The 64,992-nt window shown below is 51.5% G+C and overlaps 3 protein-coding genes across 4 annotated transcripts; all 3 read left to right on the forward strand.

Annotated features, from left to right (window-relative positions):
- Window positions 1–8,153: 8,153 nt before the first annotated feature.
- Window positions 8,154–21,775, forward strand: LOC138847125 (zymogen granule membrane protein 16-like). Of its 2 annotated transcripts, none has more exons than XM_070064876.1 (3): window positions 8,154–8,380; window positions 8,523–8,655; window positions 21,363–21,775. In XM_070064876.1, the coding sequence occupies exons 1-3, from the start codon at window positions 8,326–8,328 to the stop codon at window positions 21,718–21,720; spliced, it is 546 nt and encodes a 181-aa protein (XP_069920977.1). In that variant the 5' UTR covers window positions 8,154–8,325; the 3' UTR covers window positions 21,721–21,775. The 2 variants fall into 2 exon arrangements, with proteins under 2 accessions (XP_069920977.1, XP_069920978.1); XM_070064877.1 differs by lacking the exons at window positions 8,154–8,380; window positions 8,523–8,655 and adding exons at window positions 20,160–20,315; window positions 20,457–20,589.
- A 9,516-nt stretch (window positions 21,776–31,291) lies between these two features.
- Window positions 31,292–32,788, forward strand: LOC100358477 (zymogen granule membrane protein 16-like). The gene is made up of 3 exons (XM_017337761.3): window positions 31,292–31,346; window positions 31,489–31,621; window positions 32,396–32,788. Exons 1-3 carry the CDS (start codon window positions 31,292–31,294, stop codon window positions 32,622–32,624), a joined length of 417 nt encoding a protein of 138 aa, XP_017193250.3. The 3' UTR covers window positions 32,625–32,788.
- Window positions 32,789–47,625: 14,837 nt separating this feature from the next.
- LOC127489596 (zymogen granule membrane protein 16-like) lies at window positions 47,626–49,164 on the forward strand. Its single transcript, XM_051841257.2, has 3 exons — window positions 47,626–47,768; window positions 47,911–48,043; window positions 48,819–49,164. The coding sequence occupies exons 1-3, from the start codon at window positions 47,714–47,716 to the stop codon at window positions 49,162–49,164; spliced, it is 534 nt and encodes a 177-aa protein (XP_051697217.2). The 5' UTR covers window positions 47,626–47,713.
- The last annotated feature ends 15,828 nt before the right edge of the window (window positions 49,165–64,992 follow it).

Here is a 64,992-nt window from a genome sequence, read left to right on the forward strand (position 1 = left end):
TAGTTTAGAGTAAACTAGCCACCAGGATTCTTACAAACCATGTCCTTTTCTTATTTAAAAAGCTCTTTTCTTTTTAACCCTTTTTACCAAGAACACTCTTTCCTTCTAAACCTTACTTACCAAGTACTTATTTTTATCCTTGTGATAGAGCCTGGTTGGCTCTTTCTGCCTTACCGGAAGACTGAGGTCTCCATGCAGAGTGAAGGTGCCTTACAAATCCCTTGTGTGATCTAGAGCTCTGGTTAAGGCAATCAGTTCTGCTAACTGAACAAAAGTTCCTGGGGGCAGAGCATGCTGTAACTGTTGCATACCCTGAGAAGCAGGTCCCGTCTGACAACGCTGCTTCCATGTATGAACCAAACTTTATCTGTGTTAGTCAGGGGGCTATCTTTTAGGTCCCTTCTGCTGGTATAGATCAAGTCTATAGTCTCAGCAGAGGAGTGGAGGGGACCACTTTCCCCTGGAACTGGCAGGGAGGGCTTTTTAAGTTTATTTTTAAGGCCTGGCTGGGTGTGTGAGGCCCAGACCTATCCATGGGGTGCTATTAAGAGAATTGTAAGAGATGCAAATCTCCCTTAAGGGAGGCACCCTGTTGACTTGCATTACATGGCTGGACTAGGAGGAGAGCTGAATAGGAGGCTGATAGAAATAGGCAACTTGCATTTTACTGACCCTAGGCCATCCCCAATAGCAGTGGCTGGAGCTGGAAGCTGGGCAGAGCCAAAGGCTTTTTAGCTTGGGGCCACAGGGTCTGTGGTTCTGAACCAGGAGTCCTTCGACACCCAGGGCAGTTCCATGTCCAGTAGCCTTGCTCTTGGCAGAGTTGACAGAAGGCAGCTGCTGTTACAACAGCTGCTTGCCCAATGCCCTGGCTCCTTATGTCAGCAACAGGTGCCATTTGGGGTACATTGGCTTTGCTGGGTTTCCTTGACAGTGGATCACCGTGTAAAGCAGCCACTGATTGGCCTGTTGCCCATCCTTATATCGCTCCTGCTGCTAGCTTGCTCCTCATTTTCCTGGTCTCTAATAAAGTGGACCAAGGAGGCAGCCTCTATGATGTCAGTCAAGGGGGTGCTCAACCCCGTCCCTGATTTTTGGAGGTTTTTTTTTTTTTTTTAACATTTTAAAACTTTTTATGACTTGTTTATACCTTTGGAAACTTTACATCCGTAGTTACTTTTATATAGCCTTGAATTGTCATGTGTGGACAACCTATGAGAATACATGCTAACAAACTCAAACAGTCTCTCTTATCGAATTTGAGATGTTAAAAGTACACATAATACACTTTTCCAAGTTTTACTTAGTACTGATGCCTAGATGACTTAAGACACAGAGTTATTAATGAATACCATACCAGTATCTGAAGTAAAAGTCAAAATTACATTTCCATGCTTTTAAGTAATATAAGGACAACACCTCCTGAGCAGTAAACACGGTCACTAGTGCATGGTTACAACTTTGAAAAGATCTTTATCATTAAAAGAAACAAGTTTAAAGCACATCAAAGACATGTAAAACTGAGCAAGCAAGCCACTGAGCAAACTGAAGGGCATTTGCATTACCTCAATTTTCTGAACCAATCTGCATTGGCTTACTTTAGTTAACAACATAAAGGCTTGTATACACAGAATTTACTCTTATTTTTATAAGACCATTTTAGCTGGAAAGTAAAAACATGAATACAGCATAGGTCTGACACCATTTATAACATTTTAATACATTTCACATAGTCTGAATTGACTCAAGCAGCTGTTACTTTAACAAATTCAGAGTCTCATCCTTTGAGAGTTCCAGGGATCCAACTGGAAGCCCAAAGTTGGAAGACTCGATTTAGAATTTAAGCTGTCAGAGTCAAACCATTTAGCCAAAATTAGTACATTTTTGATCAGTTGGGTAATTACTCAAACATTAAAAACAGATAAACAACGTAGTCTCAGTACTACAAATAATAAAACATGAAACCTTCAAGACAGGTGAACACTCTCATCAGATAAGTCAGGGACAGCAGCACAGAAAAGAGCTGATAAAAACCCATTTACATTTTGGAATAACCTGTTAAGAATTTTTAAATTAAGACAACATTTTTAAAGTTTTTATTATATAGTTTAGAACAGTTGGTTCTGAATGGAATTTTCCCATAATGTGTCCCCCTTGGTTGTACAAAACAAGAGATAAAGACCTCCGGAACAGGCACTGATCCGGAGTGAGATTGCTTCGCCCGCCTGGTGAACACGGAGCTGCAGGTTACGGCCCATTTAGACTCTGTAGCTGCAGGGCCGTGGAGCCACAAACACATTTACACCACACACACGCTCTTTTCCATTGCAGACACCAGGCAGGTCCCTGGTAGAGGGGCAACAGAAGCCCCCCCTTCCGCACAAAGGCGGGCCTGAGTACTGAGTGCCCCAGGGTGACTTACCGGGTCCTGAAGTCCAGGAGATCCATCCATTTGCCCCATTTGGTCGGCCATGGGGAGTCAGTCTGGGGGGACGGGTATGGCTCGGGGAGTTAGGGTCCTGAGGAATAAGTCAGGAGGCGCGCCTTCCCATCCTCCGCCTGCCATTCCTGGGCCCCAGCTGAGTCCTGCAGGTTGAGGCTCACAGGGCAAGCTTTGTTTGAACACACAGGGGGTTTCAGCACTTGCTAATGGCACAGCAGGGGTTTCCCTGCTGCCTGTGAAGGGAGAGTGGAGGGATCTGCTGGCCCCTGGGGAGCTGCTTCTCGTACCCTCTCCTGTGGCCCCCTCTGCCGGCCCCACAGCCAGGGCCGGGCGGCTGGTAGGGAGGAGGGAAAATCAAATCTTCAGAGTCGCCCTGTAAAACAGAATAGAGCGGCGCCGAGGCTGAAGTCTTACTTTGTTTTATCTGCTTTGCTGGGACGGTCCTGGACGACTAAAATCTTTTTTTGAAGGTTGTTTCTGAGGGAGTAAAAGAGGCTTTAACCAGGAAAGGGAGTTTTTACCAGATCTTGCCAGACCAGGATGTCAAGGGTGCCCTCAGGCGCCCACCCTACTTCAAAGGTAGGCCAATCTGCAGAACAAAGGGTGGTTAGTCTCCCTTTCTAAGAGTTGTCTAAATCCGTCCCATTGTCTGAATTTCAGAAAGGCAAATACAAATAGCCAAAAACAAACACCAAAGAGACTCACAAAAAGGCACTGAACAAAACAAAAAAGACAAAAAATGGAACATCGGCCTCACGCCTGCGGAGTGACCCGCTTCGTTCCTACAGAGGTGGGGAGCCTGCCCCCCTACAGAGTCCCAGATGGGGTCCGAGAACCACACTGACACACAGACACAGATACGAATGCAAGTTCCGGAACCACTTCAGAACCTACAAATGCAGACTCTGGGACCACTTCAGAGTCTCGCAACAATGCCACACACAAACAGACAAACACAGACTCTGGAACCGCCTCAGAGCCCTGTGACAATGCCGGCAATACAAAATGTGAGTCTGAAAACAGTTTATGCAATAGAAGTAAAACCTGAAAGAAAAGGATGAATACTGATGCTGGCACCAAATTCCCGACCGCGGGAATTCCAGATGGGAGTTTCGCTGAGCGTCCTCAGTCTCCCGGTCCTCCCGAGGCGTCCCTCGAGGCTGTAGCGTTGTGGCTTCCGGGCACGTCTGCCAGCCCAACGTCTACCGTGCCAGCCCGAAACCGCTTCAGGCCTGAACCAGATACAGAAACAGAAATGCACGTGCACAGAGTCCCTATCCTTTAGGCGCCTTTACTTACCCCGAGAGATGTCCGTTGGAGACGTCCGTGGGCAGCAGAGCCATCTCGGTGGAACCTCCATATGTTACAGTCGAATTAGAGTTGAATTGCTCTTGCCACCCCAAAAACGCTCCAAGAGACCTTCTCTCATGTAATTAACAAAGGGTAAAGTTTATTGATGTTCCGACATGTCGGGGCCCCCGTCCCAGTACAGGCGAGCGGCCTCGAATAGTCTTGGGTTGGGGTTTTTATACACGTTTAAACAAAGAAAATCAATCATTGCGTAGAGCAGACAGTGGTATAGAGTAAACAATTGACACAAGTTAAGTGATTTTACAATCAGTTGATTTATGAACACAGGGAGTATCAAAAAGCCTCCTATTGCCAAAAGGGAGGGCCACACAAGATTGCAGGAACTGCCTTGATGATACCTAGGAATGCAGCTGAATGGCGATAAGGGACACCTGGTGGAGTCAGGGGTCCAGGAGGCAGAGATATATGGTGACTTCTTCTATCTCACTTAGGTGAAACTGAGTTTACCTCACATTGGGGTAATTTACTGACTAATGGCTATGCAGAGCAAGTCTAACAAGTCAGGAAAGTTCACCAGAGGAGGTTGGGGGGGGAGCAGCTTTTAACTTTTTAACCCTTCACTAGCTTCCAGGGCCGGCACTGTGGCCTACTAGTGCAGCGATATTAGGCGCACGAGGCAATCCAAAGATGGCGCCCAAAGGAAGTAAGGTGGGTGGAACCCGAGGTTGTTTACCACCAAAGCTAATTGGCCGTGCAGCATCAGGAGAGATGACGACGACTGATGACAAGTCTACAGACATATGGCTGGTTCCGTAAAAAAATCGCCCCATAAAATGACCTTTTAAGCAATTGGTTGGTCCTTATGCTCTGACCCAATAATCGTGCAGTTTTGTGCTTTAAAAGGTTTTACTACGCGTGCAATAAACGAGTTCCTGCTTGACTCGACTTCCCGCTGCGTCTGATTGTCTCCGGGATCGGGAGGCTGGGGAACGGGTGAGTGGCGCACTTGCCTTTCCTGGGACCCAGTCCATCCGCGTTTGGGTGGACTCAGACCCTGCACACTAGGTTAAGCCTCTGCCTGCAGTCAGTGCTGACATCCCATATAGGTACCAGTTCAAGTCCCGTCTGCTCCACTTCCAATCCAGCTCCCTGCTAATGGCCTGGGAAAGCAGTGGAAGATGGCCCAAGTGTCCTGGCTCCTGGCTTCAGCTCAGCCCAGCTTCAGCCATTCTGGTTACTTGGGGAGGGAACTATTGGATGGAAGAACTTTCTCTCTTCCTGGCTCCCAGCTTCAGCCTGGTCCAGCCCAGCTGTTGCAAGAAGGTGTCAGAGTCGACCACCCGAAAAACATCACCAAGAGACACGTCTCTTATGCAAACAGCACGGGGAAGTTTTATTGATTATCCAGCATGCTGGGGCTGTCTGATCATCATGAACAGAGCAGCCCCGAATAACCAAAGGTTAGGGTTTATAAAGGCAAAAACCGCAAAACCGGGAGAGGGGGGGAGAATACACAGTTGCTAAGCGGTTGCTAATATCTTACAATCAGCAATTATGATTTTAAGACATAGACAAATCACATCTTCATTATTAGCCCAGGTAACCCAGGTGCAACCTTTCTACTTTTAAGCTTGAGCAATCATGCTAGGGGGTTTTTGTGCGTTGCCAAGGGTGATGTAGTGCACTGCTATTGTCCGACTAGTTGAGATCATAGTTTCAGACCAGAGTCTCACGGTGGGGGGGGTGCTTTCCCAGAATGCACTCTCAAGGGCTCCAAAATGGAGTCCCTACTGTCAAGGTGCTACTTTACTCTGTCTTATTTTCACAGCTGCACCAGGAAGGTTTAAACCTGTAAGCTTAAGCTTAACTTTTTACACCCGCACATATACAATTTTAACTCTTCAAAGGTAGGGAGTAAACCAGCAGATTGGAGCTCTCACTCCCTTTCTTTCTGCCTCTCAAATAAAGAACACATTAAAAATTAAAAAAAAAAAAAAGGCAAGACAAACATACATTGTCCGCGCTAAAGTGAATTTAGGACATTTTGGCTACCAATGAAACTATAACTCCAAGCCACATTTACTGAGTATCTGTATGCCAGGACTCGACCGGCAGTCTTCATGGGGCCTGCTCTTAGGAAGTTAACTTAAGGAGGACGGACAAGCAAACAAGCCTCACAGACCAGCAATGAGAGCCGGCATCCTGCGCAGCCCAAGCCCCTGTTGTTCTCAGCATGTGTTCTCTGTGTGTGGAATTCTTGGGGAGGCTTCCAGAATAAGTCTCCCTGATGGGTGTGGGGAGAGGGGAGACGGGGGAGGGGGTGGACTCAGGCCTTTCTAGTCGGACAGCTTCATGGAGGGCATGGGAACCCCCAAGGTCACGGTTCTGGGCTATGTTGTCTAACCAGAGGCCCAGAGGAGGCTAGGCCCAGTGGACATGGTCCCCAAGGGACAGGAAGCTCAGTGAAAAGTCTCCTGGTTTCTCCCTGAATGCCTCCACAATTGTCTCCGAGAATTGCCCAGTCATATTATTGTCTGTCATTTCATCCCCTAAAATAACGCGACACAGGTGTTGTCACGTATTTACTAACAGGAAACAGGCTGGCCTGGGGTGGGTGGCAGATTTGAATGTCCACCAGCTTCGCCCGCTATCGTGGTCTGGAAGTCTGTTTTTGGAGAGTGGCCATCAGCCAAGACAGCCACTCCCCGGGAGAGCCTCAAGCAGGACAAGGCTTCTGTTCGTGGGGCCAGGGGGCATCTGTCGGGTCAGACGGAGGAGGCAGCTGAAGGAAACGCATGAAATAACAGAAACAAGGGCTTTTTTATTATTATACTTAAAGATTCCAGAGGGGGAAGGTAACATGACTTGTATGGCCAGTGGGAAGGTTAGCAGGGAGGGACTGCAGAATGAGAGAGAGAGAGAGAGAGGACCAAAGCTGTCATTGGGCCAGGGCATTCTCCAAGCAGGTTTCCCGTGGGGCGATCTAATTGGAGGGTTTAGCTCCAGCAGGCATGGTTCCTGGAGGCCACGCTGTGAAGGACAGATGGGCACCGCGGCCCCTGTGCACAGCCCGTGTGGAGTGGGGTCAGTGGAGTCAGTCATGTGGGTTGCATCCAGCTGTCCCACCAGGTGAAGGGCTGGTAACCGGGCCCCTGCTCCTGGGGTGAGCAGCCTGGACGCCACGGCAGCACAAACCCTGGGAACTCACTACGCTCTGAGGGCAGAGTGCGAAATCCTTTTGCAAGCATTTGGGTGTGTGAACCAGTGAATGAGAGTGTTTCTCTCTCTCTCTCTCTCTCTCTCTCTGCACCTCACGTTAGAAAAACAAAAACAGTGCCGGCACCACGGCTCACTAGGCTAATCCTCCACCTTGGGGCACCAGCACACTGGATTCTAGTTCTGGTCGGGGTGCCGGATTCTGTCCCGGTTGCCCTCTTCCAGGCCAGCTCTCTGCTGTGGCCAGGGAGTGCAGTGGAGGAAGGCCCAAGTGCTTGGGCCCTGCACCCCATGGGAGACCAGGAGAAGCACCTGGCTCCTGCCATCGGATCAGCGCCATTGGAGGGTGAACCAACGGCAAAGGAAACATTTCTCTCTGTCTCTCTCTCACTGTCCACTCTGCCTGTCAAAAAAAAAAAAAAAAAAAAAAAAAAAAAAAAAGAGCAGGAGGGAGTGCTAGGAGCTGGTATAAAAGTTCTGGAAGGTTCTAAGGGGTTACCTTGCACCTGAAAATCCCAGGTGAGAGGTGTTAGGGATTCAGATCTGATCTGGTCTGGGGAAGGGGATGCCTGGATTGAGTGGCAGGGAGTGTTAGTGAAGTGAGCACCTGGGTTGAAGCTATCTTGGTGCAGAGATGTGTCAGCTGTCAGTTGAAGGACTAGGAACCTGGGACACTCAGGTGACTGGGAAAGGCCAGGCGTGTGTCGGTGGACAAAGAATCGTGACAAAGATCCCATCTGCTGGTTCACTCCCCCACATGGCCGCAATGGCCAGAGCTGGGCCAATCTGAGCCAGGAGCCTGGAGCTTCTTCCAGGTCTCCCAAGGGGGTGTAGAGTCCCAAGTGCTTGGGCCATCTTCCACCGCCTTCCCAGGGCACTAGCAGAGAGCTGGATCGGAAGTGGAGCAGACGGGACTTGAACCGGTGCCCATATGGGATGGCGGCTCCAGGGGCGGAGGACTCACCTACTGCACTCCAGCGGCCAGCTTGTCGGTGTTGGCTCTGATGCTGGGTTCAGGAAATTCAGCCGTCTCCATGCTGAGGCCTATCCTCCAGTCCTAATTCAGAAAGTCCCCGTCCCGGCTGTGTCAGGAGACAGCGCACACCAAGAGTGAGCGCTGACCTTCTGCTTGGAGGGGAAAAGGAGGGCGTGGCTACAGCCAGACCAAGGGCGGGCCAGAGACAGTTGGACCCTGGAACATCAGGTCTGGAGGATGCACTGCAGGCTGTGGACAGTGCTGTGCACCTTGAGCCTGGGTCTGGCTAGGTGGGAGCTGAAGGGTCAGGCCACCCGGAGGCCAGAGGGAAAGGGGGAAACCTCCCCCTCTGCTCTCTTCTTCCCCCTGCAGCCTCACGATGTGGACCTTCATGCTCCTGGGCCTTCTCTGTGCCTCGGCCTCTGCCAGTGCCAGTAAGTGAGCCGCTGGGACTCTGGTGGTGGGGTGGCGGGAAGGGGCCCCTGCTCGGCTGGTGGCCAAGGCTTGCAGGGCCGCCCCTGAGTGGTGGGAACTGGGAGGTCCTTGCCTCCAAGCCCCCCTTTCTTTCCACTGCAGTCCAGGCCAGGTCCTCCTCCTACAGTGGCGAGTATGGAAGGGGAGGAGGGGAGCCATTCTCCCACTCCGGCCTCCAGCTGGAAGGCCCCATCACAGCCATCCGTGTCCGGGTTGACAGCTTCAATATCGTGGGGTAAGGCTCCTCCGCGTTCCTCAAGTTCTTACTAGCTCAGGAAGTGCTCTTTCACTCTGGGCCACCTGTGCCTCAACCAACAGGTCCCTAGTGAGGCAGGATATGGGGATAGCTGTGAGAGGACTCGGCTTCCAGAACCGTACCCTTTGGACTCCTCCCTCCCCGAATATGCCTGGTGGTGGCAAATCATTAATAACCACTAACTCTCAGGGGCCTGGAAGTCGACCAGCCCAGCCCGCCCCACCTTGTGTGGTTTAAAGTTTCTTTCCAATATCCCTGCTGGGTGCCCTGCAACTTTGCTCAACGCCAATCTTGAGCAGTCCCCACTCCATTGCTAGTCGGAAAATTCTATCACGTGCAGAGCCAAAGTGTGTCCGCTGATCCTGGATCTGCCTCCTGGGACAGCATGGACAAGCCTCTTCCCTCTCCCACAAGGGAGCCACTCAGCTGTTAGAAAATCCCTTTGCTTCCACAAGTGCGGGAATGGGGGAGGGGCATCGTAGGAGGCTGGACTCCAAATTCAAGGCCTGCCATTTGCGGTATGTGGGAGACTCTGGGCAAGCTGCCTTCCTTCTCTGCACCTGCTGTCAGCCAGGCCAGGAGCTGAAGTTCTTTGTGTGGTCCTCCAGGGCTCACCCGGCCTACACTTTTGGGGGAACTAGCAGGGACTGCTCATCCTAGCGTCCAGTTTGGAGGACTCCATGTGCAGGTCAAAAGGTCCTGAACTCTGATGACCTAATCAGTGTCCCCGTTCCTGCCCTCCCACCCGTCCCCAGTCTCCAGGTGCGCTATGGCCAGGTGTGGAGCGACTATGTGGGTGGCAAGCTGGGAGACCTGGAGGAGATCTTTCTGCACCCAGGGGAGTCAGTGATCGCGGTGTCTGGGTCATACAAAAACTATCTGAAGACCCTGGTCTTTGAGACTGACGAGGGTCGCTTCCTTTCCTTTGGGAAAGACACAGGCGTAATCTTCTATGCTGTCCCCTTGGACATCGACGCCGTGCTCCGATTCATCAGTGGCCGAGCTGGCTTATTCATCACCGCCATTGGCCTGCACTGGGACACCATCCCAGAAACTGCTGAGCCCGCCTCCTCCGTGGTAGGGCCCCGGGGTGGGGTGTGACAACTCCCTGATCACTATTCCCATACAAATGGCTCAATAAAAGGACATGGCTAAAGCTGGTGTGCATGTGGGTGTGTGCAGGCGGGACCCACTCTTGGAGGGCGGTGTGACTCTCAGCTCTGGCTACCTGCTGCTAAGAGTGGGAGCACGAGGGAGACAGGTGTTGAGAATCCTGGGCTCTTCCGTACGTCGCAAGGAGAGGAGACGCTGGTTTGAACCAACTCTTTTCGGGGTTAGCTCATGAGAATGTCTGTCCAAACAGGAGTTCTGAAGGGAAGGCTCAGCGGGGCACACCGCCGAGCCCCAGGTGTGCCTCTCTGGCGCCCTCCCCCCTGAGAAGGGGCTGGCTTCTCTGACCAAAGGCTGTCCCCTCTCCCTGGAGCTCAGCTGCAGGTGGGTGGCCTGCACCTCTGTCCTCCCATCTGTCCCAGATGCGATCTCCCTGCTGAAGTTTCGCCCCAGTTTGTGCTTAAGGACTCCACCCCATTCCCCAGGCCAGTTCTTCCTCGTCTTTACCCCTAACCTGGTGCTCTTGCTTAGCCCTCTGGGAACTGGCGCTCAGGCAGATGAGAAGCCCGTGGCTAAGACACACCCATGTCCCGTATTAGAGCGAGTGGGTTTCATTCCTGACTCCACCTTCCTGCTGACGTGGCTCCTGGGAGGCAGCAGGGACGGTTCAGGATGGTTCAAGTGCCTCCCACACGGAGCGCCGGTTGAGTTCTCCTCCAGCTTCTGCCCCCACTCCCACCTCTCTAACAAACAGAAAATAAAAACGGAGCCGGCGCCGTGGCTCATAGGCTAATCCTCCGCCTTGCGGCGCCGGCACACCGAGTTCTAGTCCTGGTTGGGGCGCCGGATTCTGTACCGGTTGCCCCTCTTCCAGGCCAGCTCTCTGCTGTGGCCAGGGAGTGCAGCGGAGGATGGCCCAACACCTTGGGCCCTGGACCCCATGGGAGACCAGGAGAAACAGCATGCTCCTGATTTGGATCAGTGTGGTGCTCCGACCACAGTGCACTGGCATCGGCTGCCTTTGGAGGGTGAACCAACGGCAAAGGAAGACCTTTTTGTCTGTGTCTCTCTCTCACTATCCACTCTGAGTGTAAAAAACAAAAACAAAAACAAAAAAAACAACAACAACAACAACAACAAAAACAAAACACCACCACCAACAACGGAGAGTCGTTCCTTAGGGACCCACCATTTCAACAGTGTGAACTTGGCCCACACCACAGCCAAAGTGGAAATTCTGGGGCAGGTACTTAGTATGGTGGTTAAGTTGCCACTAGGGGCTGCGTCCCATATCTGAGTGCCTGAGTTCAAGGCCTGGCTCTACTTTTGTTTTTTAAGACTTTTTAAAAAATGTATTTATTTGAGAGTTACAGAGAGGCAGAGGCAGAGAGAGAGAGACAGAGAGACAGAGAGAGGTGTTCCAAATGCTGGTTCACTCCCAGATGGCTACAACGGCCAGAGCTGGGCCGATCTGAAGCCAGGAGCCAGGAGCTTCTTCTGGGTCTCCCACATGGATACAGGGACACAAGGACTTGGAGCATCTTCTACTGCTTTCCCAGGCCATAGCAGAGAGCTGGATCACAAATGGAGCAGCTGGGACTCGAACCGGCGCCCATACAGAATGCCAGCACTGCAGGCTGCAGCTTTACCCACTACTCCACAGCCGGGCTCCACTTTTGATTCCAGCTTCCTATTAATGCCAACCATGTGGGAGGCTTGCATTGAGCTCTGGGCTCCTGGCTTCAGTCTGGCCCAGCCTGCCTGTCGTGGTCATTTAGGGAGTGAACCAATGGATGGGACATCTCTGCCTGCCTTTCATAGAGCATGAAAATAAAGTTTTTACAAAAGTAAATTCCAAAGTAGAGACATTTTCAACTTTGATTGCCCCAAGTGCAAGGGGTTGGTTAGAATTCAGGGGAAGCATTAGGATGGCTGGATAGAGTCAGTGAGGACACAAAGTGGCTTTGGGAAGAAATTCAAGGACTCTAAAATACTGGCAGTTTTGGTTTCGGTGGTAGTGGTGGGCAGTAACATATTGCTTCCCATAGATTTCTTTGTGTCATAGGCAATGTCAAGTCATATTTCTTCCCAATTAGACAAAGAGAAGTTACAGACATGTAATTTTGTAAACAATAAAAATAAAAAAAACCCAAACACTATAAAAAGAAGCCCACCACTAGCATGTTTTCATAACAATTCCGTGGGTGCCAGATGTTGCTGTGGATCCATTCTGAGAGGAGGATGGTGGTGGGGGCAAGAGGCATGGAGTCACCACACAGACCCTAGGTGTGGGTGAAAGCAGGCCAAAGGTGAGCAGCTAGAAGACTCATTTATTTCAGTTGGCACAGCAGCTTATAGAGCCAAGGCAGCCAATCTGGTCAAGGGGTGGTCTATGCCCTAACCAATCACAGCCTGTTGCCAGGCAGTTTCCAAAGCCATCCAATCACAGCATGTTGCCAGGCAGGCTCCGTTGCCATGTCATTCCTGAAGCCATCCAATCACAGCCTGTTGCCAGGCAGTTTCCGTTGCCTGCGGCCATCTTGGCATGGCCTTCTCATTCCACCACAAATTCCATCACAGAATATTATGCCATTGGAATTCTTTTTGAGCTATAAATATCATAGATCTTACCCTTTTCAAGGGTGCAAGTGATTTTTAGTATATTTATAAGGTTTGTACATCCAGCATCGCCAGTTCCAGAATACCTAAGTAAAAAACAAAACAAAAACCAAAAAACCCGAGGCCATGAGTTGTCTCCCCAGCCTCCCTTTAGCCCAGCAGAGTCATGTTCTCATGTGTGAACCTGAGGAAGAATTAAGTCAGGCTGATAACAAAGCCATTGCCTTACATACTCATTTGTGGTGAGAACATTTACAATCTACTTTTAGCAATTCTGACGAAAGTCACCATTCCATGTGATCTATTGATCACTAAAGGCTGCTTATTCCTTTCACCTGTATGACTTTGTATGCTCTGATCAACATCTTGCCTCTCTCCATCCATTGTTCCACCAAACCTCTCATGACTACCGCTTTTTTTTTTTTTTTTAAGATTATTTATTTGAAAGGCAGAATGACAGAGAGAGGCAGAGACAGGGAGAGATCTTCCATCCACTGATTTACATCCCATACAGCTACAATTGCTGGGGCTGGTCCAGGCTGTAATCAGGAGCCTAGAATCTCATCTAGGCCTCCCACGTGGGTAGCAGGGACACAAGCAGTTAGGCCACCCTCCACTGCTTCCCCAGGTGCATCAGCAGGAAGCTGGATCAGAACTGGAGCAGCTGGGACTCAGATCAGCCTCTGATACAGGAAGCCGCTTAGCCCACTGTGTCATTACTCTGGCCCCTGCTGACGACCACCCTGCTCTCAAATTCTGAGTTGGTATTTCTTAGATTCTACACGTAAGTGGGATGTGGTATGTACTTGTCTCTCTGTGCCTGATTTCCCTTAGCATAATGCCCTTCAGGTTCACCCCTAGGGTTACAAAGGACAGCTGACTCAGAGGTCATCAGCACATAAATAGTGAAGTTCAAGTGCTACAGTGAAGTTCATGTGCTGGGTGTGGAAGAAGCCATTCAGGAAAGCAACAGGTATAGAAAAGGAGAAAGGCAGGACTAAGCGAACTGGGAAACACCAGTGTTGGTTGGTACAAAGAGGAGGCAGTTACAGAACTATAGAAGGGAGGTTAATGTTGCGGCACAGCAGGTTAAGGCACCACACTGCATCCCGTACTGGAGTGTCCGTTGGAGTCCTGGCTACACTCCTTCTGGTCCAGCTCCCTGCCTCTGATAATGGCTCAAGTGATTGAGTTCCTGCTACCTATCTTGGATGGAGCTCCTGGCTCCTGGCTTTATGCTGGCCCAGCCCCAGCTGTTGTAGGCATCTGGGGAGTGAACCAATGGATGGAAGATCTCTCTCCTTCTCTCTGTCTGCATTTCAAATCAATAAATAAAGAAAAAAAGAACTAGAGAATGGAGTGTTATGGGAGGCAATGAGAAGGCAAGAGAGAAATTCCAAGCAGTGGCTGAGGCCACGATAATGGAGAAAAGGAAAGATCTCCGTTTCTTCCATGGTGGCTGTGAGGAGGTCATCCATTATCTTGACAAGCACAGCTTCAGTGGCCTGCAGGAATCGGCTGAAGCAGGCTGCAATTTGCTAAGGAATGAATGGGAGGTGAGGATTCACAGAGGCGAGGGCTATTTCAAGAAGTGTGTCTCCAGAAAGACAAAAATAAGCTGGTCGTCATAGCTGGGGACTGTGATGTTGTGGTGGATTTATTCTGAGAGGAGGAGCGTGGTAGGGGAAGAGGCATGGAGTCACCACACAGACCCCAGGTGTCAGGTGAAAGCAAGCCAGAGGTGAGCAGCCCACAGACTCGTTAACTTCAGTTGGTAGAGCAGCTTAAATAGCCAAGGCATTCAATCTGGTCAAAGGGCGGTCTATGTCCTAACCAATCACAGCCTGTTGCCAGGCAGTTTCCAAAGCCATCCAATCACAGCTTGTTGCCAGGCAGGCTCCATTGCCACGTGGTTCCCGAAGCCATCCAATCACAGCCTGTTGCTAGGCAGTTTCCGTTGTTAGCGGCCATCTTGGCATGACCTTCTCTTTCCACCGCATTTCTTCCCTTTCATTTATTTTTGAGCAACAGGAGGCATGATTCTTGGCCAGACCCCGTTTCCATGTGGTCTCTGCACATGGCTGTTCCTGTCTTAGGTTGTCTCCCAGGGGATCTTACCCATCATTGACTAACCAGTGCTCCAAAAGGGAGGCCACAGGAGTGCTTGCTCAGATAGGGATTGAATGAGGAACAATGGTAATCAGGAATGGCGTGACCGCACACAGGTATGGAGACCCATGAGCCGGCCATGGGCGCACATGCTAAGGCTTCGCTTGCTGACCATTGGCATTAGTTACTGCCGTGTGGATGCTTATGGTTTCTGTGGAGCTGTGATATGGGGACCGTTTCATAAGTCCAGGCTAGAGTCAAAACAACTATGGCCTTGGGGCTTCCCGTACTTCTTTTCCCACTGACCAAGGCTGAGAAAACACCAGGTGGAAGCTTGTTGTTAGCACCCGAGTTGCCTGCTACGTGACCAGGAGCTTGACTGGATGAAGGCGCGTGATCACCTTTATGGTTGGACCAGGAGCCCATGGACTGTGCGTGATCAGGCACCCGATTGGAGCACCGCCGCATGGACTAAGCTTGCTTACATGCTTCTGCAATGATACACTATATAAGCCGTTTCTGACATGGTACGGGAGCTTCCCCTTTCTTTCGAAGCTCCCCTTGCTCAAGGGTTTCTTTTTCTATCCTGTTTAAATAAAAGTCTACTGAAGACCGATAAGCTGCGAGCAACATCGTTCCTTTGTGGGCAAGGGAGCGACACACAGGCTGTGGGCCGTTTCAGTGGCTGACCAGAGCTAGTGGGCTATAAAGCAGTAGCAGATGTGGCTATGGGCACTTTCTCAGGGTAGGATGATAGGGCAGGTGCATCTGCTAACAAGGCAGACTCTCAGTCTTGTTCAGCTGGTTCTGGTTGGCTGACAGTTGTAGGCTTGATGTTTCTGGCTGGTACCCAAATGGGCTGTCCCGCATTCTCTGGAAAGACACAAGCATATCCTCGGCCCTAGGTTAGCAGAAGCCTTTTTACAGGCGTTGGAATCCAGGAACTGAATTCTGTGTTCACTTCGAGATTAACGGCAAACAAGCGGGTGGGATGAGGTCTAGCTGCTGTCCTGAGAGCCTGGGTGCCTGGGGACTGCCAAAACGTGGGGATCCTCACTGGGTGCAGATGGGATGACCTCGCATGGGTTACTGCCTGGAGATCGTCTAAGTTCATCCCATGGATATTTGGGGGTGGCTGACTAGGCATTGCTGCGTTGTTTGCTACATTGTCGTTTTCACTGTTGGAGCTCTCTCTCCCTAAGTTTCAGCTGTTGCCTGTGAGGCAGCAGCCTGGAGTGACAGGCTCTTATCACTCACAGACTCACTATATTTCTCCTGTGCTTACTGGGGGACATCCTTGATTCATTAGGTCAAGGCCGCATGCCCACATAGTGTCTCCGGAGCGTCACCTCTCTCGAGTGAGGGACAATGACATGCTTCCGAATTCTGGCATGATCAGTCCTTATGTGAATTCGCCGGGCGAACCGACAGTAAAAGGAGGAGCTGAGAAGCGGCATTAGGCTTCTGGGTGGTGTGTGCCTGCCTAACCTGGGGTGACTTAGACCGAGGGCAAGGACCAGGAAAGGGGCGTAGGAGGGGGTCCACAGGAACACCTGTCCTATTTTATACACGCAAGTGTTCAGCCTGATTCTAGAATCACAGACAAAAGCCAGTTAGGATCTTTTCGATTAAACTTGTTGTATTTTGTCTTTGACAGGTGAAGGAGGCTCAGTCCCACCAGGGGGTCTGGATTGCACCAAGACTCGAAAAGAGGGCAAAGGCTGCTTTGTTGTTTTCGGGGCCACACAGGAGGGGAGGATAGGCAGGACCCAGTGACATGGAAGCCATGGCCTCCCAGTTCTGCTGTCACTTTTGCAAAGTCCTGAGAAGAACTCCCTGGAACTCCTTGTCACACGTGACAAGATCAGGTTGCTCTGAGCTAGGTAGCTCCGCTGCCCTCTTGGTCAAAACACAACCTGTGTTGCTGGTCCTTTGAGAGAGGAGCTGTGTCATTGGCTCAAAGGAGGCAGGAGCATGTGAGGGTTCCAAGCTGCTTCCCCCATGGTGTGGGGGTGCAGGGGGCATTTTATAGATGACGCAGCAGACAGCTGGTGTGTGGAGATGCAGGTTGGGCAAGTTCTCATTGGAGGAGCTTGGAAACAGGCTAGCATGGCACTGGCTCCTGCATACAGCTGCTTTGCCAAGCAAAACACTGAAAACACAAAGACCTTTGGACTTTCATAGCCTGTAGCACTGGGGCTGGGTGAAGTTTAAGGCAACGTCCTTGACATTTTCAGGGGCAGTAGGCCGGGCCCCTGGGTTAAATGGAAAACAGGGGGCAGGGGTTCGGGGCAACGGATTAAGCCACCGCTTGGGATGCCTGCATCCCACATCAGAGTTCCCGGTTGGACTCCCAGCTGCTCCACTTCCACTCCAGCTCCCCTAATGCATCCTGGGAGGCAGCATATGATGGCACAAGTGCTTGGGCCCTGCTGCTCATGTGGGAGCCCAGATAGAGTCCCTGGCTTGTGGCTTCAGCCTGGCCTAGGCCTGGCTGTGTGGGCACGTGGAGAGCGAAACCGTGGATGGAAGATCCCCATCTCTCTCTCTCTCCTTGTCACTCTACCTTTCAAGGAGAAGAAAATGATAAACATGTTTTAAAATTGCCAAAGAGAGGACCGGCATTGTGGCACAGCGGGTTAAACTGCCTACCTGCTACACCAGAATCCTATAACTTATTTTATTTTTACTTTTTATTATTTTTTATAGAAAGCTTTGTTAATAAACATAAATTTCAAAAGTAGAACTTTTGGATTCTAGCAGTGCATCCTGTCAGTTGAAGTGCTGGTTCGAGTCCTAGCTACCTGCTTCCCATCTAATTCCCTCGAACACGCCTCGGAAGGTAGCAGACAAGGGAACAAATATTTGGGACCCTGTCACCATGTCCGAGACCCTAAGAGAGAGGCCTGGCTCCTGGCTTTGGGCTGTCCCATCCTCAATGTGGTGGCCATTAAAAATATATTTATGTCTTATTTGAAAGAGTGGCAGAGAGAAAAGAGAGAAAGAGAAAGATCTTCCATTCCTGGCTTCACTTCCCAGATGACCACAACGGACAGGGCTGGACCAGGCCAAAGCCAGGATCCAGGAGCTTCATCTGGGTCTCCCACATGGGAGCTGGAGTCCAGGCACTTGGGCCATCCTCTGCCTCTTTCCCAGGCGCATTAGTAGGGAGCTGGGTTGGAAGTGGAGCAGCCGGGACACGAACTGGTGCCCATACACAGGGTGCTGGCATTGCCGCCAGCAGCTTTACCCACAACGCCACAACACCGGCCCCCTAAATAAATAGTGTTACAAATTCCAGTGTGAACAGATGGACAGGTGGGAGCTTGGTGTTCCACCGCCTTCCCGCTCTGCGCTGGTGCTTCAGTCACTACATGGGCAAATGTGGACTCCTGGAAAGGACCGGGCGGGGCCCTGGGACCCCTTCAGGGCCTCTGTCTTAAGGGTCCTGGGCGTTTCCTGCAGGCATCAAGGGAGAGAATCAGCAGAGAAAGGCAGACAGAGGACAAGGGACAAGGCCAAGCCCATTGGCTGGGTGAGGAGACAGTTCCGTCAAAGGGTACCTGAAGGCCAAGGAGAAGAGAGGAGACACCTTGGCATTCCTGGCCTGGGTGCACCTGTGCTCCCGGAAGTGCGCCTCCCTACTTCCGGTTCTGGAGGGCGGGACTCCCTTTACCTCTGGGCTGAGCCCCCAGTCCCAGATGGTGAGCCAGCTGGAGGGGAGGGAGTGGGATGCCCTGAGCGACGGGTCAGGAGCCACTGATAAGTGATGCTACTTACTCCAGACCCTCCCTGGCCTCCATGCTTCTGTCTTCTTGGAAGACCTGCTGACTCAGAGGGGTCACAGGGGCCAGTCCTGGAGACGCCAGACATCAGGACTCGGGGCTTGAGGTGGAGAGATCCACCCTCGCGGGGCAGAAGGAGTGTGACACCCAATCTGAAGTCTCAGACCCGAGGGTGGGGGAGGGCTCCAGGACCTTTCTGCCATGGTGTCTGAGAGTCTGGGGCAGGGGCCCAGCCCCACCCTGCCCCAAGGAGGACCTGCACCCCCTCAGCGCCTCAGCTTCCCTCATGCTCGCTGGAATGACATCTCTTGGGAGGGGGGCAACTTGCAGCCCAAGTCACCCTTCTCAGAGACAGATGGTTTGAGAAGGTGCTGACGGGTTGAGGCTGGCTGGCTGGCTAGACTTGCTAATTTATAAGATAGTCCCCATGATGTGATAGAACTCATAAAGTGGTATATGGTTGTACGGGTGTTTGCCATGCCATTGTTAACCTTTACTGCCTGCTTGTTTTTCGTTTTTTTTTTCTTCGTTTTTTTTTTTTTTAATTTTGTATCAAAATATCAGGAAAGAGGGGGAAAAATTCTTTTTTAAACATTTATTTATTTATTTGAAAGTCAGTGTTACACAGACAGAGAAGAAGACGCAGAGAGAGAGAGAGAGAAAGAGATAAAGAGAGAGGTCTTCCATGTGATGGTTCTCTCCCCAGATGGGGGAACTTCCATAGCGATCCATCGGATCGGCTCAGTTCTGGCCATTGCGGCCATGTGGGGAGTGACCAGTGGATGAAGACCTTGCTCTCTCTCTCTCTCCCTTCCCACACTTAATAAATAAAATGAGTTAATCGAAAGCTGTGGTGACCATGTCTCAAGCTTGTCCTGCCCCTCCTGGGCTCTGGCACTCAGCCGAGTGGACCCCACCTTGTCATCCCTAAGCTTTACGAGAGGGACAGACCCTGCCCAACACCTGATGCCAAGAGGTTGACCTTGTTTGCTCAGGAGGTGAGCTTCCCTTGATAAAGAGCAGGAGGGAGGGCTTGGAGCTGGTATAAAAGTTCTGGAAGGTTCTAAGGGGTTACCTGGCACCTGAAGCTCCCAGGTGAGAGGTGTTAGGGTTTCCTGGGTCTGCCTTTGAGGGGGTGGGGATTCAGATCTGATCTGGTCTGGGGAAGGGGATGCCTGGATTGAGTGGCAGGGAGTGTTAGTGAAGTGGGCACCTGGGTTGAAGCTATCTTGGGTACAGAGATGTGTCAGCTGTCAGTTGAAGGACTAGGAACCTGGGACACTCAGGTGACTGGGAAAGGCCAGGCGTGTGTCGGTGGACAAAGAATCGTGACAAAGATCCCATCTGCTGGTTCACTCCCCAACATGGCCGCAATGGCCAGAGCTGGGCCAATCTAAGCCAGGAGCCTGGAGCTTCTTCCAGGTCTCCCAAGGGGGTGTAGAGTCCCAAGTGCTTGGGCGATCTTCCACCGCCTTCCCAGGGCACTAGCAGAGAGCTGGATCGGAAGTGGAGCAGACGGGACTTGAACCGGTGCCCATATGGGATGGCGGCTCCAGGGGCGGAGGACTCACCTACTGCACTCCAGCGGCCAGCTTGTCGGTGTTGGCTCTGATGCTGGGTTCAGGAAATTCAGCCGTCTCCAGGCTGAGGCCTATCCTCCAGTCCTAATTCAGAAAGTCCCCGTCCTGGCTGTGTCAGGAGACAGCGCTCGCCAAGAGTGAGCGCTGACCTTCTGCTTGGAGGGGAAAAGGAGGGCGTGGCTACAGCCAGACCAAGGGCGGGCCAGAGACAGTTGGACCCTGGAACATCAGGTCTGGAGGATGCATTGCAGGCTGTGGACAGTGCTGTGCACCTTGAGCCTGGGTCTGGCTAGGTGGGAGCTGAAGGGTCAGGCCACCCGGAGGCCAGAGGGAAAGGAGGAACCGCCCCCTCTGCTCTCTTCTTCCCCCTGCAGCCTCACGATGTGGACCTTCATGCTCCTGGGCCTTCTCTGTGCCTCGGCCTCTGCCAGTGCCAGTAAGTGAGCCGCTGGGACTCTGGGGGCGGGTGGCGGGAAGGGGCCCCTGCTCGGCTGGTGGCCAAGGCTTGCAGGGCCGCCCCTGAGCGGCGGGAACTGGGAGGTCCTTGCCTCCAAGCCCCCCTTTCTTTCCACTGCAGTCCAGGCCAGGTCCTCCTCCTACAGTGGCGAGTACGGAAGGGGAGGAGGAGAGCCATTCTCCCACTCCGGCCTCCAGCTGGAAGGGCCCATCACAGCCATCCGTGTCCGGGTTGACAGCCGCTATATTGCGGGGTAAGGCTCTTCCGCGTTCCTCAAGTTCTTACTAGCTCAGGAAGTGCTCTTTCACTCTGGGCCACCTGTGCCTCAACCAACAGGTCCCTAGTGTGGCACGATATGGGGATAGCTGTGAGAGGACTCGGCTTCCAGAACCGTACCCTTTGGACTCCTCCCTCCCCGAATATGCCTGGTGGTGGCAAATCATTAATAACCACTAACTCTCAGGGGCCTGGAAGTCGACCAGCCCTGTCCACCCGCCTTCTGCAGTTCAAAGTTTCTTTCCAATATCCCTGCTGGGTGCCCTGCAACTTTGCTCAACGCCTCTCTTGAGCAGTCCCCACTTCATTGCTAGTCGGAAAATTCTATCACGTGCAGAGCCAAAGTGTGTCCGCTGATCCTGGATCTGCCTCCTGGGACAGCAGGGACAAGCCTCTTCCCTCTCCCACAAGGGAGCCACTCAGCTGTTAGAAAATCCCTTTGCTTCCACAAGTGGGGGAATAGGGTGGGGCATCGTAGGAAGCTGGACTCCAAATTCAAGGCCTGCCATGTGCTGTGTGTGGGCGACTCTGGGCAAGCTGCCTTCCTTCTCTGCACCTGCTGTCAGCCAGGCCAGGAGCTGAAGTTCTTTGTGTGGTCCTCCAGGGCTCACCCGGCCTACACTTTTGGGGCAACTAGCAGGGACTGCTCATCCTAGCTTCCAGTTTGGAGGACTCCACGTGCAGGTCAAAAGGTCCTGAACTCTGATGACCTAATCAGTGTCCCCGTTCCTGCCCTCCCACCCATCCCAGTCTCCAGGTGCGCTATGGCCAGGTGTGGAGCGACTACGTGGGTGGCAACCTGGGAGACCTGGAGGAGATCTTTCTGCACCCAGGGGAGTCAGTGATCGAGGTGTCTGGGTCATATGGTAACTATCTGAAGACCCTGAACTTTTTCACCAACTACGGTCGCATCCTGTCCTTTGGGAAAGACACAGGCGTAATCTTCTATGCTGTCCCCTTGGACCTGGATGTCGTGCTACGATTCATCAGTGGCCGAGCTGGCTTATTCGTCAACGCCATTGGCCTGCACTGGGACACCATCCCAGAAACTACCCCAGCAACTGCTGAGCCCGCCTCCTCCGTGGCAGGGCCCCGTGGTGGGGTGTGAGAACTCCCTGATCACCATTCCCATACAAATGGCTCAATAAAAGGACATGGCTAAAGCTGGTGTGCATGTGGGTGTGTGCAGGCGGGACCCACTCTTGGAGGGCGGTGTGACTCTCAGCTCTGGCTACCTGCTGCTAAGAGTGGGAGCACGAGGGAGACAGGTGTTGAGAATCCTGGGCTCTTCCGTACGTCGCAAGGAGAGGAGACGCTGGTTTGAACCAACTCTTTTCGGGGTTAGCTCTTGAGAATGTCTGTCCAAACAGGAGTTCTGAAGGGAAGGCTCAGCGGGGGCACACCGCCGAGCCCCAGGTGAGCCTCTCTGGCGCCCTCCCCCCTGAGAAGGGGCTGGCTTCTCTGACCAAGGGCTGTCCCCTCTCCCTGGAGCTCAGCTGCAGGTGGGTGGCCTGCACCTCTGTCCTCCCATCTGTCCCAGATGCGATCTCCCTGCTGAAGTTTCGCCCCAGTTTGTGCTTAAGGACTCCACCCCATTCCCCAGGCCAGTTCTTCCTCGTCTTTACCCCTAACCTGGTGCTCTTGCTTAGCCCTCTGGGAACTGGCGCTCAGGCAGATGAGAAGCCCGTGGCTAAGACACACCCATGTCCCGTATTAGAGCGAGTGGGTTTCATTCCTGACTCCACCTTCCTGCTGACGTGGCTCCTGGGAGGCAGCAGGGACGGTTCAGGATGGGTCAAGTGCCACCCACACGGAGCGCCGGTTGAGTTCTCCTCCAGCTTCTGCCCCCACTCCCACCTCTCTAACAAACAGAAAATAAAAACGGAGCCGGCGCCGTGGCTCATAGGCTAATGCTCGGCTTACGGCACTTGCACACCGAGTTCTAGTCCCGGTCAGGCAGCAGATTCTGTACCGGTTGCCCCTCTTCCAGGCCAGCTCTCTGTTGTGGCCAGGGAGTGCAGTGGAGGATGTCACAAGTGCTTAGGCCCTGCACCCCATGGGAGACTAGGAAAAGCACCTGGCTCCTTCCTTCGGATCAGTGTCGTGCGCTGGCCGCAGCGGGCCGGCCTCGGCGGCCATTGGAGTGTGAACCAACGGCAAAGGAAGACCTTTCTCTCTGTCTCTCTCCCTCACTGTCCACTCTGCCTTGAAAAAAAAAAAAAGATCGAGAGTCTTTCCTTAGGGACCCACCATTTCAACAGTGTGAACTTGGCCAACACCACAGCCAAAGTGGAAATTCTGGGGCAGGTACTTAGTATGGTGGTTAAGTTGCCACTAGGGGCTGAGTCCCATATCTGAGTGCCTGAGTTCAAGGGCTGGCTCTACTTTTGTTTTTTAAGACTTTTTCAAAAAATATATTTATTTGAGAGTTACAGAGAGGCAGAGGCAGAGAGAGAGAGAGGTCTTGACATCTGCTGGTTCACTCCCAGATGGCTACAACGGCCAGAGCTGGGCCGATCTAAAGCCAGGAGCCTCTTCTGGGTGTCCCACATGGATACAGGGACCCAAGGACTTGGAGCATCTTCTACTGCTTTCCCAGGCCATAGCAGAGAGCTGGATCACAAGTGGAGTAGCCGGGTCTCGAACCAGTGCCCATACAGAATGCCGGTGCTGCAGGCGGCAGCTTTACCCACTACTCCACAAGCTGGCTCCACTTTTGACTCCAGCGTCCTATTAATGCCAACCATGTGGGAGGCCTGCATTGAGTTCTGGGCTCCTGGCTTCAGTCTGGCCCAGCCTGCCTGTCGTGGGCATTTAGGGAGTGAACCAATGGATGGGACATCTCTGTCTGCCTTTCATAGAGCATGAAAATAAATTTTTTACAAAAGTAAATTCCAAAGTAGAGACATTTTCATCTTTGATTGCCCCAAGTACAAGGGGTTAGTTAGAATTCAGGGGAAGCATTAGGATGGCTGGATAGAGTCAGTGAGGACACAAAGTGGCTTTGGGAAGAATTTCGAGGACTCTAAAATATTGGCAGTTTTAGGTTTCGGTGGTAGAGGTGGGCAGTAACATATTGCTTCCCATAGAGGGCAATGTCAAAATCATATTTCGCCCAGTTAGACAAAGAGAAGTTACAGACATGTAATTTTGTAAAAAACAAAAACAAAAACAAAAACCCCAAGCACTATAAAAAGAAGCCCACCACTAGCACGTTTTTATAACAATTCCTTGGGTGCCAGATGTTGCTGTGGATCCATTCTGAGAGGAGGATGGTGGTGGGGGCAAGGTGTGGAGTCACCACACAGACCCCAGGTGTGGGTGAAAGCAGGCCAGATGCGAGCAGCTGGAAGACTCATTTATTTCAGTTGGTACAGCAGCTTATAGAGCCAAGGCAACCAATCTGGTCAAGGGGTGGTCTATTCTCTAACCAATCACAGCCTGTTGCCAGGCAGTTTCCAAAGCCATCCAATCACAGCGTGTTGCCAGGCAGTTTCTGTTGCCTGCGGCCATCTTGGCATGGCCTTCTCATTCCACCACAAATTCCATCACAGAATATTATGCCATTGGAATTCTTTTTGAGCTATAAATATCATAGATCTTACCGTTTTCAAGTGTGCAAGTGATTTTTAGTAAATTTATAAGGTTTGTACATCCAGCATCGCCAATTCCAGAATACTGAAGAAAACAACAACAGCAACAACAAAAAAACAAAAAACATGAATTGTCTCTCCAGCCTCCCTTGAGCCCAGCAGAGTCATGTTCTCATGTGTGAACCTGAGGAAGAATTAAGTCAGGCTGATAACAAAGCCATTGCCTTACATACTCATTTGTGGTGAAAACATTTACGATCTACTTTTAGCAATTCTGATGAAAGTCACCATTCCATGAGATCTAGTGATCACTAAAGGCTGCTTCTTCTTTTCACCTGAAACTTTGTATGCTCTGATCAACATCTTGCCTCTCTCCATCCAGTGTTCTGCCAAGCCTCTCATGACTACCGCTTAGTTTTTTTTTTTTGTTTTTTTTTTTTGTTTTTTGTTTTTATTTTTGTTTTTTTTTTTTTGTAAAGATTATTTATTTGAAAGGCAGAATGACAGAGAGAGGGAGAGACAGGGAGAGATCTTCCATCCACTGATTTACATCCTAAACAGCTACAATTCCTGGGGCTGGTCCAGGCTGTAATCAGGAGCCTAGAATCTCATCTAGGCCTCCCACATGGGTAGCAGGGACCCAAGCAGTTAGGCCACCCTCCACTGCTTCCCCAGGTGCATCAGCAGGAAGCTGGATCAGAACTGGAGCAGCTGGGACTCAGATCAGCCTCTGATACGGGAAGCCGCTTAGCCCACTGTGTCATTACTCTGGCCCCTGCTGACGGCCACCCTGCTCTCAAATTCTGAGTTGGTATTTCTTCGATTCTACACGTAAGTGGGATGTGGTATGTATTTGTCTCTCTGTGCCTGATTTCCCTTAGCATAGTGCCCTTCAGGTTCACCCCTAGGATTACAAAGGACAGCTTACTCAAAGGTCATCAGCACATAAATAGTGAAGTTCAAGTGCTACAGTGAAGTTCATGTGCTGGGTGTGGAAGAAGCCATTCAGGAAAGCAACAGGTATAGAAAAGGAGAAAGGCAGGAATAAGGGAATTGGGAAACACCAGTGTTGGTTGGTACAAAGAGGAGGCAGTTACAGAACTATAGAAGGGAGGTTAATGTTGTGGCACAGCAGGTTAAGGCACCACGCTGCATCCCATACTGCGGTGCCCTTTGGAGACCTGGCTACACTCCTTCTGGTCCAGCTCCCTGCCTCTGATAATGGCTCAAGTGATTGAGTTCCTGCTACCCACCTGGCTGGAGCTCCTGGCTCCTGGCTTTATGCTGGCCCAGCCCCAGCTGTTGTAGGCATCTGGGGAGTGAACCAATGGACGAAAGATCTCTCTCCTTCTCTCTGTCTGCACTCAAATCAATAAATAGGGAAAAAAGAACTAGAGAATGGAGTGGTTTGGGAGGCAAGGAGTAGGTAAGGGATAAATTCCAAGAAGTGGCTAAGGGCATGATAATGGAGAAAAGGAAAGATCTCCGTTTCTTCCATGGTGGCTGTGAGGAGGTCATCCATTATCTTGACAAGCACAGCTTCAGTGGCCTGCTGGAATTGGCTGAAGCAGGCTGCAATTCGCTAAGGAATGAATGGGAGGTGAGGATTCACAGAGGGGAGGGCTATTTCAAGAAGTGTGTCTCTAGAAAGACAAAAATAAGCTGGTCGTCATAGCTCTGGGGACTGTGATGTTGCGGTGGATCCATTCTGAGAGTAGGAGCATGGTAGGAGCAAGAGGCATGAGTCACCACGCAGACCACTGGTGTCAGGGGAAAGCAAGCCAGAGACGAGCAGATGGAACACTCATTTATTTCAGTTGGCACAGCAGCTTATAGAGCCAAGGCAGCCAATCTGGTCAAGGGGTGGTCTATGCCCTAACCAATCACAGCCTGCTGCCAGGCAGTTTCTAAAACCAAGCCATCCAATCATAGCCTGTTGTAGTCAGGCTCCATTGTCATGTAGTTTCCGAAGCCATCCAATCACAGCCTGTTTCCAGGCAGTTTCCGTTGCCTGCGGCCATCTTGGCATGACCTTCTCTTTCCACCACATTTCTTACTTTTCGTTTATTTTTGAGCAACAGGAGGCATGATTCTTGGCCAGACCATTGTTGACCCCGTTTCCATGTGGTCTCTGCACGTGGCTGTGCTTCTCTTAGATTGTCTCCCAGAGGATCGTACCCATCGTTGACTAACCAGTGCTCACAAAGGGAGGCACAGGAGTGCTTGCTCAGATAGGGATAGGAATGAGGAACAATGGTAATCAGGAATGGAGTGACCGCGCACAGGCTGTGGGCCGTTTGAGTGGCTGACCAGAGCTAGTGGGGTATAAAGCAGTAGCAGATGTGGCTATGGGCACTTTCTCAGGGTAGGATGATAGGGCAGGTGCATCCACTAACAAGGCAGACTCTCAGTCTTGTTCAGCTGGTTCTTTTTGGCTGAGAGTTGCAGGCTTGATGTTTCTGGCTGGTACCCAAATGGGCTGTCCCGCATGCTCTGGAAAGACACAAGCATATCCTTGCCGCTAGGTTAGCAGAAGCCTTTTTACAGGCGTTGGAATCCAGGGCCTGAATTCTCTGTTCACTTCGGGATTAATGGCAAATATGTGGATGGGATGGGGTGTAGCAGCTGTCCTGAGAGCCTGGGTGCCTGGGGACTGCCACAAACGTGGGGATCCTCACTGGGTGCGGATGGGATGACCTCGCGTTGGTTACTGCCTGGAGATCGTCTAAGTTCATGTCATGGATATTTGGGGGTGGCTGACTAGGCATTGCTGGGTTGTTTGCTACATTGTCATTTTCACTGTTGGAGCTCTCTCTCCCTAAGTCACCAACTGTTGCCTGTGAGGCAGCAGCCTGGAGTGACAGGCTCTTATCACTCACAGACTCACTATATTTGTCCAGTGCGTACTGGGGGACATCCTTGATTCATTAGGTCAAGGCCGTATGCCCACACGGTGTCTCCGGAGCGTCACCTCTCTCGAGTGAGGGACAATGACATGCGTCCGAATTCTGGCATGATCAGTCCTTATGTGAATTCGCCGGGCGAACCGACAGTAAAAGGAGGAGCTGAGAAGCGGCATTAGGCTTCTGGGTGGTGTGTGCCTGCCTAACCTGGGGTGACTGAGACCGAGGACAAGGACCAGGAAAGGGGCATAGGAGGGGGTCCACAGGAACACCTGTCCTATTTTATACACGCAAGTGTTCAGCCTGATTCTAGAATCACAGACAAAAGCCAGTTAGGATCTTTTCGATTAAACTTGTTGTATTTTGTCTTTGACAGGTGAAGGAGGCTCAGTCCCACCATGGGGTCTGGATTTGCACCAAGACTTTGAAAAGAGGGCAAAGGCTGCTTTGTTGTTTTCGGGGCCACACAGGAGGGGAGGATAAGGCAGGGACCCAGTGACATGGAAGCCATGGCCTCCCTTTTCTGCTGTCACTTTTGCAAAGTCCTGAGAAGAACTCCCTGGAACTCCTTGTCACACGTGACAAGATCAGGTTGCTGTGAGCTAGGTAGCTCCGCTGCCCTCTTGGTCGAAACACAACCTGTGTTGCTGGTCCTTTGAGAGAGGAGCTGTGTCATTGGCCCAAAGGAGGCAGGAGCATGTGAGGGTTCCAAGCTGCTTCCCCCATGGTGTGGGGGTGCAGGGGGCATTTTATAGATGACGTAGCAGACAGCTGGTGTGTGGAGATGCAGGTTGGGCAAGTTCTCATTGGAGGAGCTTGGAAACAGGCCAGCATGGCACTGGCTCCTGCATACAGCTGCTTTGCCAAGCAAAAAGCTGAAAAGGCAGAAGACCTTTGGACTTCCATAGCCTGTAGCACTGGGGCTGGTGAAGTTTAAGGCAACGTCCTTGACATTTTCAGGGGCAGTAGGCCGGGCCCCTGGGTTAAATGGAAAACAGGGGGCAGGGGTTCGGGGCAACGGATTAAGCCACCGCTTGGGATGCCTGCATCCCACATCAGAGTTCCCGGTTGGACTCCCAGCTGCTCCACTTCCACTCCAGCTCCCCTAATGCATCCTGGGAGGCAGCATATGATGGCACAAGTGCTTGGGCCCTGCTGCTCATGTGGGAGCCCAGATAGAGTCCCTGGCTTGTGGCTTCAGCCTGGCCTAGGCCTGGCTGTGTGGGCACGTGGAGAGCGAAACCGTGGATGGAAGATCCCCATCTCTCTCTCTCTCCCTGTCACTCTACCTTTCAAGGAGAAGAAAATAAACACGTTTTTAAATTGCCAAAGAGAGGACCGGCATTGTGGCACAGCGGGTTAAACTGCCTACCTGCTACACCAGCATCCTATAAATTATTTTATTTTTACTTTTATTATTTTTTAGAGAAAGATTTTATTTAATAAATATAAATTTCAAAAGTAGAACTTTTGGATTCTCCAGTGCATCCTGTAAGTTGAAGTGCTGGTTCGAGTCCTAGCTACCTGCTTCCCACCTAATTCCCTCGAACACCCCTCGGAAGGTAGCAGACAAGGGAACAAATATTTGGGACCTTGTCACCCATGTCCGAGACCCTAAGAGAGAAGCCTGGCTCCTGGCTTTGGGCTGTCCCATCCTCAATGTGGTGGCCATTAAAAAATATATTTATGTATTATTTGAAAGAGTGGCAGAGAGAAAAGAGAGAAAGAGAGAAAGATCTTCCATTCCTGGCTTCACTTCCCAGATGACCACAACGGACAGGCCTGGACCAGGCCAAAGCCAGGATCCAGGAGCTTCATCCGGGTCTCCCACATGGGAACAGGGGTCCAAGCACTTGGGCCATCCTCTGCCTCTTTCCCAGGCGCATTAGTAGGGAGCTGGGTTGGAAATGGAGCAGCCGGGACACGAACTGGTGCCCATACACGGGGTGCTGGCATTGCCGCCAGCAGCTTTACCCACAACGCCACAACACTGGCCCCCTAAATAAATAGTGTTACAAATTCTAGTGTGAACAGATAGACAGGTGGGAGCTTGGTGTTCCACCGCCTTCCCGCTCTGCGCTGGTGCTTCAGTCACTACATGGGCAAATGTGGACTCTTGGAAAGGACTGGGCGGGGCCCTGGGACCCCTTCAGGGCCTCTGTCTTAAGGGTCCTGGGCGTTTCCTGCAGGCATCAAGGTAGAGAATCAGCAGAGAAAGGCAGACAGAGGACAAGGGACAAGGCCAAGCCGAGTGGCTGGGTGAGGTGAGAGTTCCGTCAAAGGGTACCTGAAGGCCAAGGAGAAGAGAGGAGACACCTTGGCATTCCTGGCCTGGGTGCACCTGCGCTCCCGGAAGTGCGCCGCCCTACTTCAGGCTCTGGAGGGCGGGACTCCCTTTACCTCTGGGCTGAGCCCCCAGTCCCAGATGGTGAGCCAGCTGGAGGGGAGGGAGTGGGATGCCCTGAGCGACGGGTCAGGAGCCACTGATAAGCGATGCTACTTACTCCAGACCCTCCCTGGCCTCCATGCTTCTGTCTTCTTGGAAGACCTGCTGACTCAGAGGGGTCACAGGGGCCAGTCCTGGAGACGCCAGACATCAGGACTCGGGGCTTGAGGTGGCCGAAAGATCCACCCTCGCGGGGCCGAAGGAGTCTGACACCTACTCTGAAGTCTCAGACCCGAGGGTGGGGGAGGGCTCCAGGACCTTTCTGCCATGGTGTCTGAGAGTCCAGGGCGGGGCCCAGCCCCACCCTGCCCCAAGGAGCACCTGCACCCCCTCAGCCCCTCAGCTTCCCTCATGCTCCCTGGAATGACGTCTCTTGGGAGGGGGGCAACTTGCAGCCCAAGTCACCCTTCTCAGAGACAGAGATGGTTTGAGAAGGGGCTGGCAGGTTGAGGCTGGCTGGCTGGCTAGACTTGCTAATGTACAAGATAGTCCCCATGATGTGATAGAACTCATAAAGTGGTATATGGTTGTACGGCTGTTTGCCATGCCATTCTTTAAACTTTACTGCCTGCTTGTTCTTCGTTTTTTTTTCTTTGTTTGTTTGTTTTTCTTTTTGTATCAAAATATCAGGAAAGAGGGGGAAAATTCTTTTTTTAAAGATTTATTTATTGGGCCGGCGCTGCGGCTCACTAGGCTAATCCTCCGTCTTGCGGCGCCAGCACACTGGGTTCTAGTCCCGGTCGGGGCGCCGGATTCTGTCCCGGTTGCCCCTCTTCCAGGCCAGCTCTCTGCTGTGGCCAGGGAGTGCAGTGGAGGATGGCCCAGGTGCTTGGGCCCTGCACCCGCATGGGAGACCAGGAAAAGCACCTGGCTCCTGGCTCCTGCCATCGGATCAGCGCGGTGCGCCGGCCGCAGCGCGCCGGCCGCGGCGGCCATTGGAGGGTGAACCAAAGGCAAAGGAAGACCTTTCTCTCTGTGTCTCTCTCTCACTGTCCACTCTGCCTGTCAAAAAATAAAAAAATAAAAAAAATAAAGATTTATTTATTTATTTGGAGGTCAGAGTTACACAGACAGAGAAGACGCAGAGAGAGAGAGAGAGAGAGAGATAAAGAGAGGTCGGTGAGGATTCAGATCTGATCTGGTCTGGGGAAGGGGATGCCTGGATTGAGTGGCAGGGAGTGTTGGTGAAGTGGGCACCTGGGTTGAAGCTATCTTGAGTGCAGAGATGTGTCAGCTGTCAGTTGAAGGACTAGGAACCTGGGACACTCAGGTGACTGGGAAAGGCCAGGCGTGTGTCGGTGGACAAAGAATCGTGACAAAGATCCCATCTGCTGGTTCACTCCCCCACATGGCCGCAATGGCCAGAGCTGGGCCAATCTGAGCCAGGAGCCTGGAGCTTCTTCCAGGTCTCCCAAGGGGGTGTAGAGTCCCAAGTGCTTGGGCCATCTTCCACCGCCTTCCCAGGGCACTAGCAGAGAGCTGGATCGGAAGTGGAGCAGACGGGACTTGAACCGGTGCCCATATGGGATGGCGGCTCCAGGGGCGGAGGACTCACCTACTGCACTCCAGCGGCCAGCTTGTCGGTGTTGGCTCTGATGCTGGGTTCAGGAAATTCAGCCATCTCCAGGCTGAGGCCTATCCTCCAGTCCTAATTCAGAAAGAACCCGTCCTGGCTGTGTCAGGACACAGCGCTCGCCAAAAGTGAGCGCTGACCTTCTTCCCCCCTGCAGCCTGGCGATGTGGACCTTCATGCTCCTGGGCCTTCTCTGTGCCTCGGCCTCTGCCAGTGCCAGTAAGTGAGCCGCTGGGACTCTGGGGGCGGGGTGGCGGGAAGGGGCCCCTGCTCGGCTGGTGGCCAAGGCTTGCAGGGCCGCCCCTGAGCGGTGGGAACTGGGAGGTCCTTGCCTCCAAGCCCCCCTTTCTTTCCACTGCAGTCCAGGCCAGGTCCTCCTCCTACAGTGGTGAGTACGGAAGTGGAGGAGGAGAGCCATTCTCCCACTCCGGCCTCCAGCTGGAAGGCCCCATCACAGCCATCCGTGTCCGGGTCAACAGCTTCAATATCGTGGGGTAAGGCTCTTCCGCGATCCTCAAGCTCTTACTAGCTCAGGAAGTGCTCTTTCACTCTGGGCCACCTGTGCCTCAACCAACAGGTCCCTAGTGAGGCAGGATATGGGGATAGCTGTGAGAGGACTCGGCTTCCAGAACCGTACCCTTTGGACTCCTCCCTCCCCAAATATGCCTGGTGGTGGCAAATCATTAATAACCACTAACTCTCAGGGGCCTGGAAGTCGACCAGCCCAGCCCACCCGCCTTCTGTGGTTTAAAGTTTCTTTCCAATATCCCTGATGGGTGCCCTGCAACTTTGCTCAACGCCTCTCTTGAGCAGTCCCCACTTCATTGCTAGTCGGAAAATTCTATCACGTGCAGAGCCAAAGTGTGTCCCCTGATCCTGGATCTGCCTCCTGGGACAGCAGGGACAAGCCTCTTCCCTCTCCCACAAGGGAGCCACTCAGCTGTTAGAAAATCCCTTTGCTTCCACAAGTGGGGGAATAGGGTGGGGCATCGTAGGAAGCTGGACTCCAAATTCAAGGCCTGCCATTTGCGGTATGTGGGAGACTCTGGGCAAGCTGCCTTCCTTCTCTGCACCTGCTGTCAGCCAGGCCAGGAGCTGAAGTTCTTTGTGTGGTCCTCCAGGGCTCACCCGGCCTACACTTTTGGGGCAACTAGCAGGGACTGCTCATGCTAGCGTCCAGTTTGGAGGACTCCACGTGCAGGCGAAACGGTCCTGAACTCTGATGACCTAATCAGTGTCCCCGTTCCTGCCCTCCCACCCGTCCCCAGTCTCCAGGTGCGCTATGGCCAGGTGTGGAGCGACTACGTGGGTGGCAAGCTGGGAGACCTGGAGATCTTTCTGCACCCAGGGGAGTCAGTCATCACGGTGTCTGGGTCATACAGCAACTATCTGAAGACGCTGAACTTTGTGACTGACGAGGGTCGCTTCCTTTCCTTTGGGAAAGACACAGGCATAATGTTGTATGCTGTCCCCTTGCACCCAAACACCGTGCTCTGATTCATCAATGGCCGAGCTGGCTTATTCGTCACCGCCATTGGCCTGCACTGGGACAACTACCCCAGAAACTACCTCAGCGACTGCTGAGCCCGCCTCCTCCATGGCAGGGCCCCGTGGTGGGGTGTGACAACTCCCTGATCACCATTCCCATACAAATGGCTCAATAAAAGGACATGGCTAAAGCTGGTGTGCATGTGGGTGTGTGCAGGCGGGACCCACTCTTGGAGGGCGGTGTGACTCTCAGCTCTGGCTACCTGCTGCTAAGAGTGGGAGCACGAGGGAGACAGGTGTTGAGAATCCTGGGCTCTTCCGTACGTCGCAAGGAGAGGAGACGCTGGTTTGTACCAACTCTTTTCGGGGTTAGCTCATGAGAATGTCTGTCCAAACAGGAGTTCTGAAGGGAAGGCTCAGCGGGGGCACACCGCCGAGCCCCAGGTGTGCCTCTCTGGCGCCCTCCCCCCTGAGAAGGGGCTGGCTTCTCTGACCAAGGGCTGTCCCCTCTCCCTGGAGCTCAGCTGCAGGTGGGTGGCCTGCACCTCTGTCCTCCCATCTGTCCCAGATGCGATCTCCCTGCTGAAGTTTCGCCCCAGTTTGTGCTTAAGGACTCCACCCCATTCCCCAGGCCAGTTCTTCCTCGTCTTTACCCCTAACCTGGTGCTCTTGCTCAGCCCTCTGGGAACTGGCGCTCAGGCAGATGAGAAGCCCGTGGCTAAGACACACCCATGTCCCGTATTAGAGCGAGTGGGTTTCATTCCTGACTCCACCTTCCTGCTGACGTGGCTCCTGGGAGGCAGCAGGGACGGTTCGGGATGGTTCAAGTGCCACCCACATGGTGGACCGGTTGAGTTCTCCTCCAGCTTCTGCCCCCACTCCCACCTCTCTAACAAACAGAAAATAAAAACAGGGCCGGCGCCGTGGCTCATAGGCTAATGCTCCGCTTATGGCGCCGGCACACCGAGTTCTAGTCCCGGTTGGGGCGCCGGATTCTGTCCCGGTTGCCCCTCTTCCAGGCCAGCTCTCTGCTGTGGCCAGGGAGTACAATAGAGGATGGCCCAAGACCTTGGGCCCTGCACCCCATGGGAGACCAGGAGAAGCACCTGACTCCTGCCTTCGGATCAGTGTGGTGTGCCAACCGCAGTGCACCGGCCTCGGCTGCAATTGGAGGGTGAACCAATGGCAAAAGAAGACCTTTCTCTCTGTCTCTCTCCCTCACTGTCCACTCTGCCTGTCAAAAAAAAAGACAAAACAAAACAAAACAAACAAACAAACAAACAAAAACCAAAAACACGGTGCAAGGAGAAGCATCAAGATTACAGAAGTTATTGCGCCAAGGAGAAGAAATAGCCAGGATTTCCATGACCAGATGTCAGGCCAGAAGTCCCAGCCCTGCTTGGCCTGGTCCTGGAGCTGCTTGGCTTTGTCCAGGAAAAGTACGAATTTGGATTTGTACCTGTCCAGTCTGATTGACCCAGAGACAACATTCTTCCTAGAACATGGCACAGACACCCCCCAGAACAGCACTTAGCATGTCCAATTTCTTTCTTTCATAACCTTTTGTGACTTCCACACACCCTCTTCAACTTACTTGAAACATGCCATCATTTCCATTCCAGTCTAGAGTAAACTAGCCATCAGGATTCTTACAACCATGTCCTTTCCTTATTTAAAAAGCTCTTTCCTTTTTAACCCTTCTTGCCAAGAACACTCTTTCTTTCTAAACCTTGCTTACCAAGCACACATTTTTATCCTTGTGATGTTTTCCATAGAGCCTGGTTGGCTCTTTCTACCTTACCAGAAGTCTGAGGTCTCCATGCAGAGTGAAGGTACCTTACAAATCCCCTGTGTGATCTAGAGCTCTGGTTAAGGCAATCAGTTTGCTAACTGAGCAAAAGTTCCTGGGGGCAGAGCACGCTTCAGTAACGTGCCATGCCGTAACTGTTGCATACCCGGAGAAGCAGGTCCCATCTGACAAAGCTGCTTCCATCTTGAACCAAACTTCATGTGTGTTAGTCAGGGGGCTGTCTTTTAGGTCCCTTCTGCTGGCATAGATCAAGTCTATAGTCTCAGCAGAGGAGTGGAGGGGACCACTTTCCCCCTGGGTTAGAGTAGAGCAATGCCTTATTTTTACCTGAGGGTTTTTTAGAAGGAGGACCTGATATTTTAGTATTCTGCGATCTGTGAGCCAGTGAGAGCCCTTTTGCTCTAATAGAGAATTTATTTGGTGTGGGGTATAAAGGGCGATGTCTTGTCCCACTGTAATTCTAGATACCTCCTCTGTCAGCAAGGCAGTTGCTGCCATTGTCTTTAGGCAGTGAGGCTATCCTTGTGCAACCATGTCTAAGGTTTTAGAAAAGTAGCCCACAGGTTGCTTACCAGGTCCCAGATCCTGAGTTAACCCTCCTAAGGTGCCTCCCTTCCTCCCAGTGATGTGCAGCTAGGAGGGTTTCTCTGGGTTTGGCAGTCCTAGCACAGGGGCTTTAGTCATAGCATCCTTTAGTTGAGCAAAGGCTGTGGTTTGCTCTTTCCCCCAAAGGAGGGGGCTCTGCTTTGGCTGCCTGTCGAGAGCCTGGTTTAGGAACTGTGCTGTTTTCCTGTATCTGGGAACCTGATAGAGAACACTGGGACTGCCTGAAGTTTGCAGGAGTAGGAATTTGCTGCATGGCCCATATCCTCTCTGGGGCAGGTTTTCTCTCCCCAGGGGTGAGGATAAGGGTTAAATAATTAACACTCTAATGGACTAGCAATGCTTTGTTTTCCTCTGGATACCTAGTAGCTAGTTTTGCTAGGAAGTTAAGCCAATGTACAAGACTAGAGTCTCAGGCTGGGAAAGGAGACAGACTAACAAATCATTTACATTTAACCATCTACATTATGGGTTATTGTGCACCCCCTTTAAGAGATAGGCCCTTTAAGTCCTCAGTGAGGACCTGTCCAAATAGGTGCAGGACTATCTGAGTTAGCTGTTACTGAAAGCCCTGTGTTTAGGAACTGGCAGGGAGGGCTTTCTAAGCTTAATGCTATTGGATAGACTTTTAAGGCCTGGCTGGGTGTGTGAGGCCCAGACCTATCCATGGGGTGCTGGAAGAGAATTGCAAGAGATGCAAATCGGCCGGCACCGCGGCTCACTAGGCTAATCCTCCGCCTAGCGGCGCCGGCACACCGGGTTCTAGTCCCGGTCGGGGCGCCGGATTCTGTCCCGGTTGCCCCTCTTCCAGGCCAGCTCTCTGCTGTGGCCCGGGAGTGCAGTGGAGGATGGCCCAGGTGCTTGGGCCCTGCACCCCATGGGAGACCAGGAAAAGTACCTGGCTCCTGGCTCCTGCCATCGGATCAGCGCGGTGCGCCGGCCGCAGCGCGCCGGCCGCGGCGGCCATTGGAGGGTGAACTAACGGCAAAGGAAGACCTTTCTCTCTGTCTCTCTCTCTCACTGTCCACTCTGCCTGTCAAAAAAAAAAAAAAAAAAAAAAAAGAGATGCAAATCCCCTTTAAGGGAGGCCCCCTGCTGACTTGCATTACATGGCTGGACTAGGAGGAGAGCTGAATAGGAGGCTGATAGAAATAGGCAACTTGCCTGTCACTGACCCTAGGCCATCCCCTCAATAGCAGTGGCTGGAGCTGGAAGCTGGGCGGAGGCTGGGCAGAGCCAAAGGCTTTTTAGCTCAGGGCCACAGGGTCTGCGGTTCTGAACCAGGAGTCCTTCGACACCCAGGGCAGTTCCGTGTCCAGTGGCCTTGCTCTTGGCAGCACTGACAGAAGGCATTTGCTGTCATGACACCTGCTTGCCCAATGCCCTGGCTCCTCATATCAGCAACAGGTGCTGTTTGGGGTGCACTGGCCTTGCTGGGTCTCCTTGACGGCAGATCACTGTGTAAAGCAGCCATGGATTGGCCTGTTGCCCATCCTCTGCTGCTTGCTTGCTCCTCGTTCTCCTGGTCTCTAATAAAGTAAACCAAATAGGCAGCCTCTATGATGTCAGTCAAGGGGGTGCTCAACCCATCCCTGATTTTTGAAGATTTCTTTAATGTCAGGGTGAGCTAAAAAACTGTGGTCATGGGCAAATTCTGACACTTAGTATTTTCCTGCGAGTTAAGACCGCGCCCATGAGGAGAACTATGACCCTTTAGGTAAGATCCACTGTGGTGACCTGCTTGCATACTTTGAGGTCATCAGTGCAACTTCCTATCTATCCCTCAGTTTGGTTTAAAAGGGGAGTCCTGCCCATTTACCGCGTACACCGAAAAATCGATCTAGCTGTCACATCAGTTCATAGTTTAACCTCTTTTTCTGGCTATGCTGTTTGGGGGCCCTATACTGTGGCCAGGCATTATTACAGAAAAGGTCAGTCATCTCTTACATCAGGTCTGGGGATCAAACCGTACATCACAGTGGAGAGTCCTGCAGAACAGTAGTAACTTCCCTTCTGGAAGAGAAAAGAGGAGAAGTGAGGCAGCGAGTCGGGTCTCTAGCCTGACTTCCTGGGCTTTCAGATTTAACTGGCATTTGACCAGTGCTTACTGCATAGCCTGACTTAGAGAGGAGAAATTGTGGCAGAGGTCTCTGCCATCCCTTGGCTTCTGGATATTTACCATGTAGCCAGTGGGCTATGGGCCTGGGTGTCCGGGTTTAACTAGTCTTACCGTGTAACCCATAAGTTTAGGTTTTGGGCTTCCGGGCTTTCACCGTGTAGCTGTGGACACTAGAGTTTTCTTGGGCTCCTGGAACCCAGTGCTCTAGCATCTGCCGCATAACCATCCCCTGTTGGCTCTAAGTCTCTTTTGGAACACTTTCTCCCTTTTGGCTAGACCTCTGTTTGATCCACATTTGAACTAGCAATGCCTGGTTGTTCAGCGTTAGCTGGGTGGAGACTGTGTCAGCCCCTCTTTAAAGGATCTGGCTTCTGAGCCAGAGACTGGAGCAGCTAGAAAGAAACACATTCATTGTCGCTCCCGCTTTTCGCAGAGGAACGACACAGGATCCCGCGCTGTTCTCTTGTCTGCTCGGCCCTCCCCGGGTTTGCTGCCATCCCTCCACCTCCACTGAGGGGCGGCCCCCCCTGCCACTTTCCCCACTTCTGCGGGGGAGCGGCACATGGCCGGTTGGCTCTCTCGGGGGCTGCTCAGATGTTCCTCAGGTGTTCCTGGTGCATGTTGGCTCTCTCCTCCTTTATAGTCCTCTTCCACCAATCCCAACTCTGCTACCCACACGCCGAGTACGCTGCTCTCCTCCAATCAGGAGCAGGATCAGCTCCTGCAGGTTATTGGTCGAACTGGAGGCAGCTGTGTAAAAGTTGTTTACGCCTCTCCCAGCGCCATATTGTGGGAGAGCAGATGCATAGAATAAGTCTTAATTCCAGTAACTTAGTCTAGTCCGAGTTGCTCCCCACAATTTATAACTGAAGTTTAGCATCATTTCACATCTTGGCACCACTTTTAATCTAAACAGCCTGATTGGTTATTATCTCTGCAAGATGAGAGATCTATCTTTTGACATCTCCAGGAGCCCTCTGGAGATACCAAAAGTCCAGAGGATTTAGAACTTTGATTTTCAGAAAGTCTGTTAAAGGTGCCAAGAGAACTTAGAGTATCTGGTCAAAACAGAATTCCTTAATTCCTGAAATGACAGCCATTCATTAGTCAGGGTGATTTTAACACTTTTAGACCAGACCTGATCATAATGATATGTAACAATGCTTTTCATCAATCTGAACTTAACAGAGACGGTAGAGTACACAATAGATTACTTTGGCAGAACAGGAATTCTAGGTCTCTTGTTCTCAAATAAACCAGAAATAAAAAAAACCCTTGAACATAAGAGTTAGCACACAAAGTCATCACATAACTCAGAATTATTTAACAGAGTCAAAAAGAGCTTACACGACCTAACTTTAGAAATGGCAGAGCAACCGATTAAGCAGACATTGTTAAAAAGAGATGTTACAGTTTTTGCAAAAACAGATTTAAGATTTACGATTGAGACCATTTCCAGATATTTACCAACATTAGTGCACATTTTTTAAAAACCCCATTGTTATAACAGAAGATCAGACTTCAACTTTAGGTCAGTGTAATTTTGGCATTAGCACTCAACTTGAAGAAAACTCGTAAACAATATTTTAAAATCGTAAACATTTGAAAACTTTTCATGACTTGCTCACACCTTCTGAAACTTTACACCCGTAGTTACTTTTACATAGTCTTGAATTGTCATGTATGGACAACCTTTGAGAATACATGCTAACAAACTCAGTCTCTCTTATCGAATTGGAGATGCTAAAAGTACACGTAATACATTTTCCCAAGTTTTACTTAGCACCGATGCCTGGATGACTTAAAACACTGAGTTATTAATGACTACCACACCATTATCTGAATTAAAGTCAAAACTCCATTTCCCATGCCTTTAAGTAACATGAGGGTAACACCTGAGCAGCAACAGGGACACTAGTGCATGTTTACAACTTTGAAAAGAAACAAGTTTAAAGCATATCAAGGACATGTAAAACTGAGCAAGGGAGCCACCGGGCAAACCCAAGGGCTGTGCATTAACTCAATTCTCTGAACCAAACTGTACTGGCTTACTTTAGTTAACAACATAAAGGCCTGTATACACAGAATTTACTCTCATTTTCATAAGACCACTCTAGCTGGAAAGCAAAAACATGAATACAGCATAGGTCTGACACCATTTACAACATTTTAATACATTTCACATAACCTGAATTGACTCAAGCAGCTGTTACTTTAACAAATTTTAGAGTCTCATCCTTTGAGAGTTCCAGGGATCCGACTGGAAGCCCAAAGTTGGAAGACTCGGTTTAGAATTTTTTTTTTTTTTTTTTGACAGGCAGAGTGGACAGTGAGAGAGAGAGACAGAGAGAAAGGTCTTCCTTTTGCCGTTGGTTCACCCTCCAATGGCCGCCGCGGCCGGCACACTGCGCTGATCCAATGGCAGGAGCCAGGTGCTTCTCCTGGTCTCCCATGGGGTGCAGGGCCCAAGCACTTGGGCCATCCTCCACTGCACTCCCGGGCCACAGCAGAGAGCTGGCCTGGAAGAGGGGCAACCGGGACACCTGGTGTTCAGGCGCTGCAAGGCGCAAGGCGCAAGGCGGAGGATTAGCCTAGTGAGCCAGGGCGCCAGCCTTCGGTTTAGAATTTAAGCTGTCAGAGTCAAACGGTTTAACCTAAACAACTTCCTGTTGCAGTTTTCCCAATCAAGACTCATAATGGCAATAAAAACGCGAAAACTTCAAGACAGGTGAACGCTCTCAGATAAGTCAGGGACAGCAGCACAGAAAAGAACTCGTCATCAGCGTATGAGCCCATTGCTTAGGCGTCCATAACTGCAAAGAGAAAAACCCATCAGGTTGGAAAGGTTGATGGATTAAGGGTCTCGCTCCCTTAGGTGAGGCCAGCAGTGGTACTGAATTGGAAATTCCTCCCGGGGAGCAAAAAAGCTGCCCTGGGGGCGCGCTCCCTAGAGACATCTGGCTGTGCCTGCCTGGGTGCGGCAGGCCACGAGGACTGGAATAAAGTGCAGAGAAAGGCTGTGGTCCCCCATTTACAGGGAAGACTGCGCACACCGGGGCCTGGCAGGACTAGCCGTGGGGTTGGGTAGGTGCGCCATTTCACCAAGAGTGCTGGGAACCTCCTATAACTCAACCAAAGCCAGATCAATTAGGACTACTGCAGACACTCAGTCAATTACAACAGATAGTAAACTTTAGCTCTTTTCCAGATTTAGTCCTCAGGCAATCAAAGCTTAGCAACAGGAATAGTTCACAAAAACTTTAAGACGCACCAGAGCTACCATAAGCTGCAAAGATGGAAAACCTTCTACCAGGTTGGGAAGGGTTAACAGGTAACAGCTTTTCCCTTAGGTGGAGAGACCAGTGGAATTTCCCTCTCCCTTTCTCCTGGCCAGTGGTATAGGAATGGAGATGAGGAGAGCAAAAGAGTGGGGGAGGGAGCCCCGGGAGGAGGAGGAAGGCAGAAAGCAATGGAGGACTAGACGTGCCCTCACCTTCCGCTATGAATCTCAGCTGGAGGAGAGCACAGGGAAAGGCCCTCCTGTCTGGGGGCTGAGTGGGGTTTGAAACCTCCTATCGCTCAAGGTTACCCACTACCTAGTTGTCTGAGTTTACCTGGAGGGCCAATATTAGCCTCGACCGAAGCTAAGCCCTGCTCGCGTAGCAGTAGGCAGCGTGACCAGGCGTCCCTCCAAGAGAGACCTGGTCCTCGGGTCGCAGTCCGGCTGCCGGGAAGCTGAAGAGAGCTCAGGGGGTCTCCAGGCTCTCAGCCAACTGCCCTTCCTAATTTCCCTCCTGTTCCTTACAATCCCTCTGGAGTTTCGGCCATAGCTAAGCCGTGGCCGGGGGGACTCCGCGTTCTCAGAGAGCTGTGGGGTGCGGCACACTCAATGGTCACTTCCACAGATCTGATCCCGCTTGAGGGAAGGAATACTGACCTCCGATGTCCTCAAAATCCCTTCGTGGTTACCGGAGAAATTGCAGGGTTCTTGTCTTCGCGCAAGAAAGAATTCAGGCGTGAGACAGAGAGTAGTGGGAGGTAAAAGTAGCAAAGTTTATTAGGGAAGGGACATCCGTAAGAACGGATGGGCACCTCTCCAGACAGGACCTGAGAGAGAGTGCCCAGTCACTCGGACTCGGGGCGGGGGGGGGGGAGAAGGAGCGAGGTTACATAGTTGAGTGCAGAGATTACGCCTGGCCAGACCAGGCAGGCGACTCAGCAGAGAGGTAGAGGGCTGAGCGTGCAGTCCGGTTGAGGCCGGGGGTTTTTAAGGAGATGGGTCTTGCTTCCCCACCTCTGTTCCCCTTGGAACAAAGGGCTTTTGGGATGTAAATAGAAAAACTTCTATCTGAGTTTTCTCTTGAAGGTCTGAAACAAAGGACTTTATGGAAGCAAATGTTATCAGCCAGGAGGAAGGGTGGGCAGGACCCCCTAGAGGATTGGGATCCCGAGCAGGGTGTCTGAAATGCAGATACTGGGCTGCACCTGAGAGACATCAGGTGGAAGGGGTCAGGCAGGGCAGGATGTGAATACCGGGCTGCCCCTGAAACACCATCAGGATGACTTTGAGGTGCAGCATATGCTGGTCATAGAGGTCTTCTCTTTAGGCCTTTATGTCGCACACACATAAGCTCATAACTGACTTCCTACCTAACAGCCACATTGCCACCATTCCAGAAGGATCTGTTGTACAACACTTCCGGTCCAAGGGTCACCCCATTGGTGTCTCCTGGAAGCACACTGCAGTGCAGTCGCAGGCTCCCCAAGACTGCAGAGTTGGAACGTTTAGCTCATCAGCCAACTCAGCTGAAATGCAGGGCACTGGCCCCCTGTTCTCAGCTTCGGGAGCCCCCCGGGAGCTTTTAGGAGTGCCAGATGGCTTGGCTGAGCCGCCATCTGTGGGACCATGGCCAAACGTCTGTAAGTCAGAGTCCCCCCGGTTGGAAGGGCATGGCAACCCAGGGAGGTTTGCTCAGCCTTGACCGGCACCATCCTGGAGGGCAGAGCGTGGCACACGGTGTGTCCTGCAGTGTACCAGGGCCCGGTCAGGTGCCAAGACAGGGGACAGGGCTGCAGGGTCGGGGAGGGGAGAGCTGCCCCTCATCCTTCATGCAATACACATTGATGGGCAACCTTGTGCTAAACTATTCTTTAAAAAACAAAGATTTATTTTGTTTGTTTGAAGGAGTCACAGAGAGAGGTAGACAGAGAGATCTTCCATTCGCTGGTTCACTCCTCAGATGGCAGCTTTACCCACCATGTCATGGTGTCAGCCCCCAAAACCCAACTTTCCAGACTTAACTTTATTACATGTGCCCTAATCTCACAATGAGACAAAGCCATAGCTCCCTGACTGACCTATGTATGTACTTATTTATCCATTCATCTGACCATCCACCCATCCATCCATCTGTCCATTGGTCCATCCGTCTGTCTGTCCTGGGCCACCTGTCTGTGCGTCCATCTGTCTGTCCAGAGTCCTGTGACTACATCCCTGTGTTAGCTGCAGTGTCATTCACAATAACCAAGCTTTTAAATCAACCTGAACGCCCATCGGCAGATGAACGGAGAGAGAAAAACATGGTGTTTCTACACAGTGAGATCCCGTTCACCCACGAAAAGAAGGAAGTCCTGGCCCTCGAGACATCCAGGACGAACAAACCTGGAGGACAGTGTGGCCAGACACAGAAGCACAAACACCCAGGGCCTCACTCAGATGGGGGAATCTCAAAAATGCTGACATCATAGTGGTCAGTTGTAGAACAGTGGTTGGGAGAGATGGGGGAGGGGTGGAAGAGGGAGGTGAGGGGGAGGATGCCAGCAGCTACAAAGGGACACTAAGAGAAGAGGGGTGTGGCCTGGTAGGGTGACCTGGTTAACAAGAAGGTGTTGGATATTACAGCTAGAAGAAGGTTTGAGTGCTTCCACCAGGGAGTGATAATAAATCTATGAGGTGATACGCTAACCACTCTCATTCGATCCACATACGGTGCATACATATATTGAAACACCAAAAAGTGCCCCATAAATATGTACTCAAAGAGAGTCTGTTTATTACTTTCTTGCAAGATGTGTTGATTTAAAAGGCAGAGTGGCCAGAGGGAGGAAGAGAGAGAGAGTGATCATCCATCCTCTGGTTCATCCCCCTACATGGCCGCAACAGCTGGGCCTGGGGCCAGGCTGAAGCCAGGAGCCAGGAATTCCATCTGGGGCTCCCATGTGGGCCACAGGGGCCCGAGCACTTGGGCCATCCTCTGCTGCCTTCCTAGGTGCATTAGCAGGGGGCTGGATTGGAAGCAGAACAGCTGGGAGAGTCCATGTTGTGAATCCAGTGCTTTGGCTCTCTACCAGGTGCTGGGATCCACAGCCTTGGCCCTTGACGTTGGAACACCTTCTGTCTGGTTCACTTTGACTATTCCAACAGGGCTCAGCTGAAGCATCATCCCCGTGGAAACCTGGGATCTCTGCAGACGGACAGATGGAATTGTTTCAGGAGGGGGGTACAGAAGGCACACCTCCCAGGGGGGAGCCATGCTGTCTCTTCGCCCAGTGTTCACCCAGCGATTCCCAAAGAATGACTTCACTTCTGGGCTGGGTTTCAAGGACAATGATCAGGCAATACCCAGGATGGGTTGGCCTAGATTTCTGGACGCGACAGCCAAGCCAAGCTCACCGGCAGATTCAGCGTGCTCAAGGCGAGCTGAAATTCTCAGGAAGAGAAGCCAGTGGGGGTCAGAGTGTGGAAGTGTGTGTTCCCACATCTGTGTGTGCTGGCCCCAGCAGATGATGATTTAAAGTCCTCGAGCCCCTGTGGGAGACCCAGATTGAATTCCTAGCTTCCAGGGCCGGCACTGTGGCCTACTAGTCAGCGATATTAGGCGCACGAGGCAATCCAAAGATGGCGCCCAAAGGAAGTAAGGTGGGTGGAACCCGAGGTTGTTTACCACCAAAGCTAATTGGCCGTGCAGCATCAGGAGAGATGACGACGACTGATGACAAGTCTACAGACATATGGCTGGTTCCGTAAAAAATCGCCCCATAAAATGACCTTTTAAGCAATTGGTTGGTCCTTATGCTCTGACCCAATAATCGTGCAGTTTTGTGCTTTAAAAGGTTTTACTACGCGTGCAATAAACGAGTTCCTGCTTGACTCGACTTCCCGCTGCGTCTGATTGTCTCCGGGATCGGGAGGCTGGGGAACGGGTGAGTGGCGCACTTGCCTTTCCTGGGACCCAGTCCATCCGCGTTTGGGTGGACTCAGACCCTGCACACTAGGTTAAGCCTCTGCCTGCAGTGCTGACATCCCATACAGGTACCAGTTCAAGTCCCGTCTGCTCCACTTCCAATCCAGCTCCCTGCTAATGGCCTGGGAAAGCAATGGAAGATGGCCCAAGTGTCTGGGCACCTGCACCCATGTGGGAGACCCAGAAGAAGCTCCTGGCTCCTGGCTTCAGCTCAGCCCAGCTTCAGCCATTCTGGTTACTTGGGGAGGGAACTATTGGATGGAAGAACTTTCTCTCTTCCTGGCTCCCAGCTTCAGCCTGGTCCAGCCCAGCTGTTGCAAGAAGGTGTCAGAGTCGACCACCCGAAAAACGTCACCAAGAGACACGTCTCTTATGCAAACAGCACGGGGAAGTTTTATTGATTATCCAGCATGCTGGGGCTGTCTGATCATCATGAACAGAGCAGCCCCGAATAACCAAAGGTTAGGGTTTATAAAGGCAAAAACCGCAAAACCGGGAGAGGGGGGGAGAATACACAGTTGCTAAGCGGTTGCTAATATCTTACAATCAGCAATTATGATTTTAAGACATAGACAAATCACATCTTCATTATTAGCCCAGGTAACCCAGGTGCAACCTTTCTACTTTTAAGCTTGAGCAATCATGCTAGGGGGTTTTTGTGCGTTGCCAAGGGTGATGTAGTGCACTGCTATTGTCCGACTATTTGAGATCATAGTTTCAGACCAGAGTCTCACGGTGGGGGGGGTGCTTTCCCAGAATGCAGTCTCAAGTGCTCCAAAATGGAGTCCCTACTGTCAAGGTGCTACTTTACTCTGTCTTATTTTCACAGCTGCACCAGGAAGGTTTAAACCTGTAAGCTTAAGCTTAACTTTTTACATCTGCACATATACAATTTTAACTCTTCAAAGGTAGGGAGTAAACCAGCAGATTGGAGCTCTCACTCCCTTTCTTTCTGCCTCTCAAATAAAGAACACATTAAAAATTAAAAAAACAAAAAGGCAAGACAAACATACATTGTCCGCGCTAAAGTGAATTTAGGACATTTTGGCTACCAATGAAACTATAACTCCAAGCCACATTTACTGAGTATCTGTACGCCAGGACTCGACCGGCAGTCTTCATGGGGCCTGCTCTTAGGAAGTTAACTTAAGGAGGACGGACAAGCAAACAAGCCTCACAGACCAGCAATGAGAGCCGGCACCCCCCCGCAGCCCAAGCCCCTGCTGTTCTCAGCGTGTGTTCTCTGTGTGTGGAATTCTTGGGGAGGCTTCCAGAATAAGTCTCCCTGATGCGTGTGGGGAGAGGGGAGACGGGGGAGGGGGTGGACTCAGGCCTTTCTAGTCAGACAGCTTCATGGAGGGCATGGGAACCCCCAAGGTCACGGTTCTGGGCTATGTTGTCTAACCAGAGGCCCAGAGGAGGCTAGGCCCAGTGGACATGGTCCCCAAGGGACAGGAAGCTCAGTGAAAAATCTCCTGGTTTCTCCCTGAATGCCTCCACAATTGTCTCCGAGAATTGCCCAGTCATATTATTGTATGTCATTTCATCCCCTAAAATAACGCGACACAGGTGTCGTCCCGTATTTACTAACAGGAAACAGGCTGGCCTGGGGTGGGTGGCAGATTTGAATGTCCACCAGCTTCGCCCGCTATCGTGGTCTGGAAGTCTGTTTTTGGAGAGTGGCCATCAGCCAAGACAGCCACTCCCCGGGAGAGCCTCAAGCAGGACAAGGCTTCTGTTCGTGGGGCCAGGGGGCATCTGTCGGGTCAGACGGAGGAGGCAGCTGAAGAAAACGCATGAAATAACAGAAACAAGGGCTTTTTTATTATTATACTTGAAGATTCCAGAGGGGGAAGGTAACATGACTTGTATGGCCAGTGGGAAGGTTAGCAGGGAGGGACTGCAGAGAGAGAGAGAGAGAGAGAGAGAGAGGACCAAAGCTGTCATTGGGCCAGGGCATTCTCCAAGCAGGTTTCCCGTGGGGCGATCTAATTGGAGGGTTTAGCTCCAGCAGGCATGGTTCCTGGAGGCCACGCTGTGAAGGACAGATGGGCACCGCGGCCCCTGTGCACAGCCCGTGTGGAGTGGGGTCAGTGGAGTCAGTCATGTGGGTTGCATCCAGCTGTCCCACCAGGTGAAGGGCTGGTAACCGGGCCCCTGCTCCTGGGGTGAGCAGCCTGGACGCCACGGCAGCACAAACCCTGGGAACTCACTACGCTCTGAGGGCAGAGTGCGAAATCATTTACAAGCATTTGGGTGTGTGAACCAGTGAATGAGAGTGTTTCTCTCTCTCTCTCTCTCTCTCTCTCTCTGCACCTCACGTTAGAAAAACAAAAACAGGGCCGGCACCGCGGCTCACTAGGCTAATCCTCCGCCTTGGGCAACTGGCACACTGGATTCTAGTTCTGGTCGGGGCGCCGGATTCTGTCCCGGTTGCCCTCTTCCAGGCCAGCTCTCTGCTGTGGCCTGGGAGTGCAGTGGAGGATGGCCCACGTGCTTGGGCCCTGCACCCCATGGGAGACCAGGAGAAGCACCTGGCTCCTGCCTTGGGATTAGCGCCATTGGAGGGTGAACCAACGGCAAAGGAAACATTTCTCTCTGTCTCTCTCTCACTGTCCACTCTGCCTTTCGGAAAAAAAAAAAAAAAAAAAAAAAAAAAGAGCAGGAGGGAGTGCTAGGAGCTGGTATAAAAGTTCTGGAAGGTTCTAAGGGGTTACCTTGCACCTGAAGCTCCCAGGTGAGAGGTGTTAGGGATTCCTGGGTCTGCCTTTGAGGGGGTGGGGATTCAGATCTGATCTGGTCTGGGGAAGGGGATGCCTGGATTGAGTGGCAGGGAGTGTTAGTGAAGTGGGCACCTGGGTTGAAGCTATCTTGGGTGCAGAGATGTGTCAGCTGTCAGTTGAAGGACTAGGAACCTGGGACACTCAGGTGACTGGGAAAGGCCAGGCGTGTGTCGGTGGACAAAGAATCGTGACAAAGATCCATCTGCTGGTTCACTCCCCCACATGGCCGCAATGGCCAGAGCTGGGCCAATCTGAGCCAGGAGCCTGGAGCTTCCTCCAGGTCTCCCAAGGGGGCGCAGGGGCTCAAGTGCTTGGGCCATCTTCCACCGCCTTCCCAGGGCACTAGCAGAGAGCTGGACCTTGCTGGAGCAGACCAAGGAACACCAGGTCTGGAGGATGCACTGCAGGCTGTGGACAGTGCTGTGCACCTTGAGCCTGGGTCTGGCTAGGTGGGAGCTGAAGGGTCAGGCCACCCGGAGGCCAGAGGGAAAAAGGGAAACCTCCCCCTCTGCTCTCTTCTTCCCCCCTGCAGCCTCACGATGTGGACCTTCATGCTCCTGGGCCTTCTCTGTGCCTCGGCCTCTGCCAGTGCCAGTAAGTGAGCCGCTGGGACTCTGGGGGCGGGGTGGCAGGAAGGGGCCCCTGCTTGGCTGGTGGCCAAGGCTTGCAGGGCCGCCCCTGAGCGGTGGGAACTGGGAGGTCCTTGCCTCCAAGACCCCCTTTCTTTCCACTGCAGTCCAGGCCAGGGCCTCCTCCTACAGTGGCGAGTACGGAAGTCCAGGAGGAGAGCCATTCTCCCACTCCGGCCTCCAGCTGGAAGGGCCCATCACAGCCATCCGTGTCCGGGTCAACAGCTTCAATATTGTGGGGTAAGGCTCCTCCGCATTCCTCAAGTTCTTACTAGCTCAGGAAGTGCTCTTTCACTCTGGGCCACCTGTGCCTCAACCAACAGGTCCCTAGTGTGGCAGGATATGGGGATAGCTGTGAGAGGACTCGGCTTCCAGAACCGTACCCTTTGGACTCCTCCCTCCCCGAATATGCCTGGTGGTGGCAAATCATTAATAACCACTAACTCTCAGGGGCCTGGAAGTCGACCAGCCCAGCCCACCCGCCTTCTGCGGTTTAAAGTTTCTTTCCAATATCCCTGCTGGGTGCCCTGCAACTTTGCTCAACGCCTCTCTTGAGCAGTCCCCACTCCATTGCTAGTCAGAAAATTCTATCACGTGCAGAGCCAAAGTGTGTCCGCTAATGCTGGATCTGCCTCCTGGGACAGCAGGGACAAGCCTCTTCCCTCTCCCACAAGGGAGCCACTCAGCTGTTAGAAAATCCCTTTGCTTCCACAAGTGCGGGAATGGGGGAGGGGCATCGTAGGAGGCTGGACTCCAAATTCAAGGCCTGCCATGTGCTGTGTGTGGGCGACTCTGGGCAAGCTGCCTTCCTTCTCTGCACCTGCTGTCAGTCAGGCCAGGAGCTGAAGTTCTTTGTGTGGTCCTCCAGGGCTCACCCGGCCTACACTTTTGGGGGAACTAGCAGGGACTGCTCATGCTAGTGTCCAGTTTGGAGGACTCCACGTGCAGGCCAAACGGTCCTGAACTCTGATGACCTAATCAGTGTCCCCGTTCCTGCCCTCCCACCCGTCCCCAGTCTCCAGGTGCGCTATGGCCAGGTGTGGAGCGACTATGTGGGTGGCAAGCTGGGAGACCTGGAGGAGATCTTTCTGCACCCAGGGGAGTCGGTGATCCAGGTGTCTGGGAAGTACAAAAACTATCTGAAGACCCTGAACTTTTATACCGATGAGGGTCGCATCCTTTCCTTTGGGAAAGGCACGGGTGCGAGCTTCAACGCTGTCCCCTTGGACCTGGACGCCGTGCTCCGATTCATCAGTGGCCGAGCTGGCTTATTCATCACCGCCATTGGCCTGCACTGGGACACCATCCCAGAAACTGCTGAGCCCGCCTCCTCCGTGGCAGGGCCCTGTGGTGGGGTGTGACAACTCCCTGATCACCATTCCCATACAAATGGCTCAATAAAAGGACATGGCTAAAGCTGGTGTGCATGTGGGTGTGTGCAGGCGGGACCCACTCTTGGAGGGCGGTGTGACTCTCAGCTCTGGCTACCTGCTGCTAAGAGTGGGAGCACGAGGGAGACAGGTGTTGAGAATCCTGGGCTCTTCCGTACGTCGTAAGGAGAGGAGACGCTGGTTTGAGCCAACTCTTTTCGGGGTTAGCTCATGAGAATGTCTGTCCAAACAGGAGTTCTGAAGGGAAGGCTCAGCGGGGGCACACCGCCGAGCCCCAGGTGTGCCTCTCTGGCGCCCTCCCCCCTGAGAAGGGGCTGGCTTCTCTGACCAAAGGCTGTCCCCTCTCCCTGGAGCTCAGCTGCAGGTGGGTGGCCTGCACCTCTGTCCTCCCATCTGTCCCAGATGCGATCTCCCTGCTGAAGTTTCGCCCCAGTTTGTGCTTAAGGACTCCACCCCATTCCCCAGGCCAGTTCTTCCTCGTCTTTACCCCTAACCTGGTGCTCTTGCTTAGCCCTCTGGGAACTGGCGCTCAGGCAGATGAGAAGCCCGTGGCTGAGACACACCCATGTCCCGTATTAGAGCGAGTGGGTTTCATTCCTGACTCCACCTTCCTGCTGACGTGGCTCCTGGGAGGCAGCAGGGACGGTTCAGGATGGTTCAAGTGCCACCCACACGGGAGAGCCGGATGAGTTCTCCTCCAGCTTCTGCCCCCACTCCCACCTCTCTAACAAACAGAAAATAAAAACGGAGCCGGCGCTGTGGCTCAATAGGCTAATCCTCCGCCTTGCGGCGCTGGCACACGGAGTTCTAGTCCCGGTTGGGGCGCCGGATTATGTCCCGGTTGCCCCTCTTCCAGGCCAGCTCTCTGCTGTGGCCAGGGAGTGCAGTGGAGGATGGCCCAAGTGCTTGGGCCCTGCACCCCATGGGAGACCAGGAGAAACAGCATGCTCCTGATTTGGATCAGTGTGTTGTGCCGGCCGCAGTGCACTGGCCTCGGCTGCCTTTGGAGGGTGAACCAACGGCAAAGGAAGACCTTTTTGTCTGTCTCTCTCTCTCACTGTCCACTCTGACTGTAAAAAACAAAAAACAAAAACAAAAAAAACCAAAACAACAACAACAACAAAAACAAAACACCACCACCAACAACGGAGAGTCTTTCCTTAGGGACCCACCATTTCAACAGTGTGAACTTGGCCAACACCACAGCCAAAGTGGAAATTCTGGGGCAGGCACTTAGTATGGTGGTTAAGTTGCCACTAGGGGCTGAGTCCCATATCTGAGTGCCTGGGTTTAAGGACTGGCCCTACTTTTGTTTTTAAGACTTTTTAAAAAATGTATTTATTTGAGAGTTACAGAGAGGCAGAGGCAGAGAGAGAGAGACAGAGAGACAGAGAGAGGTGTTCCAAATGCTGGTTCACTCCCAGATGGCTACAACGGCCAGAGCTGGGCCGATCTGAAGCCAGGAGCCAGGAGCTTCTTCTGGGTCTCCCACATGGATACAGGGACACAAGGACTTGGAGCATCTTCTACTGCTTTCCCAGGCCATAGCAGAGAGCTGGATCACAAATGGAGCAGCTGGGACTCGAACCGGCGCCCATACAGAATGCCAGCACTGCAGGCGGCAGCTTTACCCACTACTCCACAGCCTGGCTCCACATTTGATTCCAGCTTCCTATTAATGCCAACCATGTGGGAGGCCTGCATTGAGTTCTGGGCTCCTGGCTTCAGTCTGGCCCAGCCTGCCTGTTGTGGTCATTTAGGGAGTGAACCAATGGATGGGACATCTCTGCCTGCCTTTCATAGAGTATGAAAATAAAGTTTTTACAAAAGTAAATTCCAAAGTAGAGACATTTTCATCTTTGATTGCCCCAAGCACAAGGGGTTGGTTAGAATTCAGGTGAAGCATTAGGATGGCTGGATAGAGTCAGTGAGGACACAAAGTGGCTTTGGGAAGAATTTCGAGGACTCTAAAATACTGGCAGTTTTGGTTTTGGTGGTAGTGGTGGGCAGTAACATATTGCTTCCCATAGATTTCTTTGTGTCATAGGCAATGCAAAGTCATATTTCTTCCCAATTAGACAAAGAGAAGTTACAGACATGTAATTTTGTAAACAATAAAAATAAAAAAAACCCAAACACTATAAAAAGAAGCCCACCACTAGCATGTTTTCATAACAATTCCGTGGGTGCCAGATGTTGCTGTGGATCCATTCTGAGAGGAGGAGCATGGTGGGGGCAAGAGGCGTGGAGTCACCACACAGACCCCAGGTGTGGGTGAAAGCAGGCCAGAGGCGAGCAGCTGGAAGACTCATTTATTTCAGTTGGTATAGCAGCTTATAGAGCCAAGGCAGCCAATCTGGTCAAGGGGTGGTCTATGCCCTAACCAATCACAGCCTGTTGCCAGGCAGTTTCCAAAGCCATCCAATCACAGCGTGTTGCCAGGCAGGCTCCGTTGCCATGTCATTCCTGAAGCCATCCAATCACAGCCTGTTGCCAGGCAGTTTCCGTTGCCTGCAGCCATCTTGGCATGGCCTTCTCATTCCACCACAAATTCCATCACAGAATATTATGCCATTGGAATTCTTTTTGAGCTATAAATATCATAGATCTTACCCTTTTCAAATGTGCAAGTGATTTTTAGTATATTTATAAGGTTTGTACATCCAGCATCGCCAATTCCAGAATACCTAAGTAAAAAACAAAACAAAAAAAACAAAACCTGAGGCCATGACTTGTCTCCCCAGCCTCCCTTGAGCCCAGCAGAGTCATGTTCTCATGTGTGAACCTGAAGAAGAATTAAATCAGGCTGATAACAAAGCCATTGCCTTACATACTCATTTGTGGTGAGAACATTTACGATCTACTTTTAGCAATTCTGATCAAAGTCACCATTCCATGTGATCTATTGATCACTAAAGGCTGCTTCTTCCTTTCACCTGAAACTTTGTATGCTCTGATCAACATCTTGCCTCTCTCCATCCAGTGTTCCACCAAGCCTCTCATGACTAACACTTTTTTTTTGTAAAGATTATTTATTTGAAAGGCAGAATGACAGAGAGAGGGAGAGAAAAGGACAGATCTTCCATCCACTGATTTACATCCCATACAGCTGCAATTGCTGGGGCTGGTCCAGGCTGTAATCAGGAGCCTAGAATCTCATCTAGGCCTCCCACCTGGGTAGCAGGGACCCAAGCAGTTAGGCCACCCTCCACTGCTTCCCCAGGTGCATCAGCAGGAAGCTGGATCAGAACTGGAGCAGCTGGGACTCAGATCAGCCTCTGATACGGGAAGCCGCTTAGCCCACTGTGTCATTACTCTGGCCCCTGCTGACGGCCACCCTGCTCTCAAATTCTGAGTTGGTATTTCTTAGATTCTACACGTAAGTGGGATGTGGTATGTATTTGTCTCTCTGTGCCTGATTTCCCTTAGCATAATGCCCTTCAGGTTCACCCCTGGGGTTACAAAGAACAAGGTTTGGGAATACAGCTGACTCAGAGGTCATCATAAATAGTGAAGTTCAAGTGCTACAGTGAAGTTCATGTGCTGGGTGTGGAAGAAGCCATTCAGGAAAGCAACAGGTATAGAAAAGGAGAAAGGCAGGAATAAGCGAATTGGGAAACACCAGTGTTGGTTGGTACAAAGAGGAGTCAGTTACAGAACTATAGAAGGGAGGTTAATGTTGTGGCACAGCAGGTTAAGGCACCACACTGCATCCCATACTGGAGTGTCCGTTGGAGACCTGGCTACACTCCTTCTGGTCCAGCTCCCTGCCTCTGATAATGGCTCAAGTGATTGAGTTCCTGCTACCCATCATGGATGGAGGTCCTGGCTCCTGGCTTTATGCTGGCCCAGCCCCAGCTGTTGTAGGCATCTGGGGAGTGAACCAATGGACGGAAGATCTCTCTCCTTCTCTCTGTCTGCACTCAAATCAATAAATAGGGAAAAAAGAACTAGAGAATGGAGTGGTATGGGAGGCAATGAGAAGGCAAGAGAGAAATTCCAAGAAGTGGCTAAGGCCACGATAATAAGAAAAAGAAAGATCTCCGTTTCTTCCATGGTGGCTGTGAGGAGGTCATTCATTATCTTGACAAGCATAGCTTCAGTGGCCTGCAGGAATCAGCTGAAGCAGGCTGCAATTTGCTAAGGAATGAATGGGAGGTGAGGATTCACAGAGGCGAGGGCTATTTCAAGAAGTTTGTGTCTAGAGAGACAAAAATAAGCTGGTAGTCATAGCTCTGGGGACTGTGATGTTGTGGTGGATTCCTTCTGAGAGTAGGAGCGTGGTAGGGGCAAGAGGCATGGAGTCACCACACAGACCCCAGGTGTCAGGTGAAAGCAAGCCAGAGGTGAGCAGCCCACAGACTCGTTTACTTCAGTTGGTACAGCAGCTTAAATAACCAAAGCAGTCAATCGGGTCAAGAGGCGGTCTATGCCCTAACCAATCACAGCCTGTTGCCAGGCAGTTTCCAAAGCCATCCAATCACAGCCGGTTGCCAGGCAGGCTCCATTGCCATGTGGTTCCCGAAGCCATCCAATCAAAGCCTGCTGTCAGTCAGGCTCCATTGTCATGTTGTTTCCCGAAGCCATCCAATCATAGCCTGTTGCCAGGCAGTTTCCATTGTCAGCGGCCATCTTGGCATCTTGGCATGACCTTCTCTTTCCACCACATTTCATCCGCTAACAAGGCAGACTCTCAGTCTTGTTCAGCTGGTTCTGGTTGGCTGAGAGTTGCAGGCTTGATGTTTCTGGCTGGTACCAAAATGGGCTGTCCTGCATGCTCTGGAAAGACACAAGCATATCCTCGGCCCTAGGTTAGCAGAAGCCTTTTTACAGGCGTTGGAATCCAGGGCCTGAATTCTGTGTTCACTTCGAGATTAACGGCAAACATGTGGGTGGGATGGGGTGTAGCAGCTGTCCTGAGAGCCTGGGTGCCTGGGGACTGCCACAAACGTGGGGATCCTCACTGGGTGCGGATGGGATGACCTCGCGTTGGTTACTGCCTGGAGATCGTCTAAGTTCATGTCATGGATATTTGGGGGTGGTTGTCTAGGCATTTCTGCATTGTTTGCTACATTGTCATTTTCACTGTTGGAGCTCTCTCTCCCTAAGTCACCAACTGTTGCCTGTGAGGCAGCAGCCTGGAGTGACAGGCTCTTATCACTCACAGACTCACTATATTTCTCCTGTGCTTAGTGGGGGACTTCCTTGATTCATTAGGTCAAGGTCGTATGCCCACACGGTGTCTCCGGAGCGTCACCTCTCTCGAGTGAGGGACAATGACATGCTTCCGAATTCTGGCATGATCAGTCCTTATGTGAATTCGCCGGGCGAACCGACAGTAAAAGGAGGAGCCGAGAAGCGGCGTTAGGCTTCTGGGTGGTGTGTGCCTGCCTAACCTGCGGTGACTTAGACCAAGGACAAGGACCTGGAAAGGGGCGAAGGAGCGGGTCCACAGGAACACCTGTCCTATTTTATACACGCAAGTGTTCAGCCTGATTCTAGAATCACAGACAAAAGCCAGTTAGGATCTTTTTGATTAAACTTGTTGTATTTTGTCTTTTGACAGGTGAAGGAGGCTCAGTCCCACCATGGGGTCTGGATTGCACCAAGACTCGAAAAGAGGGCAAAGGCTGCTTTGTCGCTTGCAGGCCACACAGGAGGGGAGGAGACAGCAAGGACCCAGTGACATGGCCAGCCATGGCCTCCCAGTTCTGCTGTCACTTTTGCAAAGTCCTGAGAAGAACTCCCTGGAACTCCTTGTCACACGTGACAAGATCAGGTTGCTGTGAGCTAGGTAGCTCCGCTGCCCTCTTGGTCAAAACACAACCTGTGTTGCTGGTCCTTTGAGAGAGGAGCTGTGTCATTGGCCCAAAGGAGGCAGGAGCATGTGAGGGTTCCAAGCTGCTTCCCCCATGGTGTGGGGGTGCAGGGGGCATTTTATAGATGACGCAGCAGACAGCTGGTGTGTGGAGATGCAGGTTGGGCAAGTTCTCATTGGAGGAGCTTGAAAACAGCCAGCGTGGCACTGGCTCCTGCATACAGCTGCTTTGCCAAGCAAAACGCTGAAAACACAAAGACCTTTGGACTTTCATAGCCTGTAGCACTGGGGCTGGGTGAAGTTTAAGGCAACGTCCTTGACATTTTCAGGGGCAGTAGGCCGGGCCCCTGGGTTAAATGGAAAACAGGGGGCAGGGGTTCGGGGCAACGGATTAAGCCACCGCTTGGGATGCCTGCATCCCACATCAGAGTTCCCGGTTGGACTCCCAGCTGCTCCACTTCCACTCCAGCTCCCCTAATGCATCCTGGGAGGCAGCATATGATGGCACAAGTGCTTGGGCCCTGCTGCTCATGTGGGAGCCCAGATAGAGTCCCTGGCTTGTGGCTTCAGCCTGGCCTAGGCCTGGCTGTGTGGGCACGTGGAGAGCGAAACCGTGGATGGAAGATCCCCATCTCTCTCTCTCTCCAAGTCACTCTACCTTTCAAGGAGAAGAACATAAACACGTTTTTAAATTGCCAAAGAGAGGACCGGCATTGTGGCACAGCGGGTTAAACTGCCTACCTGCTACACCAGCATCCTATAAATTTTTTTATTTAATTTTTTACTTTTATTATTTTTTAGAGGAAGATTTTATTTAATAAACATAAATTTCAAAAGTAGAACTTTTGGATTCTCCAGTGCATCCTGTAAGTTGAAGTGCTGGTTCGAGTCCTAGCTACCTGCTTCCCATCTAATTCCCTCCAACACGCCTCGGAAGGTAGCAGACAAGGGAACAAATATTTGGGACCCTGTCACCATGTCTGAGACCCTAAGAGAGAAGCCTGGCTCCTGGCTTTGGGCTGTCCCATCCTCAATGTGGTGGCCATTAAAAATATATTTATGTATTATTTGAAAGAGTGGCAGAGAGTGTCGCGTCCCTCGACCAGCAAGGAAGACACGACCCGAACTCTTCTTCAAGCAGTTTATTCAGGAACCTTGAACAAGCTTCTTCTTCCACCTTCTTCCCTCTCCCATCCCTCTTATAGCCATCAGCACACCAATCAAAAGCAGCCAAGTGGCAAGGATTGATAGGTACAGCAATGTGGAAGCCGGAAGGGAGCTCAGCCATCTCCTTATTAGGAGTTGTTTGTTTCTCGCCAGTCCTTCCGGGAGAAAGGAGCCGGCGCCATCTTTAGGGCGCGGTGCAATGGCTCCCCACAGTTCCCCCTTTTTGTTTTAGAACCAGGCATCTAAGGATTACAGGAGAAGGTAGGGGTCTGTCCCCCACTGCCAGGCATCCACCTGGAACAGCATCCTTTTCTCGGGGGTGGGATCTGGGATGCCAACCCACATGCAGACAGACTTGCCTTCCAGAGAATGTAATGGCTCGTTCCCTCTGCAGTGCTTTGCCTCGCACCCTGCACCCATGCCTAGCATTCAAGGAAGGCCAGCCATGCTTGCGGCGATTGTCCAGCCTCAAGGACATAAAAGGCTTGAGCTATCATGGCCAATTCCCGCCGATGAGCTGTCCTCATCCTGCACAAACACCACAGGCAAAATAACACAACAAGTAACAGCAACCCCGTCAAAGCTCCAAGTCCCGCCCACTCCTTCAGGTTGGAGACAGCTGTGCAGATCCAGGATGACAATCCAGATGCGAAGGAGACATCCACACATGTGGAGTTGATGGTGACCATGGCAAGGCACAGTTGCTTCAAGGTGTAGTCAAATTCTGCGGACCAATTCTGCAAGAGCATCTGAGACAACTGTTTAGAGTAATTTGCTTCCTGAGTCATGTTATCGTACTGAACAGAGGTCACACACAACCCTGAAAATTTCCACTCACATCCTAGCTGAGCAAGCTGCCAGAGAGTATCCACCTGCTCCTGTACCAAATCCACACGCTGATTAACAATCATCAAGCCTCCCTTTATTTGTGCATTTAAGGATGTCTGAGTATCCAAAGCAGCAGCCACGGAGGCCGTTAAATTATTCAGGGTATTAGCAGTTTGAACTGTCCCTGTGAGCGCTATAGCAGCTGTTGTAGCGCCCACAGCTGCAATGGAAATGGCGGTTATAACGGCTGCAGTAACGATCCCAATCAGCAATGTTATAATGAAGATCGAGGGGCTGCTTTGTGACATTGTCTGTTTGCCGCACCAGTCGCTCAGGTAACCATCGAGAATATAGAAACATGTCCACGTCCCCATATTAAAACAGGGTCAGGTCCATACCATTGAGCAGTTAGAGGGTCTTTCCACTTCATAGACTTGTTGTCTTTTGGTTTCAGGATGCCAGTGACGATCAGCTGCAGTTTTCCCTTGATTATCCAGTATTAGGAAATTTAAAATGAAAAGAGCATGTGATAGTCATTTTTGTGGGGAATATGCCATGGTCCCGTATTCCCCCTTTTTTATTTTTTGTAAATAATTTTTTAATGTGGCATGTGCTCGTTCCACAATACCTTGTCCCTGGGGATTATAAGGAATCCCGGTGATGAGAGATGCGGAAGTTAGTACAGAAGTGCTTAAAAGAGTTGGAAGTATACGCTGGGCCATTATCAGTTTTTATCTGTATAGGGGTTCCTAGAACAGCAAAGGCCTGAAGGCAATGAGAGATGTTTGGCAGCCTCGCCGCATTGCGGGGTGGCAAAAACAAAACCTGAACATGTATCTAAAGAGACATGCATGTATTTTAGTTTACCAAATTCAGAAAAATGGGTAACATCCATCTGCCAAAGCTTAAGGTTTGGACATTGAGGTGATGCAAATCATGACCACGGGACGCTTCTTAGACTTTGTCAGTCTTTCTTTAAAGGATCTGGCTTCTGAGCCAGAGACTGGAGCAGCTAGAAAGAAACACGTTTATAACTGAAGTTTAGCATCATTTCACATCTTGGCACCACTTTTAATCTAAACAGCCTGATTGGTTATTATCTCTGCAAGATGAGAGACATATCTTTTGACATCTCCAGGGGCCCTCTGGAGATACCAAAAGTCCAGAGAATTTAGAACTTTGATTTTCAGAAAGTCTGTTAAAGGTGCCAAGAGAACTTAGAGTATCTGGTCAAAATAGAATTCCTTAACATTTAGTCAGGGCGATTTTAACACTTTTAGACCAGATCTGATCATAATATTTAACATAACTTTTTAAGACTTAATACTTTTTATCAATCATAACTTAACAGACAGTAGTGTTAAAAAGAGACATTACAGTTTTTGCAACAACAGATTTTAAGATTTACAATTGAGACCATTTCCAGATAATTACTAACATTAGTACACATTTTAAAAAATTCCATTGTTATAACAGAAGATCAGACTTCAACTTTAGGTTAGTGTAATTTTGGCATTAACATTTAACTTATAGAAAATTCTGTAAACAATGTTTTAAAATCATAAACTTTTTACAACTTTTCATGACTTGCTCACACCTTCTGAAACTTTATACCTGTAGTTACTTTTACAGTCTTGAATTATCATGTATGGACAACCTATGAGAATACATGCTGGCAAACTTAAAAGTCTCTCTTATCAAATTTAAGATGTTAAAAGTACACATAATACATTTTCCCAAGTTTTACTTAGCACCGATGCCTGGATAACTTAAAACACTGAGCTATTAATGAATACCACACCATTATCTGAATTAAAAGTCAAAATTACATTTCCATGCTTTTAAGTAACATAAGGATAACACCACTTGGGCAGCAACAGTCACTGGTGCATATTTACAACTTTGAAAAGATCTTCATCCTTAAGAGAAACAAGTTTAAAGCATATCAAAGACATGTAAATGTAAAACTGAGCAAGTGAACCAAAGGGCGTTTGCATTAACCCAATTTTCTGAACCAATCTGTATTGGCTTACTTGAGTTAACAACATAAAGGCTTGTATACACAGAATTTACTCTCATTTTTATAAGACTACTTTAGCTGAAAAGCAAAAACATGAATACAACATAGATTTGACATCATTTACTACATTTTCATACACTTTGTATAATTTGAATTGACTCAAACAGCTGTTACTTTAACAAATTTAGAGTCCCATCCTTTGAGAGTTCCAGGGATCCGACTGGAAGCCCCAAAGTTGAAAGACTCGGTTTAGAATTTAAACTATCAGAGAGTCAAACCATTTTAGTCAAAAATTAGTACGTTTAACCAAGGCTGTGGACTAGATATGATCAAAGTTAGGTAATCACTCAAACATTAGAGATATAACGTGAACAGCTTCATGGTTCAGTTTTTCCAATCAAGACTCATACTGGCAATAGAAAAATGCGAAACCTTCAAGACACATGAAAACTCTCATTAGATAAGTTAGCTACAGCAGCACAGAAAAGAATTGATTATCAGCGTATGAGCCCATTGCTTAAGTTTTTATTAACTGTAAAGAGAAAAACCCATCAAGTTGGAAAGGGTTATCGAATTAAGACTTTTCTCTAGGTCAAGATACCTGTGGAATTTTTCCTCTCTCTTTCTCCTGGCCTGTCGCATCCCCCTTTTTGTTTTAAAAGATATTCTTTCAGTGTGCGGTGTGCTCACTCAATTATGCCCTGACCCTGAGGATTGTATGGCAATCCATGGACAAGTTGAACCTCCATTTTTTGGCAAAAGGTGGTAAAGGTTTGAGATGTATATCAGTTTTTAGCACCTGGGGTCTCCCCCAGGCAGCCCATGCATCCAGACAATGAGCAATCACCTGACGTTAGGGATGCAATTGGGCTAGAAGGTTTAATCGGTCCTGCGGTTTCCAATATCTTTAATACGTTCAGCCGGCGCCGTGGCTCAATAGGCTAATCCTCCACCTTGCGGCGCCGGCACACCGGGTTCTAGTCCCGGTCGGGGTGCCGGATTCTGTCCCGGTTGCCCCTCTTCCAGGCCAGCTCTCTGCTATGGCCAGGGAGTGCAGTGGAGGATGGCCCAAGTGCTTGGGCCCTGCACCCCATGGGAGACCAGGAAAAGCACCTGGCTCCTGGCTCCTGCCATCGGATCAGCGCGGTGCGCCGGCTGCAGCGGCGGCCATTGGAGGGTGAACCAACGGCAAAGGAAGACCTTTCTCTCTGTCTCTCTCTCTCACTGTCCACTCTGCCTGTCAAAAATAAAAAAAAAAAAAAATACGTTCACCACATATAAGGAATCTGACAACAAGTTAAAGGCAAAAGAGCACTGCTTAAGGACTTCAATAACTATTTTTAATTCCACAACTTGAGGTGGGCCTGGCTGAAACTGATGAAATACCGGGTCATTACCCTCTACCATATAAACCCCACAGCCTGTTTTTGACCCATCCGTAAATATATTTGGAGCACCTGGTAATGGCTCAGCGGCTGTAATTTTTGGAAATCCTCATTTGCCGATTCAAGTCCCGTACTTGCTTTATACCAGACTCTTTGTTATCGCCACACTCTTCAGACTCACTGCTGCTTTCTGAGCTACTTTCTGCACTAGTACTACTTACTAAGGAGGGGGTGCGCAACTCGGAAAGATCGGGGTACAGTTTTTTCCTAGTTCTTTTCTGACTCTCCTTCAAAGTTTTCCCTTTTTCACTGGCAGCTCTCTCGGAGCGCTCTTCCTGAAGCTCCTCCAAGGCAGCTTGACCGCTCAGAATAGTTTCACTATACCGCTCATCCTCGAGGCATGCTCGCACTAACTTCCATATTGGTCTCACTCCCCCTTCAAGATTACCCTGTTCGAATGCAAAATCCAAATCCCTGCCTAGTTTGTCCCATGAAGGGATAGTAAGGCTTCCCGAAACCCCATACCAATGTGCAATGGTATCGCAGTTACGTAAAAACCTATGCAATGTACTAGGCTTAAGTTTCAAACCGTTTTCTCAAAGCAGCGCATTCAGCGCCAGAAAAATTGGATGGGACTGTGAATTACCCATCGTCAAAAATTGTACTCTTTCCCTGGCCACGGGTCAGAGCTCCTTCTGCTTTTGTCGCAGAACTTCCTCTGCTTTAGTCACAGAACTATCCTCCCGCTATTGTCGCAGGACTGCCCACTCTTATCGCGGATCCACACCTTATTTTCCTGGGGGACTTACCAGAGCTGCCCTGACTGCAGGAAGTTCTGAGTTCACGTTTGAGATGGTTCCCCGTACAGGCCACCAGTTGTCGCGTCCCTCGACCAGCAAGGAAGACACAACCCGAACTCTTCTTCAAGCAGTTTATTCAGGAACCTTGAACAAGCTTCTTCTTCCTCCTCCTTCCCTCTCCCATCCCTCTTATAGCCATCAGCACACCAATCAAAAGCAGCCAAGTGGCAAGGATTGATAGGTACAGCAATGCGGAAGCCAGAAGGGAGCTCAGCCATCTCCTTATTAGGAGTTGTTTGTTTCTCGCCAGTCCTTCCGGGAGAAAGGAGCCGGTGCCATCTTTAGGGCGCCGTGCAATGGCTCCCCACAAGAGAGAAAAGAGAGAAAGAGAGAAAGATCTTCCATTCCTGGCTTCACTTTCCAGATGACCACAATGGACAGGCCTGGACCAGGCCAAAGCCAGGATCCAGGAGCTTCATCCGGGTCTCCCACATGGGAGCTGGGGTCCAAGCACTTGGGCCATCCTCTGCCTCTTTCCCAGGCGCATTAGTAGGGAGCTGGGTTGGAAATGGAGCAGCCAGGACACGAACTGGTGCCCATACACGGGGTGCTGGCATTGCCGCCAGCAGCTTTACCCACAACGCCACAACACCGGCCCCCTAAATAAATAGTGTTACAAATTCCAGTGTGAACAGATGGACAGGTGGGAGCTTGGTGTTCCACCGCCTTCCCGCTCTGCGCTGGTGCTTCAGTCACTACATGGGCAAATGTGGACTCCTGGAAAGGACGGGCGGGGCCCTGGGACCCCTTCAGGGCCTCTGTCTTAAGGGTCCTGGGCGTTTCCTGCAGGCATCAAGGGAGAGAATCAGCAGTGAAAGGCAGACAGAGGACAAGGGACAAGGCCAAGCCGAGTGGCTGGGTGAGGTGACAGTTCCGTCAAAGGTTACCTGAAGGCCAAGGAGAAGAGAGGAGACACCTTGGCATTCCTGGCCTGGGTGCACCTGTGCTCCCGGAAGTGCGCCGCCCTACTTCCGGTTCTGGAGGGCGGGACTCCCTTTGCCATTTGGGCTGAGCCCCCAGTCCCAGATGATGAGCCAGCTGGAGGGGAGGGAGTGGGATGCCCTGAGCGACGGGTCAGGAGCCACTGATAAGCGGTGCTACTTACTCCAGCCCCTCCCTGGCCTCCATGCTTCTGTCTTCTTGGAAGACCTGCTGACTCAGAGGGGTCACAGAACCAGTCCTGGAGACGCCAGACATCAGGACTCGGGGCTTGAGGTGGAGAGATCCACCCTCGCGGGGCCGAAGGAGTCTGACACCCACTCTGAAGTCTCAGACCCGAGGGTGGGGGAGGGCTCCAGGACCTTTCTGCCATGGTGTCTGAGAGTCTGGGGCAGGGGCCCAGCCCCACCCTGCCCCAAGGAGCACCTGCACCCCCTCAGCGCCTCAGCTTCCCTCATGCTCCCTGGAATGACGTCTCTTGGGAGGGGGGCAACTTGCAGCCCAAATTACCCTTCTCAGAGACAGAGATGGTTTGAGAAGGGGCTGGCAGGTTGAGGCTGGCTGGCTGGCTAGACTTGCTAATGTACAAGATAGTCCCCATGATGTGATAGAATCCATAAAGTGGTATATGGTTGTACGGGCGTTTGCCATGCCATTCTTTAAACTTTACTGCCTGCTTGTTTTTCGTTTTTTTTTTTTTCTTTGTTTTTTTTTTTTTTCCTTTTTGTATCAAAATATCAGGAAAGAGGGGGAAAATTCTTTTTTTAAAGATTTATTTATTGGGCCGGCGCTGCGGCTCACTAGGCTAATCCTCCGCCTTGCGGCGCCAGCACACTGGGTTCTAGTCCCGGTCGGGGCGCCGGATTCTGTCCCGGTTGCCCCTCTTTCAAGCCAGCTCTCTGCTGTGGCCAGGGAGTGCAGTGGAGGATGGCCCAGGTGCTTGGGCCCTGCACCCCATGGGAGACCAGGAAAAGCACCTGGCTCCTGGCTCCTGCCATCGGATCAGCGCGGTGCGCCGGCCGCAGCGCGCCGGCCACGGCGGCCATTGGAGGGTGAACCAACGGCAAAGGAAGACCTTTCTCTCTGTGTCTCTCTCTCACTGCCCACTCTGCCTGTCAAAAATAAAAAAAAAAATTAAAAAAATAAAGATTTATTTATTTATTTGAAGGTCAGAGTTACACAGAGAAGACGCAGAGAGAGAGAGAGACAGAGAGATATAAAGAGAGGTCGGTGGGGATTCAGATCTGATCTGGTCTGGGGAAGGGGATGCCTGGATTGAGTGGCAGGGAGTGTTAGTGAAGTGAGCACCTGGGTTGAAGCTATCTTGGTGCAGAGATGTGTCAGCTGTCAGTTGAAGGACTAGGAACCTGGGACACTCAGGTGACTGGGAAAGGCCAGGCGTGTGTCGGTGGACAAAGAATCGTGACAAAGATCCCATCTGCTGGTTCACTCCCCCACATGGCCACAATGGCCAGAAATGGGTCAATCCAAAGCCAGGAGCTTGAGCTTCTTCCAGGTCTCCCAAGGGGGTGCAGGGGCTCAAGTGCTTGGGCCATCTTCCACCGCCTTCCCAGGGCACTAGCAGAGAGCTGGATCGGAAGTGGAGCAGACGGGACTTGAACCGGTGCCCATATGGGATGGCGGCTCCAGGGGCGGAGGACTCACCTACTGCACTCCAGCGGCCAGCTTGTCGGTGTTGGCTCTGATGCTGGGTTCAGGAAATTCAGCCGTCTCCAGGCTGAGGCCTATCCTCCAGTCCTTCTTCAGAAAGTCCCCGTCCTGGCTGTGTCAGGAGACAGCGCACGCCAAGAGTGAGCGCTGACCTTCTGCTTGGAGGGGAAAAGGAGGGCGTGGCTACAGCCAGACCAAGGGCGGGCCAGAGACAGTCGGACCCTGGAACATCAGGTCTGGAGGATGCACTGCAGGCTGTGGACAGTGCTGTGCACCTTGAGCCTGGGTCTGGCTAGGTGGGAGCTGAAGGGTCAGGCCACCCGGAGCCCAGAGGGAAAGGGGGAAACCTCCCCCCTCCTCTCTTCTTCCCCCCTGCAGCCTCACGATGTGGACCTTCATGCTCCTGGGCCTTCTCTGTGCCTCGGCCTCTGCCAGTGCCAGTAAGTGAGCCGCTGGGACTCTGGTGGCGGGGTGGCGGGAAGGGGCCCCTGCTCGGCTGGTGGCCAAGGCTTGCAGGGCCGCCCCTGAGTGGTGGGAACTGGGAGGTCCTTGCCTCCAAGCCCCCCTTTCTTTCCACTGCAGTCCAGGCCAGGTCCTCCTCCTACAGTGGCGAGTACGGAAGTGGAGGAGGAGAGCCATTCTCCCACTCCGGCCTCCAGCTGGAAGGGCCCATCACAGCCATCCGTGTCCGGGTCAACAGCTTCAATATCGTGGGGTAAGGCTCTTCTGCGTTCCTCAAGCTCTTACTAGCTCAGGAAGTGCTCTTTCACTCTGGGCCACCTGTGCCTCAACCAACAGGACCCTAGTGAGGCAGGATATGGGGATAGCTGTGAGAGGACTCGGCTTCCAGAACCGTACCCTTTGGACTCCTCCCTCCCCGAATATGCCTGGTGGTGGCAAATCATTAATAACCACTAACTCTCAGGGGCCTGGAAGTCGACCAGCCCAGCCCACCCGCCTTCTGCGGTTTAAAGTTTCTTTCCAATATCCCTGCTGGGTGCCCTGCAACTTTGCTCAACGCCTCTCTTGAGCAGTCCCCACTCCATTGCTAGTCGGAAAATTCTATCACGTGCAGAGCCAAAGTGTGTCCGCTGATCCTGGATCTGCCTC

Source organism: Oryctolagus cuniculus, chromosome 19, assembly GCF_964237555.1.
Source record: "Oryctolagus cuniculus chromosome 19, mOryCun1.1, whole genome shotgun sequence".
NCBI classification, from domain to species: domain Eukaryota; kingdom Metazoa; phylum Chordata; class Mammalia; order Lagomorpha; family Leporidae; genus Oryctolagus; species Oryctolagus cuniculus.

Bases quoted from the DNA above. Each gene is read 5' to 3' on its own strand.
- LOC138847125 (XM_070064876.1), top strand. From the start codon at position 8,326: ATGTGGACCTTCATGCTCCTGGGCCTTCTCTGTGCCTCGGCCTCTGCC. The intron at 8,381-8,522 runs GTAAGTGAGCCG...TTTCCACTGCAG, and splicing joins CTCGGCCTCTGCCAGTGCCA to TCCAGGCCAGGTCCTCCTCC. The intron at 8,656-21,362 runs GTAAGGCTCCTC...CACCCATCCCAG, and splicing joins GACAGCTTCAATATCGTGGG to TCTCCAGGTGCGCTATGGCC.
- LOC100358477 (XM_017337761.3), top strand. From the start codon at position 31,292: ATGTGGACCTTCATGCTCCTGGGCCTTCTCTGTGCCTCGGCCTCTGCC. The intron at 31,347-31,488 runs GTAAGTGAGCCG...TTTCCACTGCAG, and splicing joins CTCGGCCTCTGCCAGTGCCA to TCCAGGCCAGGTCCTCCTCC. The intron at 31,622-32,395 runs GTAAGGCTCTTC...ACCCGTCCCCAG, and splicing joins AACAGCTTCAATATCGTGGG to TCTCCAGGTGCGCTATGGCC.
- LOC127489596 (XM_051841257.2), top strand. From the start codon at position 47,714: ATGTGGACCTTCATGCTCCTGGGCCTTCTCTGTGCCTCGGCCTCTGCC. The intron at 47,769-47,910 runs GTAAGTGAGCCG...TTTCCACTGCAG, and splicing joins CTCGGCCTCTGCCAGTGCCA to TCCAGGCCAGGGCCTCCTCC. The intron at 48,044-48,818 runs GTAAGGCTCCTC...ACCCGTCCCCAG, and splicing joins AACAGCTTCAATATTGTGGG to TCTCCAGGTGCGCTATGGCC.